General features: G+C 38.4%; 1 protein-coding gene across 1 annotated transcript; it reads left to right on the top strand.

The window, feature by feature from the left end:
- The first annotated feature begins 15,901 nt into the window (after positions 1 to 15,901).
- LOC113258084 (ovostatin homolog 2-like) lies at positions 15,902 to 63,756 on the top strand. Its single transcript, XM_057303334.1, has 35 exons — positions 15,902 to 15,966; positions 16,285 to 16,468; positions 16,971 to 17,127; positions 18,424 to 18,476; positions 18,917 to 18,937; positions 20,905 to 21,073; positions 21,553 to 21,637; positions 25,050 to 25,167; positions 28,648 to 28,759; positions 30,116 to 30,225; positions 30,565 to 30,723; positions 31,802 to 32,029; positions 32,815 to 32,869; positions 33,300 to 33,445; positions 33,831 to 33,980; positions 41,448 to 41,618; positions 42,426 to 42,573; positions 45,317 to 45,422; positions 45,844 to 46,072; positions 46,435 to 46,564; positions 48,862 to 48,980; positions 49,903 to 49,954; positions 50,713 to 50,796; positions 51,622 to 51,798; positions 52,557 to 52,638; positions 53,680 to 53,836; positions 56,027 to 56,101; positions 57,167 to 57,332; positions 58,348 to 58,559; positions 59,469 to 59,678; positions 60,152 to 60,276; positions 61,317 to 61,407; positions 61,775 to 61,843; positions 62,857 to 62,959; positions 63,684 to 63,756. Exons 1-35 carry the CDS (start codon positions 15,902 to 15,904, stop codon positions 63,734 to 63,736), a joined length of 4,371 nt encoding a protein of 1,456 aa, XP_057159317.1. The 3' UTR covers positions 63,737 to 63,756.
- The last annotated feature ends 8,333 nt before the right edge of the window (positions 63,757 to 72,089 follow it).

Below are 72,089 nucleotides of genomic sequence, written 5' to 3'. Positions count from 1 at the left end.
AGTATAAGCAGGAGCATTATGTTTTTTATTTTTAGGGAATCTCATTAACAGCAAAAGCACTGCTTAAATGTCAGATGACATGAGGTGCCGATTCGCCAGTTTGAGCAGTAGCCCAGATAAATCGGGAGAATGTATCGATGGTGACATGAAAGATGATTTTCCAAAGGGGGAGAGATAATGGGTAACATCAACCTGCCAGATTTCGTTGGTTTGTAAACCATGGGGGTTAACCCCAGTTGTTTGAGATTGTGTATTTAATGTGGCACAGGTCGGAGAGGATCGTGTAATAGTTTTAGCTTGTTCCCATGTTAAGTGGAAAGCTATGTCGTAATCCTCGACTATTAACTTGTGAGCCAGTGTATGGAAGTGAGAGGAAGCATCCTGAAATGCTGGGTATCAAAGAGCGTCAGCAGTGGCATTTCCTTTGCAGAGTGGGCCTGGAAGATTAGTATGACTGTAAGAGTAATATACAATGGCGCACACGGTTGCTGCAACTGTTGAAAAAAAGGTCATAAGCTGGGTATCCGCTGCTGAAATGGAGACTGTCTTGATGTGACTACTGACGTAGACTGTGTAGAAAGAGTCAGAAAGCAGGTTAAATGAATCAGACGTCCTGAAGAGTAATAACAGCCATTAATTCAGATTTCTGAGCAGGTAAGTGAGGGGTCTCAATTATTTTGGTTTGCGGCCCATAGTAACATGCTTTTCCTCTCGCGGATCCGTCTGTAAATAAAGTTAAAGCATTAAGCAAAGGTGAAGAGGCTATGACTTTGGGTAATATAAAGGGAGTTCATTTTAGAAAATAACAGAGGAATGGAGGGATATTGGGAGGGAAAATCCCCCCCAAATTGGCTAAGAGCAATCTGCCAAAGAAATTATTTTGTAGGGCAGTCTTGATCTGTGCCTTAGAAGGAAGAACGATTGAAGGATCCAAGCCAATTGTTTATAGCATTTTCTTCCCATCTGCAAGAAAGGTCTGATATGATCCAAGTGAACAGTGTTTTTGTGGTGTGGTTTGGTTAAAAGGCTTCATGTTGTATTAGAAGGCTGATAAGTGCAATGAGGTATATGAAAAACAAGTCATGTTAAAGGCATATTTTGAGTTTGCATTTTGTGAATTTGTTCCTCTACAAACAGCTCAATTCTGAAATGGTTGCCTCATTTAGGGTTCGGGGGGCTGTTTAAATCAGGATCACCTTAAAGATTTTGTAGCGCATAGGTAGGAAGGCCTATTTTGGGTCTAATCCAGTTTTGTCTAATAATTTTTGCATATCACTTAAGGTTTTAATGGCATCCTGTCGGATCTGCACCTTTTGAGCACGTATTGTGATACGATCCATTAGGTAACCTAGGTGAGAATAAGGGGTTGAGGTTTGGATTTTCTCAGAAGCAATGACAAGTTTATGAAGATCAAATTGCTGCTTGAGACCTAAAAACGACAGCTGATTCTTCAGACTTTGCTGCACATAAAATGTCATCCATGTAATGAATTAAGCAAGCTTGTGGATACTGGACTCTAAATGCTTCGAGAATTCGGGCCACATAACCCTGACATATGGTAGCACTATTTAGCATCCCTTGTGGAAGCACTTTCCATTGAATCCGCCTGCAGGGTTTTGTACAAATTTCAACACTAGGGATAGTGAAAGCGAAGCGGGGACAACGCTGTTGTGTGAATAGAACTGTATAGAGAGTCTTGTAAATCAATAACGGGCCAGTTAAAGGGCACCATACTGGGAGAAGGGAGTCCTGGTTGGAGTGGTCCCATAGGCTGATTGCTACATTGACCGCCTTAAGTCTGTAGGCAGACGCCATTTTCCATACTTCTTTTTGATCACGAAAACTGGCGAATTCCAAGGACTAAAGAATTCCTCTATGTCCTTTCTGAAGCTGCTCTTGAACTTAACCTTGTAAAGCCTGTAGCTTTTGTTTAATGGCCACTGCTCGATCCAAATGGGGTGCTCATCCTTCCACGTCAGCGGGATTGGTTCTGGAGGACCCGTTGGAGGTCAAGCAGTGGCCCCTATGAAAAAGGCGAATTGGTATCCACTTTCTTTCTAGGGGTAAGTATCATAAATGCCTCCCACTGTTGGGAGTACATCTCTGCCCCATAGATTGAGAGGAAAGTCTACTATATAAGGTTGAATATATCCCTTTTGCCCCTCGGGTCCCTCACAAGGAAGGATATGAAGACTCTGGTTTACACTGTCGGCTTGTCCTAAACTTGAGAGTTATCACTGGGGGGCCCGAGGGCCATTTTTTCAGGCCAATTACCAGTTCCAATAATAGATATATCTGTGCGAACATCAGTCTGTATTTTTTAGCCGTTTGGTTTTACTTTAAGAATTTTTTCAGTCAGATACACCCCTGATCGACCAGTACTCCCGAAACCTGCGTCACCACACGTTTGATTTTTAAATTTTCCCTTAATGTACAGCAACAGCAGCACCTGTGCCATGCAGTTTCCTTTTAAGAATTTATATGGGCTATTTGAAAACAAAGACTTTCTCTGGTATAATCTGAATGACTCCTGTAAGAAGCAGGACACCTTCTTTAGTTAAACTAGATTGCCCCAAAATTAGTCCTGTATCATTCGGTAAGGGGCAAAAAAAACAAGCCTGTGGGAACCTTTTGGGGAGTTTGATTTGGTAATAGTTAAGTTTTCTCTGCACGGAAGATCGAGTCCAGCGCTCCCCAGTGTGGCATGTAATAAACCTAAAATTGTCCAAGACTGAAGTTGGGGTGTGCCCCCGCTGGGTTCAGAGCTGAAGGCTTGCCCTGCGAACCGTTTCCCTGCAGGACAGTACCATCTTTATGAACTTTAGAGTGGCATTGATTAGCCCAATGACTCCCCTTTTTACATCGGGGACAAAGACTGGGAGATTTATTTCGATTGTTTTTTCCCATCGTATTTTTATTCTTAAGACGGCATTGGGCACAAGTATGCCCATTTTTTCCACAACTGAAGCATTGTCCCTTGAAAGTATTTGTTGTTAAGGCTGCCATGGTCTGAGCTAGCAAGTCAGCTTTGTAGGTCTCGGTGCCTACGCCTTGGCACAACTTGATATGATCAGTGAGAGTGCCTTTTCCTTTAAAAGGAGCTATTACACTTTTACAATCTGAGTTTGCATTTTCATAGGCCAGTAATTGTAATACTATGTCCGCAACTTCTGTATTATTAATCGGTTTCTTAATAGCTTCCTGTAACCGCGCTACGAACTCGGTAAAAGGCTCCTTAGCTCCTTGAATAATCTTTTGAAAAGAGGCATTAGCTGTGGATTTAGACTCAGTTTTTTCCCAAGCACGTAAGCAACATCTGCGAAGCTATTCTATGGCCTGATCATTCATCTGCATTTGTTCCTGTACTTGACTCCAGGGTCCTACCCTCATCAGTTGTTCTAGAGAGATAGGGACATTAGCAGCTCGATCATGAGTCGCAGTGGTCTCCGCACGATCTTGCCACCACGTGCGGAACTGTAAGAACTCCCCGGGAGGAAAGGACAGTTTTTGCTAACAAAGTCCAGTCTGTAGGAATTAATCGGTTACCTTCCGCAGTGAACTGAACAATGCCCTGGATAAAGGGAGCATACATACCCTAATTTTGGACTGCCTGTTTTAACTCTTTGAGCACTCTAAAGGGAAAGGGTTCGTGCTTGGCTCATATACTCCTTCTGGGTGGTTAGGATCTACCCCGGGAGCCAAACGTTCCCTTCTAGCTACAGGGAAAAGGAATCGTAGAGCATCTAAAATCTCGTTCTTTAGCTGGAAGTAGGCCTTTTTGGACCGCTGAAAGCAAGGATTGAGACTGTCCTTTACATGGCGGAGCCGTTGCCTGCTTCTGCGAAAGAGAAATACTGTTTCTCTTTGTAAGCGAGGGTGGCGGTGGAAAACCGTCCATTTCTACGGGGGGAGGAGGAGGAGGGGAACAGGTTCTACTTTTCCTCCTTCTGGGACAGCGTGTTCAGGTCCTGTTGGGGACTTACCTTTAGCACTAGGACTCTCAAGTTCAGTATCACTTTCCGAGTCACTTTCTGAGTCTGGAGTCCAAAGTGGTTCCAGAATAGAACGAATCAGGGACCAGGTAGGCCAAACAGTAATGGGAATAGACTTTCCTCGAGCATGTTGTTGTTTAAGTTCATGTCCTACTTTTCCCCATGTTTGCAGGTCTAGGGTCCCTAGCGTGGGAAACCATGAGCAATAGTCTTCAATGGCTTTTAGTAATTCAGAAAGTCTGCCCTCACTAACCTTAACTCCTCCCGCTCTCAGGACTTGCTGCAAAAAAACGTGCACAAGAATGATAATGATCCGGGCTCTCAGAATTACCCTGAGGAAGTATCCGCGACTCACCAGCAGGAAATGTCCAAGACCTTGCTTCTCTGTCAGGGACCCTTCTCCATTGTAGTTTCAGGTCCCTGTCCAGGCGCACTTGCCGCGAAGGAGCGGCGATTCAAAGACTAAGGCACAAACAACCTAGCTGTGAAAGAAAGGAGGAAACAGAAAACAACCGCAAGCAACACACTCCTCCTGAGGGGCTACAGCCTCGCATATTTATTGGCGATAAACAATCAAAGCCAATCAAGGGTAATTAAAGGGAGTCTTAAAGCCTATAGTACATCAAGGTTGAGCAAACTAAAGCAAAGCATATTCTTATCTATGTGCGCAGGGACCCTGCGGGTTATGAACAATCAGGTATCTGGGTGGGCAGCGTTCTGCCCTGAGCTCGTTTAGGCATCCCTAGCTGCTCAAACTCTGACGTCTGTCCCAAATCCCATGGGCTCGGCTCCTAAACATGTTTTTCTACTATATCCTTAGCATAAGCTCTCAGCCGGGGGCCACTGCAGGCAGAGAGAGAGGGAGAAGCCTGCTCCCGGCAGAGCAGGGAGAGCCCGATGTGGACTCAATCCCAGGACCCTGGGATCATGACCTGAGCCGAAGGCAGTTGCTTAACCAATTGAGCCACCCAGGTGCCCGGTAGCACTGTGTCTAAGAGCAAAAGATTAGAATTAATCTAAGAGTCCACATAATTATATCTCTGCTCTTGCAAAAGTCAGTGATGGTGCACTCCATATAATGATACGGCAAGATTTCTAAAACAGATTAGTAAGTGAAAAAAGGAAGAAGCAAAACAATGCATATGACATGCAAACATTATTGGTAGACAGTTCTCCACAGGTCTCTACGCACATTTTGGGAATAGAGACACTAATGATTTTTTTCTTCCAGACTATCTTTTCAAGGATATATACAGTGAACAGCCTTGGATAATATAGACCATGTCTCCTTCCAAAGCAGAAGGCAGATTCATTTGCTGTCCAATAAAATAAAAGTAATGTCTCTTTTATTTTTAAAATAACTGATTTCTAGTATTTCTAGTATTTCTAGATAACTGATCTTCTAGCAGAGGTCAGGTAGGTCTGTTTGTAGCCTACTGTCAAGGTTTCTTAAGGTTGGGCTGCTGAGCTGTGACTCACACCCACCTCTTATGCAGCATCTCTTGGGGTCATCATGTCGTCACGCCAGTGGAACTGGGAGGGACCATGGAAACCAAAGTGAACATGTGATTGATACTGCTTACCATGAATAATAAGGTTGCTTTGTTTCTGCTCCAGGATTCTAGTGTCTTCTGCTAGCATTCATGAAATAGATGGCTAACTTGTCAGCTTGAAAATAAGATAAATTCTCAGAGGCTTCACAGGTTTTTGACACTTTGGGAAGATGAAAATGGGATACTGACAGAAACATGCCCTTCTAGAAGAGAAAGGACAAGAGTTCTGTGGGTCAAGCTAGGGAATATGTGGAAACTTCATAGGATCCGCTGGTGAATGCTCTCACTCAAGTTAGTAGGTGAGTAGAGAGAAGCAAGGGTGCTCCACTGTCCTACCGTTAATGAATGCTTAAAGGCTGAGTGGTTAAGAGGTAGAATTGAAACAAGTTGCCGGAATGGTACCTTAATTGCTTACTCTCCTATAGGCAGGAGAAGGAAGGGATGTGTATTAGCCAGAGTTCTCCAAAGAAAGAGAAACAATAGTATACATAATGATGACAGATGATTGACAGATAGAGGATAGATAGATAAGCAGATAAAGTAGAGATTTATTATGGGAATTGATTCATTTGATTATGGAGGCTAAGATATGCCACAATATGTTGTCCCCAACTGAAGGACCAGGAAAGCCAGGGGTATAATTCACTCTGAGTCCAAAAGCCTAAGAACCCAGAGCTCTGATGTCTGAGGACAGAATAGGGAGGCTTCCACTCAAGAAGAGAGGGAATTTGCCCTTAATCTGCCTTTTTGTTCTGTTCTGGCCTTCAATGGATTGGATGATGCCTGTCCACACTGGTCAAGGCAGATCTTCTTTACTCGGTCTACTGATTCAAATGCTAATTGCTTCCAAACACACTCCCACAGACACACCCAGAAATAATGTTCACTGTCCATCCCTTAGTTCAGTCAAGTTGACACATAAAATTAACTATCAAGGATGTTATTATGAACATAAGGCCTCGAGTCCTGTGACCCCAGCCGAGATCCAATGTGGGTATAGCTGCTAAATCAAAGAGTCCTTAATGGTGTCAGCAATAAATATGTCTTGTTTTGATGGGTAGACGTTCGCTACCACTTCATTTGTTTGAGCCGTGAGCATTCCCCATCCTCACAGAACTGAGTGAATATGCCTTCCTTTACTGATACAGAGTTTATTTCCTTCCACGCTCCCTGACCCCCCCCCCATCCTGTTTACCCGAACCTCAGCTGCTCTAAGGGGAAAGGGGACTGGAGGTGGTGCAGAGGTCTCTCTGACCCTAAGGAAGACCAAAGACCATACGCGAGACCATATGCGCCTGAGTATGCTGGGGAATTCTGGAGAGGGGAAGGACTCAAACTTTTTTGACTGCACACCTGAAACCAGGCAGATCTCCATCATTATCCTTCCTAATCCTGTGGCAGGGTGGGGACATCCAAATTCAACTGATAAGGTTCAAGCCTAGGGGATTCAAACTCAGGTGTGCTTCAGCCATGTGATCGTCTTGTTGAATTGACCGGGTCTTAGATTGTAAGAATAATGATCACTTGGTTGAGTACACTGCTTGCTGAGCTCCCCTGGAGTGGTCCATGGGGGCCACAGTAGAGCACATAATAGGTCCCTGTAAATTTTATTTTTAAAATGCCCTTATTTCTCTTGTACCTGACATTTTTGAACAAAAGATCAGGGTGCAAGTCAGGGATGACTGAAAAAAAAGATATGAAATTGTAGCTACTGAAATGGGACACACTGACTTTTTGGAGGTGGAACAGAGGATCAATTCTAACACCAGGGAGGGAATATCTTAGACCCCAGGGGGCATGGAGAAAGGAGGAATATTAGTGATCTTTGTCTTTCAAAAACCACACCTAGGTGCTTCCTCATGAAGGAACAGGCCCTGGGTGCAGTTCTCTCAAACTGTTCCAAGTGTCCTAATTTTATATCAGTGTCAGGTCTACTATTCTCCACAAACCATCCTAACCATGTTTTGATTGTCCTTCCTCTTAACTTTCCAGGAAGTCTATCTTTCTGATAGAGAGAGGGATGGCTTCAGCTCCTGCATCTCCCAAGCAAAACTCCTGCAATGCCTCCAGTGTATTCCCCATGCCTGTTCATTATCTCTTACTGGGCTCCATATATGCCACCCAGCTGTTGGCTTGGACAAAGGGAAAGTTGGACTGACTTCCCTCATGCAGCCCCTCAAAAAAGAAAGACTAGCCTCAATTATTAGAACTCACTGAGACTCTTAAGGTGTATCAGCCAGCTGGGAGGCTATGTCAGTCTATGCCTTAAGACTGATGACTGATAGAAGTCCCACTTGGGATCTCCAACAACTGTAAATAATATTTTGTTCTTAGGCGCACCATTGGAATTATATGTTTCATGTGGAAATCAGGCATTAATTTGCCTTACTCCCCAATACACAGTGACTACCTTATGGGTAGTTAGGAAATTGAAATGTATTGGGCTCTAAGGCAAAAGCTGCTATTTCCAGTTTAGTTAGAATTAGCCCAGATATTTTCTTCCCAGATGTTGTAAGAATATTCCTGTTTCGATGAGGTGGTCGTTTAATTTCCTCTATAGAAGAGGTATTTTGGATTTCATAGAACAACAAAAGAATGTAAAATAAAAATGAGGAAATTGACAAAGGTGGCTGATTTTTTTTTTATTTTGCTGTATAAGGAATTAAAAATTAAAAAGTACAATCATTGGGGCACCTGGGTGGCTAAGTCGGTTAAGCATCTGACTCTTGGTTTTGGCTCAAGTCATGATCTCAGGATGAAGGAATAGAGCACCATGTCAGGCTCCACACTCAGTGGGGAGTCTGCTTGACATTGTCTCTCTCCCTCTCCCTCTGTCCCATCCTCCCCACCTCTCTCTCTCTCAAATAAATAAATAAATAAAATCTTTAAAAGAAAAAGTACAACCATTTATTACTCTATAAAAGAAAGGACATTTGATACCAAACATGTAGGAAGAATATAACTTCAGAATAAAGAACTTAATATGCTGTCAGGCTTCCTTACCTCCCCAAGGATTAATGCAAACTTTGTCCCCAACATCAGTATCACATTCTCAAATATTCTTGCATTATGAATTGACAGTCATCGCCTTGATGGTTCTCAACAGGGGAAAATTTTGCCCCCGGGGGACATTTGGCAATGTCTGGAGACATTTTTGGTGGTCACAACATACTAGCATCTAGTGAATAGAGATCAGGGATTCTGCTGAACTGAACATCTTACAATGCACAGTCCCGACAACAAAGAACTATCCAGCCCAAAATGTCAGTGGTGTCAAGACTGGGAAACCCTGCTCTAGGAGCTCCAAAGAGTAAAGAAATTCGTGTCCTGATAAAAATGACAGCTCACTCAGCACTGCAGGGCAACACTTTTTAGAAAGGAACATCAGTGTCTTCTTTCCTTGGATTTTATGACTTCTGTTAGGGACTTTGACCTCTATCTGATGCCACGTGGGTCAAGAGTTAGTTATCATTTAATCAGTGCGCTTCTCATTACCCTCTTTCTCCCAGGCTACATTTTCTGGAGAAAGTGTACATGAAAGTATCTGGCAGAGCGTCTGGTATGTAATAAAGACTCAATGAATGCTGCTTTCCTTGTTTTTTTTTCTGTCTTTTCTCTAAACCTTTTTTCCACGTGTAAATCCATGACTGAACTTAATAACATATATGGAACAGCTCACCAAGATTCCCTCACAAAGGAAAAATGATCATCTTACATGCTGGAAAGATGACTGGCGGATTAATAGATGTAAGAGACCGAGTTTATCTGAAATGCTCTCAGAATTTTAATTAGCAAATCTGAATGGCCAGTCTTAGAACTTCCTTGAACCCAGTTTCCAATAAAACAACTGTTCCTGTCATTCCCACATGTAAAACACTTTAATGGATTACAGTTGCCATTTGAACAAAATAAAAACAAAATGGCCTCCTGATTTGGCGTCTCAGTTTTCTGGCTGCCTCATTTCTCACTACATCCTCCTCTCGCTTTCTGTATCCCAGCTACTCTGGCCACTCCGAATCCTTGTACTTGACAGACTTTCCCTTACTTTTAAGCTGCAGCACACTTTTTCCTTCATTTGAGACCTACTACTTACCCCAACAACAGGCATATTTTTCCATTACAAACATAATACCTGTCTTTTACCTACAGCATCATACTTTTAAGGAGGTAGCCTTCCCTGCTGCTCTGGCCACCTCTCTTACTTGCTCGGTGAGCACCTTGCAGGGCTCCTATCAAGGCACTTATCATACTGTATTATAACTGCTTTTTAAAATGTCTCTCCCAGGGGTGCCTGGGTGGCTCAGTCAGTTAAGCATCTGCCTTCTGCCCGGGTCATGATCTCAGGGTCCTGGGATTGAGCCCCGTGACTGGATCCCCACTCAGTGGGGAGTCTGCTACTCCCTCTCCCTCTGCCCCTCCCCCCTTGAGTACGCTCTCTCAAATAAATAAATAAGATCTTTAAAAAATAAATAGAGTGAAATGTCTCCCCTGACATTCAGTTGTAAAGACTTTTAGAGTGGAAGTCACCTATGTCTTGCTAATTTCTGAATTCCCAATACATTTTTCCCTTGAAAAATGCAGATAATAGATATCCAGTAATTATTTGTTAAATAAATGACAAATTCTTTTAAAACAAATTAATCCACTTTTTATATCTTTACCTAGTTAATTAGTTGGAGGGCTTTTCAAGCAATGCTTAGTTGATAGGCATTGACAGCACTCCAAAGACAAGAGGAAACTGACAAATTCCCATGTGCTACATAGGAGTAGCAATTTGGCGATCGTGCCGGGAGGTATCCCTGAAAGATCATGATCAACTCTGAATGGATTCATTGTAGAATGGCATTTGAGCCAAATTACTGAAGTATGTCTTGTCTTGTCCCATGAGTGTCAGAGTAAAAATTCAGCTTACTATGCTTGATATTTACCAGCAGGGACACAAAGTCAGAGCTAGAAAGAAATTTGGACTGACCTAAGGCAAAATAGACTGTGAGGAAATATGTCTGAAATTATAACACAGGCCATACTAACACAGATTAGTGTTGTATCATCATTAAATGTATCATCCCTGTATCACTGTGATATCAGAAAGTAGTAGAAAGACTGATGCATAAGATTATATGAAATCATGTGGCAAGAGTCATATATGAACATATTCCTTTAAATCTCACCATGAGCTAGGTGTCCAGACCAGAAGGATTACTCAAGGTAGTTTGATTGCCCAGATAGTCACAATCAAGTAGGTCAGTTCCACTCAGCTAAGGTTATTTCACTTTATGATACTATCTCTTCATTTAGGAAGCGAAGGAAAACAGACACAAGCAAATAAGGACACAATGTCCCAGTGCCTGCCTTGTTCTTCAAAAAAAAATGTTATCTTAACTGGTTTTATCAATCTAGTTGATGATAGAAGGAGAAAGAATACCACCAATTCAGAGGAATTCAGAAACCTGGGTTAGATCATTTTTATCCCCTTTTATTCCGGGGAAGAAAGAGAAAAATCATACTTTCTCTCTCATGCCTAACATCAAGCTTCCAAATTCAAAAACTGTTTTGGCCCTAGAGTTTCATACCCTAACCTCTTCCAAGTTCCATTTATTGGAGGTACCATCCAGCCTACTAAATTAAAGTATAACAGCAGTTCTGGGTACGGAGTACATTTAATTGAGGCTTCTGATTTTTAGATAATAATAAAATTAAAAACCTGAAGATTCTTAAGTGACACCTCTTTGGTGGGATCCTCATTGATCCTGCTTTCCTCTAGGCAGAAAACTTCCTAAAATCCATGTTTCTTTTACATTTGCATGGTCTGGAGTGGATCTTGCACTTCTCTTACCAATTATATCACCATATTCTTGAAGAAAATAAACCATGTATTATTGCTTTTTATGTTTCTACCCAAGCACAGATCTATTATTGATATGTGGTCATTTCAAATATATTATGAATATTTTGTGAAACAGTGACTAAATCTCTGTGAATAGACAAGGTTACCTGGAGTCTAAATGTTTTGCTAAGGTCACGTTTCTACAAGGGCGATCACAGAAATTTCCAGGTGGATGGTGGTTCCAGCGATGACCATGAATTAACTATGAATACTACATTATATTATCATTCTTACACATTCTCCCTCCATCTCATCCACCCCCCACCTCAGCCTTTTTCTCTAGCGAAGAAAAGGGTTGTAGAACTGAAGGTGTCTCAACCACCCTATGGGCGGTAAGCATGTGGTAAAGACTCCATTTGACATTTGTTCATTGATTTGTCTGTTGGGGTGGAAGGATGTTATTTAGGATTGGTAGTGGATGCTTAGGCAAATGGAAGGATAAAACTGCCCTAAATGATCTTGGATAATCTTATCTTTGTCCCTGTTGAATTTTGTTTGCAGAGTTGAAAAATACGGCTTTGTAAACCTAGTCACATTATAAGTATTCATGTGGCCATTCATCATCCAACTGTTTTTCCACATCACTTTTATTTTAATCACTCATCCACAGGTGGGTATTGTGTGATTAGAAATTTCTTGGCAACCTTAACAACCAATCAGTGATGCAGAAGATAAACATCTGAGAACAAGAAGGGCGATTTCACTTGTAAAGCAGGTTGTTTTAGGAGGAAAAGGTGATTTCCTTTTCAATGGATTGCAACATCGGGAACTGAATAGTTTTATTTTAAAACATAATTAACTTCCTATATAGTACTGCTCTTGAGAAATACTCTCATTTGTAGTGTTAACTTAAACATTTCATAAAGGTGAGATAGAAGTTCAAGATTTTCTCAGGAAACCTGAAATATATTTTAAATTTCTGACACTTAAAATGGAGTATTATTAATTATGTAGCTAAGAAAATCGAGAAAATGTTTTCTTGTTGTTTAAAGAATCTATAAAACACAAAATGTCAAAACATTTTAAAGCATTGCCTCAGATTCACCTCAATGGTGTTAGGGAAATAAACCAGTTTTCCCCCATGCCTGATAAATATCACCCAGCTGAAGTAGGAGAGAAGCTAATCTTCACCAGGCTTTCTGGTACCATCGGCTACCTTCTTTTCCTTTGCTAATGATTTTCCTCTATAATTTTAGCAATCCATGGTATTAAACATCATATATATGATGTAATGATTTCCAAATCTATGTTCACATCTCCAACTTTTTTCAGAGCACCAGATTTATTATTTAAACTGTCTACTGGGTACCCCATCTTTGTTGCACTGTAGTCCCCTCATATGTAATATATACCAAACTTAAATCATCACTTCATCTATATATTCATTTTGTCTTTCCTATCTTGTCTAATTGCAATGGCATTCAACTGGAGTGTAAAAAATGTTTCTTGAGGAGACACTGCCATTGTTCAGTCCCTTACCTTTGTAACTGAGAATGGTTTTTGAGCAGACTCATGTATGGCTCTCTTGCCACTATTTTACTCCTTTCTGTTTTCCATGGAGTACAGAGTCATTATATCTGTTACCCTTCAAGATAACATTCAGTCTCCTTAGCACAAGAAAAAGACTTTTCACAAGCCAATCCAACCTTTTTCAATCTCCTTATTGAATGTCATTCCATACCACATGGTTTTCTCCACCAGTACTGAAACCGTTATTTTTAAAATATACGTAACATTTAATTATAGTTTTATAATTTTCTTCAAAAAGCTGTTATTTCAGAAACAACAAATGTTGGTGAAGTTGTGAAGAAAAAGGAACTCTCACGCACTGTTGGTGGGAGTGCAAGCTGGAGCAGCCACTGTGGAAAATAGTATGGAGGCTCCTCAAAAAATTTAAAATACAATTACCATATGATCCAGTAATTCCACTACTGGGTATTTACCCAAAGAAAACAAAAAGCTAACTTGAAAAGATATATGTACCCCTACAATTTTTGCAGCATTATTTATAATAGCCAAGATATGGAGGCAGCCCATGCCCAACCATAGATGATGGATACAGAAGCTGTGGTATTCATATATACAATGGACTATTACTCAGCCATAATGGATAATGAAATCTTGCCATTGGCTACAACATGAATGGATCTAGAGGGTATAATGCCGAGTGAAATAAGTCAGAGAAAGATAAATATCATATGATCTCACACATATGTGGAATTTAAGAAATAAAACAAATGAACAAAGAAAAAAAAGACAAGCAAAAAAACCAGAATCTTAAATATAGAGAACAAACTGGTGCTTGCCAGAGAGGAGGTGGGTGAGGGGATAGGTGAAGAATTAAGAGTACACTTATGATGAGTACTGAGTAATGGATAGAATTGTTGAATCATTATATTATACACCTGAAACTAATAGTAATTATACTTGAATCCTTTCTTCCTTTCCTTTCTTTCTTCCTTCTCTTCTCCTATCCTCTCTTCCTTCATTCACTTCTCTACTAGAAGGTAAACTGCTTTAGAGAATTGAGTCTTACCCATCTTTTGATCTCTAGAACCCAGCACTATTGCCAATACATCACAAGTACGCAATAGGTAAGGTTGGAATCATATCTGAAGTCTCTGGGACAAGAGCCCATTAACCTGAAGACCACGTTAATCAGATAAAATTATATTTGGGGAAAGAGATATCATAAAAACATGCTAGTCCCAAAGATGAATTAAGATGATGGGGTAAAACATACATTTTCATTAGCAGTGAATTGCCTTGATTAAAGATAAGATAAACAGAGTTATTTAATCAGCATAAAAGTTTTATATTTGGAAAAATGCAAATATTTTAGAGAAGTTTCAATCCTTTGGATTTATCAGCCTTGGGAATAAAGAATTAGTTGCTTTGATCTACAAGCAATCTGCCTTACGGAGCTGTTTGCCTTGAATACTGGTGAGTGAAAGCTGGTGAGCTTCGGTTGTTCGGGAAGCTAGTGTAATTCAATTTATCTTATGAGTCTGGGGAGTGGAGTGGAGAGAGTGTTCTAATAATAAGCCTGAGCGGCTATCAGAGTTTAGGGTGTTGGTCAAAAACAGAGATGAACCGTTTGAGTATTGTTTTTCCCTTTGTATTTGCCTTTGCCCTGTTGCCTGCCCGCCTATTTCTTTTAGAAATAAAGACTAAAACCAGTTCTCTCTTCATGACACAATGTAACATTCTTCAAACCAGATGTTCTAACTCCATCAATACTTGAAATAGAAAATATGTTTAAAAAGAAAGAAAGAGGGGCGCCTGGGTGGCACAGCGGTTAAACGTCTGCCTTCAGCTCAGGGCGTGATCCCGGCGATCTGGGATCAAGCCCCACATCAGGCTTTTCCGCTATGAGCCTGCTTCTTCCTCTCCCACTCCCCCTGCTTGTGTTCCCTCTCTCGCTGGCTGTCTCTATCTCTGTCGAATAAATAAATAAAATCTAAAAGAAAGAAAGAAAGAAAGAAAGAAAGAAAGAAAGAAAGAAAGAAAGAAAGAAAGAAAGAAAGAAAGAAAAGAAGTGGGAAAATTCACACACTAGAGACAGTCAAGAGGTGGTCAGTTACATTGGTATGGCTCAGTTTCCTTTTAGAAACATTTTGCAGTCAAAATTATGATAGAGTCTTTTTTTTTTTTTTTGCCAAGAAGTGATGCATAGGTGTGTACACAGTCACACATAAATTTATTACCTTTTCTTTAATTTTTTAATTATAGTTGGTGTAGAAAATGATACTGAATATTGTAAAGAAAATCTTACTAAGAAAATCGTAGTAAATGTTGACCACATATCAACATTTTCAATGTTGTATTCTGTATTAGGAATTTATGAAAGAATAACAACAGTTCCAATTATCTGTAAAATGAGCCTTTATTAAGATATCTATTTGCATCTGTGTTTTGACAACATCAGATATACTACTTTTCTCAGCAGCCTGAAAATTTTACCTTTTGGCAATTGGGATGATAACAGCTCTTGGGAGAGGTATTTTTCTTCCGAGTGCAAATTCCTAGCTATTAATGCTTTTGATACTGCGGTCAGCCCTGGGAGGGAAATGCTAAATTAAACTAATGGACTTCCACGTGTCACACAACTGCTTTCTTTGTTTTCTCTTTTTTCCTGTCCGACCTGTGTTGCTGATTCCAAAAACAGCAGCATCCAGTGAACTTGAGAAGGAAGTTGTATACAAAATGACAAGCACCCCACCCCCGCACCCCACCCCACCGAGTAATGGGAGAGGCCATCTAAATGTGATTGGTGGGTCCCCTGTGACTTGTTCCAAAAAGTAGCTGATCCTTCATTGTGGGTGACTATAAAAGAAAAGAGATAGAGAGGCAGAGTAGAAGGAAGAAAAGCAAGTGGATAGTTGGGGCAGCTAACATCTACTAAGAAAGAGAGAGAGAGAGATTGAATATTTACCTTCAAGTCTTTATTGTTTAGACACCAGGGTAAAATGGTGCCTGTCATTTTTCTGAGCACCTTTTTGCTTCATTTTGCTGTTTCTGTGACCTCAGAACCGTAAGGAAATGTTATACCCTCTATTCTTTCTATAGTACTAGCAAAGTGACCTTATTAAATGTGTTCTGTGTTAAAATTTGATTGCAATTCACCATTTTAACTTCTGAGACTGAGTGCTGGTTTGCCTTATAAATTTTAAACAAGTGTAAGAAGGGAACTGTCATCTTTTTCTTAAGATAACTCTCTCCGCATACTCAAGTTTATTGTAATATAATGAAAAATGTTTCAGGACTATTTCAATAAGCTAAAATTGTTTCTTATGCATGTTCTGCGTTTCTGCTACACTTGTTTCAAGTGCTGATCCCTTTCTTTGCATAGACGGTATATCCTTTGGGTCTCCTCTGTGATGCAGACTCGTTCTGCCGAAAAGGCTTGTCTCCACCTTTCAAACCTTAATGAATCTGTATCCCTGAGCGTCGTCTTAGAACATGATGGATACAATACCACTATTTTTGACCAATCTGTGGAAGAGGGTAACTTCTATGCTTGTGCAGATTTCCAGGTAAGGCACTGGATTTGCCCTTTCAGAACTTCTGTTGGGGTGATGAAATTATTATAAAAATCATTTTAGGAGAAATAACAAATCTTGATTTGGGATGAATTGTGGAAGCGAGGGAGTAGAACTAGAGAATTCCTGAGAGTAACCCGTGCCACAAAACTTGTGAAATATTGCCATTTTTCTTTCACAGGGAGTGATAATAAAATACAATCACTTCTTTTTAGATAGAACCATTTAACAATATGAGGAAAGAGAATCCAGGTAAAGAGAAGCAAGAGTGGGACTCAGGGCAATGAAAAAAGAAAATGGAAGGCTAGCAGACGTAAAAATAAGTTTATTAGAAACATGCTAAATAAAGAAATTGTAAAAAATGGTCTCCATGTCTCCCATTAAGAAATAATGTGCTCTGTGGAGACTCTCAGCTTGAGAAACCAAATTAAGACATTGTTTACCAGCTTACCATCTAAAAATTGTTTTCTCATTCTCTTCTCTTTCACGTAAACAGGTTTCTCAGAAGTCCTCTGAGCAGTTGGCTTTTGTGACATTGTTGGCTAAGGGAGAGACGCTTAGAATCTTCGAGAGGAGATCTGTAGCACTCACTTCAGAGGAGACGGTAACCTTTATGCAGACGGATAAACCCATCTACAAACCTGGAGAGAATGGTAAGTCAATGTTCATGTTTCCTCTGTATCGCTGGCCTCAGGAACACATTCTTCAAATTTAGAGCAATCCAAACACGTGAATGTCAGTCTTAAGTTTAAAATGTTACGGGATCGTGGATTTCTAGAATGTCTACTGGTTGTCTAGATCAGTTATGAAACAGTGCCCTCCAACTCCATTAATTGAATGCTTTGCTTCTTAAACTCGTGCATGCCACGTTCACTCTTTAAAAATCCTAGTGACAGCCTTCCATAATACAATGACAACGAGCATGGGACGTGTAGTAAAATTATTTGGTTTCAGTTGTTGCTCCCTAATTTACCATTGGGCAAGCTAATTAAACCTCTGTTTAGACTCAGTTTCCTCTATAGAATAGAGATACTAAGAAGATCTAACTTACTGAAATACTGTGAGAATAAAAAAGATAGTCAATGTAAAATAGTACCTAGCACCCAGTAAAGACTCAGCAAATGACATTATTATTACTATTCATACCAGTAGAAATAATCACAAATCTGATAACCTAAGCAGAGTCCTTCTAATTTTCTTTATTATTACATTAGGTAAAAGGTAGCAGAAAGAACACCGAACTAGGATTCTGAAGGATGTGGTCTTTGTTTTGGCTCTGTGGATAAATTATTGGGTTTTGCCACGTAAACTCAGCTCTTTGAGATCTTCAGTTTTCCATATGTAAAATTAGGGGGTTGGGTGACAGCATCTATGTATTTTCTTCTACTATTATATATTTGCATGATTTAGTTAAAAGACATAAAAGAATTGAAACAGAATTCATATAGTGAGATGCTTTGCTGCATTATATCCTCTTGCCTTGTTAAGATGCTATGATGACAGCTATGCATACAAAGGTAGTTAAAATGGTCTTTTTGGAATTAATTTAATGTTTGCTAACATTAATATGTTTTTCCAGGAAAATTATAGGAGGAGTGTAACTCCTACTATAGATATTTCACATTTGTCTTTCTATGATTAATTCTGGCACCAATTTGTAAGGTATCCCTGTGGGCCTTTAGGGTAGAAGTTTCTGGTGGCAGCAGCAGCTAGTGTCAGGTTTGGTAGTGACAGAGCAATCGGCAACAGAGGAATTACAAATGTGTAATAAGAGATCTTTCCAAATAGAACCCAAATTTCAAAGGGTCAAGTGAGGACTAGGGGAGAAGGGAGTGTAGCATTCTGGAATAGCATGACAATTAATTTCTATATCTATTTACAAGCAGTCATACGCGGGAGAGAAATAACAACAACAAACAATATTGTCCCCTCTTCCTCTCTTCTTTTAGTTCAAATTCGCATTGTGACACTGGATACCAAGTTCAGACCTGTTGAGGATTTGGTGAGTTCAATAATTTCTAATGATACAACGAAATTGCAGCAAACGAAACAAATCCATTGCTGTATAAAGTGTCATCAGGAAGCTTTCTGTAAGTACAGAAATCAGTTCTGACATGGAATATTCCACAGGTATAGTTTCAATGCTGACCCCTGAATTTAAACCTTCCCTTTATAGTGAGTTAATTTGTACTTTTTTAGGTCTTCCCATCCTATAAGGGAAAAAAAATGGGTTTCATGGAACCTGCTTTCCACTTCCCTGACGAGGTTCAGGATTCCCTCACATTTGGGATTTTCCTGGCATGCTTAGCTATAGAAACTTTGTCTTCTGGGAAAGTTAAGATTGTTTCAACACTAAGTCAGATAATCTCAATAATGCAATATCTGGCAAAAAAAAAAAAAAGCACTATTACAATATTAACTTGCATTTTTTTTTCTTTTCAGTATCCATTGATCACCCTTCAGGTAAGTGAACCGTTTTATTACAATTTCTCAAGACTATTTTCTGAAAGCACTCATTTTTAAAATATTCAGATAAATAATGATGTGTCTAGTTCTCATTACATGTAGTTAGAAATTAAGATAACTGAAATAAGGGGAAGAAAAACTTTTATCTACATACACAGTGTAAGGCCTCAGAGGAAGGCTGCCACGTTTAGTGTAGGTCCTGTGTGGCAAGTGCCGTAATGAGTTTTCATGGAAAATAGAAGATTGGCCTCCTTGTAAGGGAGGTTTATATTTAAAATTGCTTAGTTTTGGCTATTCGCCTTTCTCAATCTTAATTTGACCACATCTTGTTTTAAGGAAATAGAAAACATAAACACCTAAAGATTTGAAACTAATTAGGTGATATTGTTACAAAATGGATGCTTTGCTTTCAAATCTCTATTGCAGTGTAGTGTGATTTCAAACTCATTTCAAATCTTATGTCTGTCAGTAAATCATTTGTATCAATCGACTCCAACGTATGCATTTTAATTTCTACATGCAGTATGTAACATTATTATTAACTCAGTCTAAATGCTAATACACTGAGATCATCATCAATGAACGCGTATGTAAATACCTACTTCAAATAGGCTTCTTTAGGATTTGAATTTTTTTGACTTTGTTAAATGGGTGGCAAATAGTTCATCCTTCTAGTAAGATAAATATCAAGTTGGCCATTTTCACGTTTCCTGCGTCATTAGTAATCCGTAAATAGTAGTATCTTCACATCCTAATTCAGCTAGTGTCGCGTTCCATTGAAAGCAACAGAAAGCTTAACTAACATTGGCTTCAATGGGTAAAAGGTTGATGTTTTCACAAACCTCTACATCTAAGTGTAGGAGCTTCGGGATGGGGACGGTAACAGCATAATATTACCAAGGATCCAGGCTTCTTCTACTTAACCTCCCTGCCATCCCCTGTCCATTGTTTTATTCTCCGTGCCAGCTGCATCTGATTCTTTTAGAATTCATTTCCCAGTGACTTCTACTTATATTCAGTTGGCCAACACGTGGTCATATGGTCAATCTTTATTGAAAGGAAGCCTGGAAAATTGACTTAGTTGTCTAGACTTTATCATAGAGGAAAGGAAAAAAATTAAAATTAAGTGGGTAGTAAATAATATTTTTGTTTCTTTGTAGAAATCTTTTTTTTTTAAAGATTTTATTTATTTATTCGACAGAGATAGAGACAGCCAGCGAGAGAGGGAACGCAAACAGGGGGAGTGGGAGAGGAAGAAGCAGGCTCACAGCGGAGGAGCCCAATGTGGGGCTTGATCCCAGAACGCCGGGATCACGCCCTGAGCCGAAGGCAGACGCTTAACCGCTGTGCCACCCAGGCGCCCCTGTAGAAATCTTTTTATCAGGAGTTCTTTAATCACAACTGGGTAGTATCAATAAACTTATGGAACCAGGCTCACATAAGCTGCAATATGCTAAAAGCAAATAAAGGAGAAAGGGTGGCATTATCAATCCATTCTTACTGTAGAACTTCCATTGAACAGCTCTTGCATGCAGTGTGAAAATTCATGACCAAATAAACACCAGTGACAATCCGTATAGGTATCTGTTAGGATAAATACCTCCTTATACATCTGTTGATGTGGGTCCACTCTAATTTGGAAGGCACTACTCTGGAGCAGGCACAATGAGTTTTACATTTTTTAACTATGCAGCTCTGGTTCAGAAAGACAAAAATTCAAAGCATTCATTACAGGTTATCGTTCTTATCTTTTGGGGGCTTACCAGAAATATACTATATTAATTGAATATTGACATTAATTGAATTTGAATACCTGAGTAAGTTATGTTGTTTTTACAGTTTGAGATATCAGTTCAATAAAATGGTAATTTTCTTTCCTTACCATAACTACAGAAAATACCCCAAAAAGAAGGCAAGACTAATACTCTTTATGACCTCTGATTTTATTTCTTCTTTATTTCTAGGATCCTCAAAATAATAGAATTTTTCAATGGCAAAATGTGACCTCTTTTCAAAATATTACCCAACTCTCATTCCGACTGATTTCAGAACCCATGTTTGGAGATTACTCTATTTTTGTGAGAAGAAAATCAGGAAAGACGTTGACACACCAATTTACTGTTGATAGATACGGTAACCAACTACTACTTATGGTTGTCCCGTGTGAATGTAGAGCTCAAAGGACTCAACAAAACAATTTTTATGTTAGATTTAGGCAAAAGTCGATGAGGCTTAATTTAGTTTTCTGCCATTTTCCTTTCTTGGGGTTTTCTGCTTTATCATCTCACTCCTTGTCCCATAGCCTGATTCTAACCTCTGACTCTTCTACCTAGGAAATAGCTCATACCTAGGAAATAGCTCATCTTCTAGAATCCAGACGATCTTCTACATGATGTAGAAGATTATAATAAATGAAATGTGAAGTTCTGAGAGTAGGAAAGAGAAAGGAAAGACACTGTCACTTACACAGAATTTGGGGCAATTGAAACGTGGTCTATAGAGATGCATACATAGCCCAATGTTGTGCACAGAGGCTTCCTTAGTTCCGTGATTGCAATAAGTTTTTCTCCCAGTGATTGTAGGGACTGATGTCTGTTTCTTTGTATTTCCAGTGTTGCCCAAGTTTGAAGTTAAGGTCAGTGCACCACAAACAGTAACTATTTCAGATGATGAATTCCAAGTGAATGTATGTGCTAAGTAAGTATTCAGGAGATTTGACTCCACAGGTCAATACAAAGCTCAGAAAGAATGAGAAATAAAATTAACCATGTAGCTTCAATTACTTATAAGCTTACGTAAGATGATTAGAGAAGTAATGAATTCTCATTGTAAAATATTTGGAAAAGATAAAGAAAAATATAAGAAATCGCATATAATTAATTCTACCAATTGCCACTTACGTTGTGATTTATTTTCTTTTAATCTTTTGTGACTATTTTGCACAACTGCAATCATACTTTTCTACCCACCGTAATTAAGAAAACATGTCTTCATATTCAGCCACTCTTTCATGAATTCCAATTTCTTGCTGCATAAACATACCTCTATATGGCCATACCAGGTTAACTTTTCTTTTATTATATAACATATAAACTATTTGAGTTTGTTTTCCTAGTAAAAAGTACTATTGTAGTATATGTCTTTGTGTATAAGTGGTGTATAAGTAGCTTCTGAATTAAAAATTATTTACTTAAGAAAGATGTCCGGTATTGGAATTATCAAGACAAAAGTATAATGTTCTTTCAGGTTTTGATTGCCATATTACTCACTAAATACGTTGTGTCAGCACACAGTTCCAAAACCTGATATAGAAGTACCTGCCTCATGGAATCATCACCATCCCTGGTGTTTTCATTTAAATGAAAAGAGAAAAGAAAGAAAAGAAACTCTTGAAAATGTCATAGTGGGAAAAGAGATATTTTATCAATTTAATTAGGATTAATTTGAATGCTCTCAATGTGAAAAAAGAATCCTATATGATTTGAGAGATTTTCATTTTCTTTTTGAGAAATTATTTCTAATGTCTTTCATATTTTTAAAAGTGTGGTGCCTTTTTTCAAATTTCTAATAATAATTAATATAGTTAATATTTACTGAATGCCAATTACTGTGCTGGGCATTGCATTCATTACATTCTTACCACAGTGCTATGAAACAAGAGCTGTTATCATCTCTATTTTAGAAAGAAAGATAACAAGATACAGAGAATTGAAATAATTTATCAATATTAATGGAGCTTTTGGATGGCAAACCTAGCATTGGATGTAGACCAATGCTATTTGGCTTCAAAGTTACTCTCCTAACCAAGACCTCTGTTATAATTTATAAACAATGAAAAATTTAGTATTTGACATAATTGTTTAAACTGTTTATTTAATTGATGACATGGAAATTACTTGCTTTTGAACATTTTCGAAGTATTTTTAAATTTTCTTTAGTATTTTCAAAATATCTTTGAGAATATTCAAAGTATTTTAAAGACATATTGGATAAAAGGCTGACACTTTTTACAATGTCCTTTGGACTCTAGGAAAAACATAATATTTTTCTGTTTCAGGGAAGAGTAGCTGACATGTGCCAGAATTTCATAAATGTAATATATGAGAGAGGGAGATTATATGTGTTAAAAATAAGGGGAAAATCAATATAAGTTTCAAAAAATCCAGGATCCTAAATTAGTTTCACTAGTAAAACCCTACCCAGAGCCTGAATTGTCAATGGGATTAATACTTATAATTCATCTGCCCAGTGTTATGCTAAAATAGTACAACACACTTATCAGGAGAGCCAAAATATCTTCATAGGAGACAAAATATCTTCATAAGAGACACGCTAAGCTAAATGTTGATACGGAATTGGAACTTCTGGACACTTCTTTAACATTACATTCCACCTAGATTTGACATTAAATAGTATGCCACTATCAGCAATAATGATAGCCTGCAACAGGACCAGGCCTTGGAGACAGAAGCTGGGGGCTACAAGGTTATTTCTGGGCAGGCTGCAGGAACAGGAGGAAAGAAATGAGTATGTCCAGGAGTGAACAGGAGTGAATGAGTTGCCTACTTCAGGTTTTAGGTGCTGTATCTGTGCACTGTTTCTTTAGTGTTCCCTGGGACTTAACTTGGAACAGCTAGAGAAAACAACAGCAAATCAGATTACTTTAGCCAACAACCTCAGAGATGAATTAAGCTTTTAGAAGGGAAGAAAACTTGCCTACAGGCAAAGGCATTTTAATAAACTGCATTAATATCCACCAAAAGCTTTTCAAATCACAAAGAGAATGTTTATTCTTTCCAATCTGTATGAAAATTTGAGCTATGTATTTCATGGGCATGTGTGAACCCACAGATAATACTACAGTAAGAGTTTCATTTTGTAAGCGACAGACAGAAGACCTAGTAAGATATGTGCAGGAATAACATTTGTGGCCCGGTCTTAGTCTTGCCTCTATTTTGCATGTAATTGATATTTAGAGTTCACTGCTGATTTTAGGGATTTGGGTTGAGTCTCAGAAGCATTTAGAATTTTTAAATAGAGAAAAACCAATTAGTGGAATGGGAAGAGCATGGACTGTGGGAAGTGAGGAAGATCTGAGTTTGAATTTTAATCCTATACAACGTGGAGAAGTGAATTGCTTGATCTCAATTCACTAATCTGTACAATGAGATAATACACCTACATCTTAGGATCACTTAAAAAAATAAATGAGATAATCTATGTAAACATCGGGTATATACTACTGTCCAGCGATCAGGAAAAAAATATTAGAATTGATAAATGTAATTATATTCAGTTTTACTATTTCCTAATTGCACATTCGTCAACTTTTTCTCAATGTTAGTGGAAACAATCCTCCAGTAACAAAAAAACTCAAATCAACTGTATTTCCCTTTGACTGAAACTTTAAAAGAAACTTGTTTTGTACTTTTTTGTGTGTTTTAGGAGAAAATGAGATATTTATTTAACCCCACCCCTAAGACATTATACCTTTCATCAGAGTTTATCTAGTTTATGCCAGTCTCCCTTCTCTATTTATTGAATGCACAAGAATTGTTGCTTAAAGTATTGATCTAGACGTATTCTAAGATCCTGAATAATCCACATATTAACTTATATGCATATATATTTTATGCAAAAGAAAAAAGGTGCTGCAATTTTTATAATTTTTCTATCAGAATAAAATATAATTTTAAAAACTCAATTTAATCATTAAATCCTATTCACTGAGATTTTAGATTCTACATTACCTTGAATTTGATCTTTTCTCATTCCTTCTTTCTCTTTTTTAAAGTAAACTCTACTACGCCCAACATGGGTTTTGAATTTAGGATGCTGAGGTCAGGAGCCACATGTTCTCCCAACAGAGCAAGCCAGGAGCCCCCTGAGTTGGATTTTTTAAAAAGCAGCTGAATCCTAGTAACAGATCCCATGCCTAATTTAACCCAAATTCTTTGGGGAAGGTAGCACCAATAGGTGAGGATTCCCAGTTGAATTTGTTCACTGGGGTAGCCGTAGATTACAGATTTCATATACAATTTCTGAAGAAGCCCATAAAATATTCCCGTGGTATTGTTCATCTATAAGTATGTACACTTTCTCCTACCAGGTACACCTATGGCCAGCCTGTGCAAGGGAAAGCCCAAATCCGGGTGTGCAGAAAATTTTTTTCCTCTGGGAATTGTGAGCACAACAACAATGAAATATGTGAACAATTCATGGCACAGGTACGGATCATCATCTTTACTCAAAAAAAAAAAAAAGTTCTTGTTCATTTCATTCTGTAGAGAAGGAAAAATTTCCCTCTACCTTTGATGGTCTTCCCCGGGACTAAGAATTAAATTTACATAAATTTACATGAAGCAGGTTAACAGGAGAAAAAAAAAAGGAGTTTTATTAGGTGCACATGGAGGCCCCCTAATGAAACTGAGATCTAACAAAATGACCAAGGCAGGTAGTTTTTATACTTGTTAAACAAAGAGACAATAAATTTGTGAGGAATTGACAGGATAAAGAAATGTTTGGGCGCTTTAATTAGTAGGGAATTCTTTTTTTTTTTTTTTTTTTAAGATTTTATTTATTTATTTAACAGAGATAGCCAGCAAGAGAGGGAACACAGACAGGGGTAGTGGGAGAGGAAGAAGCAGGCTCATAGTGGAGGAGCCTGATGTGGGGCTCGATCCCAGAACGCTGGGATCACACCCTGAGCCGAAGGCAGGCGCTTAACCGCTGTGCCACCCAGGCGCCCCATTTAGTAGGGAATTCTAATTGAAATTTGGGCTGAGGTAGTAGATTAGAAAAAAGTAACAAGGTTTATTTCCACAGCTTTCTCTGCTCTCAGGTTCCTCTCTCTAGTGGTAAGGATGTCTTCTTACTTTTTAGTTCAGCGAGGGTGCTTTTCATGTGGGAGATTTGTTTCCTGCTTTCACAGGGATGGAGGAGGGTCTGAGTGTCCTGGCACTGGCTGTTTCTTAAGTAACTTTTATTTAAAATAATCAATATGCCAAAGTGGCATGTTTGGGGAGGCCTGCCCCCAGCCTCTATAATTCCGTTTATAAAAGGGACTTAACAACACTGTTTTCATTTTGTGGATAATGGAGGTTTCCGCTAGATAAGGTGAAGAATGAAGAGCAAATACAACATCTACCAAGAGCCTCTTATTCTCTAGGTCATGTAAATTGTTACCCACATATGGATTCATCGATTTGTTAACTTTGAAAAATCTTATTGGCTTTCTTGTTTTATATACTGTCTACTGACCTCTCTGATCTTTCTGTGTGGAATCAGTAGTCCTCTATCAGATAAATGAACCCCTGATTGTACGCACTATGCAACCTAGAATTGTCCTTTTGAAAAACGCTCATTTGCAAACACCTGCAATGTCGATCTGAGGTTCATTTTTGAAGGCCCCATTTGCTTTCCCCATCTGCAGCATCTCCACCTAAGTAAACAATTCTGCCCATTTCTTTGAGGAATAACTTTGGACTTTGAACATGAAATTTGTACACTGAACTTCAGTTTATAATTGAAGTTTGATTGTCCTGAAGTTACTCACCAAATTGATGGACATCCTTTAGGTAAATATAAATATTTGGCCAAGACAAGCAGAAATCTTTTAGATAGGAATGCAGGCGAAGAAAGGCTGGGTGGAATTCTTCCACATCTGCACATTAGCTGTGCATTTTTCCATGGTGTGACTATAACGTACGTTAGTTAACTGTTTTACCAAGCGATAGATGTTCTCTCAGCTAATGCCTTTTACCCCCATGGTGAAAATTGAGCAATAAATAATCTGCTACAACTACCTTTATATATGAGTGGGTTTACTTATTTGATATAGATTCCTTGGAGTGGGTTCCATGAGTCAAAGTAGATAGATCAATGACAGATAGATACAATTATATATACATACAACTCTAATTTTTAAAAATATTAAGATATTATTGTCCAAAAAGTTTTTAAGCATTCAAATTCCTGTCAGCAACATGTGAGTACACTGTATTTCCCAAATTACTGTCAGCAATATACATATAGTTTTTTTAAAGTTGCCATTTTGATAGAAATTCATTTTGTTTTAATTTGCATTACTCATGAGTTTGAGCATATTTTCATATTTTTGTTATCAGTTTGAATTTGTTCTTTTAAGAACTCTTCATTATCCATTTTTCCCGTTCACTTTCTTTTCTTATAAATATTACCCTCCATCCTCTATGCATATTTTTTCAAGTCTGCTATTTAAGTACTGACTTCGTGTTATTTTTGAAATATCAAAGCTCCTAATGTTTACTAAGTTCTCAGCCTTAGAAAAAGTCTCACCTACCACCGTGTTGTACATACAGCTATTTCAGCATTTTAAGATTTTAAACATTTCTCAAATCAACATAAAATAGTTGTTGATTATATTCTAAAATACGACATTTTGTTTTCTTCCAAATGGACATTCAGTTGTGTGAGGACCTAATTTTGTACAACTTTGCTCTCCCTCTTTATTCTAAATCATGCTCATAAAAGTTTCATCTATTTTATTGGCCTTTCTCTGACTTTTGTTTTATTATTTCCTTTCTGATATTATTTTTGTGTTCCTAAACCATTTATTTTTGTTTTCAACATATTCATTCTTTTCCCTAAAATTTTATTTTGTGGATTTTAAAAAAACATTAGTTGTTTCTTTTTGTTAAAAACACATTGCATGGGGCTCCTGGGGGGTTCAGTCGGTTAAGCCTCAGACTCTTGATTTCAGCTTAGGGTCACGATCCCAGCATTGTGGGATCGAGCCCCATGTGGCTCCCTCCTCAGCGGAGAGTCTGCTTCTCCCTCTCCCTCTTCCCCTCCCCTCTGCTCATGTTCTCTCTCTCATTCTCATGCTCTCTCTCTCAAAAAAAAAAAAAAAAAAAACCCTTTGGGAAAAACACACACACACTGTGTTTTACTTTTTCCTTTAACCATAGCTTAATACCATAGATTTTCAAGCAAAGCTCTTTTTTCCTTGGTATTAACATTAAGATTCTTATCTCTCTGACTCAGGGATTACTGAAAAATGTTTTTCCTTTAGTTTCAAGGCACTTAAGATTCTTCTGATTACATTTTATATTTCTTTTTAATTTGTATTATAAATAGATGAAGTAAAACTATCTGTTTTTGTTGTTGTTAATGTTATAGTGGATAATTCAGAGAAACACATATTCTGGGATCCGAATGCCTAGCTACCACTTTCTATTTGTGTGACCTTGGGCAGATCATATAACCGACCTGTATTTCAGTTTATTCATCCATACCATGGAGGTGATAATAGGTCTAGCTCATATGGTAGTTTTGAGAATCAAATGAATCGATATGTCCCTTTAACATTTTAAATTTAGGATTAATAGACACTGTTTATTTTAAAATAGAATTAAATCTATATTTCTCATCACTAATGGAAGATTATCTATAGATTTTTCCTTATTTTAAATCAACAGTTTACCTTAAACAGTGTTTTGGTGTTACACACTTAAGACTCAAGATGGTTTTCTGTAACTCCTTAACTTGCTTTAATTGCTGATGAACGCCCACCCCTTCTTTTGTAATCCTTGGTCGTTTCACCATGTTTGTGGGATGAAGCCATGGGGTGGGGGTGGGGGCGGATAGAAATCTGTGCTAAAACTCTATATCCTTTTAAGACTTTTGAATCCCTAATCTTTTCATTATACCTTCTCTTCATTTTTCAGTTGAGAAATGGTTGTATCACTCAAATTGTAAATACAAAGGTCTTCCAACTCTACCGTTCAGAATTTTTCATGTCATTTCACACCACTGTAACAGTTACGGAATTTGGGACAGGTAATGATCGCATTTTATGGGCAACCTGGGGATATACACAGCTTGCTGGGAAGAAGTTTATCGAGTTAGCAATACTCACCAAATAGAGATCATTCATTGTTCAACATAGTCAAGTGGAGTGTATTTGTCAAGAGGTCAACTTGAAGGTTGCTTTTGAAAAAGATTTTCCTCATAGTATGTAAAATAAACTTATTATGTAAATGCAACATGTTTATATCTGCATCTGTGCCTGCCATCAGTCAGACCGAGGAGCTTTCTTCTGAAATAGTAGAGCTAAGCTAATAAATCACGGATCTCTCTTTAACTTTGTGTAAATCAGTTGATAACCAGTTGCCAGGGTCTAATCTTTGATTTAATACAGGAGATCACAATTTATATCTAGAATGTCACATCCAGCTCCCTGCTTACTGATGTGAAGTTTATTGGAACAGGACCACATTTGTTTACCTTGTTTAAGAGCTACAATTACAAGGCAGAATAGCTGTGGACCTTGTGGTGCAAAGCTTAGAATAACAACTATGAGATCCTCTTCACAGAGGAAGTTTGTCAACCTCTAATTTGATACAAATGGAGACATTTGCAAGTGTAAAATATTAATGAGACATTTACAAGATTACACATAGTAAGTGCTCAATAAATAAAAGAATGGAAAAGAAAAAGTGGAAAGTGAAATTTAATTTGGGGTGGAGAAAACCAGATTCAGTACTAATGATTTCTTGTTACTTAAAAATGGTTGGGCTGATATTATTTATAAAGTGCTCTGTATAAGCGTACTTGATCAATAGTGTCGTGGCATTCATTATGGGTGTTTGTCCCATTCATATTGTAACTCAGCTAGACGTGTTTGTCCCATTCATACTGTAACTCAGCGAGACGTGTCTACCTCTGGTTATCACATGCGTTGCTGACACCATAGCACATTTCTATTTACTTTGCTTTCAGAGATTTTTCTTATCTGGCAAAAGTCTAAAAGCATAGTTATCTGGTAGGCTAAGGAAAGGTTTAAAGGAATTGAAAGCCTTATTCTTGAGATGTCTCTGAAATTCTGTGTTATAAAAGGAGTTACAAGCTAGAACGGAATAGAATGGTCAGAGGAAGGAAATTAAAAGCATTTTCTCCTGCTTCTGATTCAAATACTTTCATATGAATAACATTTTTCAGTTGGATGTATACTATAACCACATAGATATGGAGTATTCTGGAACATGCTCCAAAGCACCCACACCCCCCCTTTCAATGTAAAACAAGAATGTAATTCTGTGTACAGAAGTTTGTGCATGTCCTTGAAGCTGTTTTTCTTTTGAGAGTCTTGATCAAGCAGTGCATTCTCCTCACACTGTTTTTCATTTCTTACAGGTGTGCAGATCAGTGAAAGAGCTTCTACTTTTATCACTCAATTGCTTGGGAGTGTGAGCTTTGAGAACATGGATCCTTTCTATAGAAGAGGAATTTCTTATTTTGGAACTGTAGGTCTGACTTAAAAATACATGTTTTCGTTTCATTTTCTGGGATCATGGATCGCCCTCTGAAAATTTCTGGACACGTTTTTCCTGCTTTCATAACACATTTGTGGCCTTACTACATCTGATAGACGAGAAAAATCCCAGGGGGAAAGAAAGCGATAGATAAAATTATAGCTGTTTCCATTTTATGTATCTATTTAATAGAACATCTTTTTGTCTATAGGAATTTCATAATATTACAAATAAATAATGACATTTAGGAATAGAAAAATTCCTTCTCTGTAGAAATGTGACGTTTTGAGTTTTAAAAATTAATGCTTTTTTTTTTTTTTTTTTGCACAGCTTAAATTTTCTGGTCCTGATAATGTACCGATGGTGAACAAGTTATTGCAATTGGAGCTCAATAACAGAATTATAGGAAACTACACCACAGATGAGAATGGGGAAGCTGTGTTCTCTATTGACACTTCAGATATATTCGATCAAGAGTTCAACCTGAAAGTAAGACATCAAAGAGTAGATGAGATCCCACAAAGTATTTGAGTGTTAGGGATTTTGAACATTAGGAATCTCTTAAAAGACCATTTGTATTAAGAATATATTTTAGGGGTGCCTGGGTGGCCCAGTCAGTTAAGCCTCAGACTCTTGGTTTCAGCTGAGGTCATGATCTCAAGGCTGTGAGATAGACGCCCTTAGGGCTCGGCACTCAGTGCGGGGTCTGCTAAAGACTCTCTCTCCCTCTGCCCCTCCCCACTCTCTAAAAATAAATAAATCAATCTAAAAAAAAAAGAATATATATTAACAAAGTTTTAATATTTAGAGTATTTTATAGGTTTGTTTGTTCATTAAATAATACCTGAGAATATTTACTCAAGAGGATGAGATAATAGCCGGGTACAATTGTTAAAATGTCTCTACCAACCAGTATTTTCCTCTGAGAAACGACAAATAGTTCATGAAGATGATTTGGCCATTTTTCCCCTTTGATCATCTGATGCACCGGTAAGGGAGATACTATGATGTCTACTTTTCTGCTTCTTTTTTTTTTTTTTTTAAAGATTTTATTTATTTATTCGACAGAGATAGAGACAGCCAGCGAGAGAGGGAACACAAGCAGGGGGAGTGGGAGAGGAAGAAGCAGGCTCATAGCGGAGGAGCCTGATGTGGGGCTCGATTCCAAAACGCCGGGATCACGCCCTGAGCCGAAGGCAGACGCTCAACCGCTGTGCCACCCAGGCGCCCCTACTTTTCTGCTTCTTAAACAGAATTTTGGAGTTAAACAATTGTCCGTGTACAAATATAGCTGAAAGACACAGGGTATAAGGCGATTCTCTGACTTCAAGTACAAAGTAAAAATAAATTAGCAAAGGCCTAATAAAACATACACACAATTACGGTCATGTTTTGTATACAAAAAAGAAGGAAGTGTTATTATTATTTTACTTCCAAAAACTGGGTATTTGAAACGTCAGCCACAAGCTAAAATTCCTCCCTATTTTGAAGAGATAAGAAGCCTTCCATTCTGGAATAATTCCTGTCTTTACAGCTCTAAGGTCCTTCGCTTTCCTTTTCTTATCAGGCCACATATATTCGACCTATGAGCTGCTATCCTTCCAGCTGGCTAGCGCCTGAGTATGTGGACGCTCATTTCTCAGTTTCACGCTTTTACTCCCGAACCAATAGCTTCCTGAAGATTGCTCCTGAGCCAAAGCAGCTTAGATGCAATCAACAGAAAACTGTCACCGTGCATTACTCCCTAAACGGGGAAGCATATGGGGATGATTCAAATATCAACTTCTTTTATTTGGTGAGTCTCAGTTGATGGATCCTTGGGTCTTGTCTAATTGTCTGCTTAGCACAGTGCAGCTTGGAGCGGGTATGTCAGTCATGCCATGGTGTGTGAGTGAGCCGACCTTCTCCCTTTGCTGAGAATACTATGGGATCTATTAAGAACAAACAGAAACAAATAAGCGAACACATCAACAAACACATAAAAAGATCCAAGGCAATTTCAATTTCCCTAAGGAGGAAAAACTTACTATTCCGAGTCTATTATTTTAAGTATTCGATTATAACTCATATCAAGGATTTGTGACCCTTCATGAGAGTACAACATTAGGCAGATACCAGAGAGTAAGGTGCAAGCTCATTCTGATAAGCAGTAAAAGGAATGCGCTCTTTTGGTTCTGTCCCCATATTTATCCGTTCTGTCCTGATAAGCATATTGAAAGGCGAAAAGCTAGAATTTTCTGCCCTATGGATGTCTCTGTCTTACAAATAAGGGGACAGTGGTGAAGAAGTCAGATGACTTGGCTCACTCAAAGCCAGACAGTCTAAATAATTCAGAGCTTCGTATACCCCCTTGCACAGTACACAGTGTATTATTCACCAAGTTTCTAGCGCATAATAGGCTTTCAATTAATCATGAGTTTCTGTGTTGTTTTCCAAGTTGTGCAGAGTCTACTTTTTGTACTTGCACTTAGACGCTACCTTCTCTCTGGAATAGAATTCTCATTAGACCAGTCATTATCCATTTTTAATATCTGTGAAATGGTATGATGTTCCACATTGTGTTTTCTTTGTTCTGCACAGGTGATGGTGAAAGGAGCGATCTTCCTCAGCGGACAGAAGGAAATCAGAAACAAAGGCATATGTAATGCATTCATTTTTTACTATGTACCCTGCCTTCATTTTTCTTCCTTTTAAGGAAATGTTACAGGGATAGAGTCAAGAGGTTAGAAAGAGCACTTAGTGTTAACGATCAGTGGCTGGAAAGCAGTCATATGGCCCAGGGTATCCTTCCAACTATTTCAGAGAAAGATTTCTACTTGTTTATATTATTGCCAGGTTATCAAGCGCATTATAGAAAAGTGATGTTCAAAACCCAAATATTGTCAGCGCCTCAATTATGCAGTCTTTTTTGTGTACATCGTTCCCGTTACTTAATTGATTTGCCTTTAAAATAAAGCCCAACTTGCTCTTCCTTTCCATAAGCCATTCTCTTTTAGCTAAGTGTCATCGGTGAGCCAGGAAACTTTGGGAACTGCATCGGTTAATTACATCTCCTATTTACACAGCCTGGAATGGCAACTTCTCATTCCCCATCAACGTCGATGCTGATCTGGCTCCCGTGGCTGTCATGCTTGTCTACACCCTTCACCCCAGTGGGGAAATTGTGGCCGACAGTGCCAGATTCCAGGTTGACAAGTGCTTTAAAAACAAGGTGATGTTTCTTCTATTTTTTGCCTGTCTTTCGAGAGAGCAGTGAGCAGTTTTCTCCCTGTCGTCTTCTTCTTACGTGATTACTATCACCTTTTACATGGTGATCTCAGAGTCAGTGTTGGTATGATTAAATTATTAGAATTGCCAAGCAGAATGAGTAACTTTTGGTAGCAATGCCAATCCTGAGACGATAGAAGGATGGTGAAGATGTCCTCATAGGGAGAGTTAAGGGTGAGAATGGGCGGGAGAAACATAGGTACAGAAATCTATAAACATTTTTTATTGGAAAAGATTGTGTTTATTTAAATTATTTTGAATGTATTCAAATGTACTTATTCAACTTATTTTTAAAATTATCTTACTCCCCTTTTCTTCCTCCACTTTAGGTTAGCATAAAGTTCTCTAAGGAGCAGGGGCTACCGGGCTCCAACGCCAGTCTCTATCTGCAAGCAGCCCCTGACTCGTTTTGTGCACTCCGGGCTGTGGATAAAAGTGTTCTTCTGCTGAAAGCGGAACAACAGCTGTCAGCTGAAAGTGTAAGCTCTCGAATTTCCTCATTTTCATCCAGATTCCTCCCCTTCAGCTTATGTTTTGTTTGTTTGTTTTATTTTTTAAGATTTTATTTATTTGTTTGAGAGAGAGAGAGCACGAGCAGTGGGAGAGGCAGGCAGAGGGAGAAGCAGACTTCCCGCTGAGCAGGGAGTCCCATGCGGGACTTGATCCCAGAACCCCGGGATCGTGACCTGAGCCGAAGGCAGATGCTTAACCAACTGAGCCACCTGGGAACCCTCAATGTTTTTATTTGAGATGAAACATGTTGAGAATATCAAATATTTTCTTCCTTTGTTCTTTCATGGGTTACACACTTCATTTTTCTTGAAACCTACAGTTAAATCTCCGTGTTGAAGGATATGTTTGGATACAGCATCTAAAGTTGTTACCTATTAACAGATCTTATATTGTCATAAGCATTTGCAGACCAGCAATTCTCGACGTTGACATCAAAATTGTTTCCATTAATAACTGTTAGATATTTTCCCTTTATTTTTTATCTCAAGAACATATAAATATTGAGGGGCGCCTGGGTGGCAAAGCGGTTAAGCGTCTGCCTTCGGCTCAGGGCGTGATCCTGGCGTTGTGGGATCGAGCCCCACATCAGGCTCCTCCACTATGAGCCTGCTTCTTCCTCTCCTACTCCCCCTGCTTGTGTTCCCTCTCTCGCTGGCTGTCTCTATCTCTGTCAAATAAATAAATAAAATCTTTAAAAAAAAAAAAAAAGAACATATAAATATTGAGATGTATGATCCTATTCACAACTAATTTAATAACTTAAAATTTTTCTTATTATTAAAATTATTCCTATTGCTTTAATATATTTGAGCTACTACAACAAAACACCCCAAATTAGGTAGCTTATAAACAACAAAGTATTTCTCGCAGTTCTGGAGGCTGAAATTCTGAAATCAGGAAGCCAGCATGGTCGGGTGAGGTCTCCCTTCTGGTTTGCAGACTCCTTGTATCTTCACATGGTGGAAGGGACAAGAGACATCTCTCAAGCATATTCTATAAGGGCATGAATCTCATTCTCTACTGGCTCCACTCTCATGACCCAATCACCTCCCAAAGGCTCCACTTCGTAATTCCATCACATTGGGGGTTAGGATTTCAACACATGTATTTTGGGAGGACACCTTCAAACCACAGCACCTGTGTAGTGTAGAAAATGTGCAAAATACACAAAGGCCTAAAGAAGGAAATCTTTAAAATCGTTCATAATCTTAACACTTAGACATATTTTTTTACTTCACAAAATGGACTTCTATTGTACTGAAATGAACATTTGTGATGGGATTTTTTAAATCTCTTCTCTGAAGGCCTATGTAGTTTACAAATGAGATCTCCCTGAAAAATGCAATTTTGTTTTGTACTTTTAACATTCTATAGTACGTCTAGTTTTAAGTATAAACTATAAAAATTAATTAATAACAATATACTAATCACGATTAACCATGACATAAACTGTATATTTTTTCCCAATGTAAAAGTTAAATACATTTAAATTTCTTCTTGGTGCTACGCTTCTAACTGATTTCAGAGTCAGTTAGAAAAGAATCAACAAATAAAGGATAAGCTTATCTATACATGTGGAAAATGTATATACACTTTTTTTCTAAGAGTTTCATGGTGCAGGGTAAATAGTTTCTGCTCATTTGGTCCTCATGTTTCTTTAGTGTCATTTAACCTAGAACACAATCTTTCTTTGCCCCTTTTGAAACGGATATTTTTGGAGAACACAAGCCATGTGTTTTTGTTTGTTTGTTTGGGTTTTGTTGTTGTTATTTCTGTCGTTGTTGTTGTTTGGGGTTCTTTTGTTTGTGTTTTTTTTAGAGAGAGAGTACAAGCAGGGGTGCAGGGCAGAAGGAGAGAGCGAATCTTAAGCAGGCTCAATCTCATGACCCTGAGATCATGATCTGAGCTGAAATCAAGAGTTGGACTTTTAACAGACTAAGCCACCCAGGAACCCCCCCCCCCAAGTAGTTTTTTGATAAAATGTTCCTCATTTTAAGTTTGTCTGGTATTTCTCATAATTGGGGCAAGATTATGCATCTCTGGCCAGAATACCACATACACGGTATTGTGAATTTCTCCAGGTACACGACCTCCATGTGCCTACCATCGGTGATGGTAATTTTGGTCATCTGATAAATGTGTGCCCATCTATCTCCATGGCCTATTTTCTTCCTTAAACTAATAAGCAATTTGTGCTTATTTTTTTTTTAAGATTTTATTTATTTATTTGACAGCGAGAGGGGGAAGACAAGCAGGGGGAGCGGGAGAGGAAGAAGCAGGCTCTCAGCTGAGGAGCCTGATGCGGGGCTCGAACCCAGAACACTGGGATCATGCCCTGAGCCAAAGGCAGACGCTTAACGCCTGTGCCACCTGGGCGCCCCAGCAATTTGTGCTTATTAAGACTATTTGTCCACCCTGCTCCTCATCAAAATTTCCTCAGAGTTAACATCCATTGATACTTTTTACCTAAACCAATATTGGTAGGATAGTTGAAACATGATTTGCTAATTTTCCCTCTTCCTCTTTACTTATGGTTGCAGGAATTTTTATGTCTCAAAGATTTAGAATTTAGATTTCATAATTCATCACTATCCTTAAATATTTTTATGTTAAAATTATCTTCAATTTTCCAGTGGGAGCATCTTCAAGTTCTTGTGATATGCCCAGATCCTGTTCTTAGCACTCACCAATTTTCTGGCACAAGATGTTCTGGGCCCATCTTCTACTTTCTTTGCACTAGCCTTAAAAATAACTATGTTTCCAGGGAAACTTAATCCCTTAGACTATGGAATAGCATTTTCTTAATTTCTCTCTTTTTAAAATTTAATGTCTATTCAGCTGATGCAACATTATCTTTGCTGATTTGTGATACCGCCTTTTTCATATAGTGTATTTCTATTGGTGATTATGTTTATTTCTGGAATTTGTATTCTGTTCCATTGGTCTGTCTATTGATGTGTCAGCACCACACTGTTTTAAGTATGGAAGCTTTGTAATGTGTATGAATTATGGGTAGGAATCAATTCCTCATCCTCATCCCCCAGCTCTTCTGTTTTAGGGTTTACTTAGCTATTTTTCCATGTTTGATTTTTCCATAACAACTTTATTTTGGGGGTATTCTTTTTTTTTTTTTTAAGATTTTATTTATTTATTTGACAGAGATAGAGACAGCCAGCGAGAGAGGGAACACAAGCAGGGGGAGTGGGAGAGGAAGAAGCAGGCTCACAGCGGAGGAGCCCGATGCGGGGCTCAATCCCACAACGCCGGGATCACGCCCTGAGCCGAAGGCAGACGCTTAACCGCTGTGCCACCCAGGCGCCCCTATTTTGGGGGTATTCTATTACATTAATTTTTGCTTTTATCCTTATTCTTTACCATTACTCTTCTCGTTGATGCTATTTTTAGCTTTTTTATTTAGAAGTTTGCATAATTTCCATTTATTTATTTTTACTGGTTTAAGGGTTAAGACCTATGAATTTTTCTCTGATCCCTGCTTTTAAAGTATACCTTAGATTCTGATCTATTGTACCATCATTTTTTTGACAACTGTACCATCATTTTTCAGAAACTGTAATATTTGCACGTAGCCTTTCACTGAAAACTTAGTGGAACATTCTATAATGTATATGTAGACAGGCCTCCTTATTTGGGGATTTTCTCTTTAATTCCAAGTTATATTGCCTCATGATCAGTAATCTTTCTATTTTATGGAGACTACTGATATTTTTTTGTGCACCCAAGTATATCAACAGATTTTGAGAATGCTTCACTTGAGTTCAGAAGATGTAGTCTCTTTTATTAGTTTGTTTTCTATCCATAAGATCCAATTTTTTCTAAGTTTTTAGTTAAATTCCAGCTGGTTAACATACACAGCAATATTAGTTTCAAGTGTACGAATAGTGATTCAACACTTTCCTACAACACCAGTGCTCATCACAAGTGCGCCCCTTAATCCCTATCACTTATTGAAACCATCCTCCAACCACCTCCCCCTGGTAACCATCAGTTTGTTCTTTATAGTTAAGAGTTTGTTTCTTGGTTTGGCTCTCACTCTCTCTTTTTCCCTTCTTTTTTTTTTTTTTTTAAAGATTTTATTTATTTATTTGACAGAGATAGCCAGCGAGAGAGGGAACACAAGCAGGGGGAGTGGGAGAGGAAGAAGCAGGCTCACAGCGGAGGAGCCTGATGTGGGGCTCGATCCCATAACGCCGGGATCACGCCCTGAGCCGAAGGCAGACGCTTAACCGCTGTGCCACCCAGGCGCCCCTAGCCAGTCATTTTTAAGTAGTATCCCTTGACTCCCTATTACCTACACCACAGTCCATAATTTTATTGTATTTTTCTCTTTTCTCTCATTTTAAAGTCGGATCCTTACTTCTTTGTCCAAACATACTCATTTACATTCTCCTTTTCTCTTCATATCCACAAAGTTCTGCCCACTTCCTCAGTCACCTTTTGGTTGTGTAAAGCTTTTTTATACTAGACTCTTCAGAAGGTCACATGGGTATAGAATTCCCTGAATTTCTCATATTCACAATTGTTTCACTAAAGCTTTCCTGTGGGAAGGACAAGTTATCTGTATCTTAAATCCTTGTTTCCCCTTTCTTTGAGTTTCTTGAAAATGTTATTCCACGATTGCCTTACTTTGAATATTGCTTTCAAGAATTCTGACATGTCTGGGGCACCTGGGTGGCACAGCGGTTAAGCGTCTGCCTTTGGCTCGGGGCATGATCCCGGCGTTATGGGATCGAGCCCCACGTCAGGCTCCTCCGCTATGAGCCTGCTTCTTCCTCTCCCACTCCCCCTGCTTGTGTTCCATCTCTCGCTGGCTGTCTCTCTCTCTCTGTCAAATAAATAAAATCTTAAAAAAAAAAAAAAAAAAAGGAATTCTGACATGTCTAATTCATTTGCCCTTAAAAAGTATTTGAATTTTTTTTTTTCCTGAAGGTCTTGAGGGCTTTTTTTCCTTTATATTTAAAGTCTAATAGTTTTAGTAAAACATCTCTCAGAATCTATTGTTTGGGAGAAGTGTTACCAGGTATTCAGTAGACCCATTCATTGTGTAAATTCATCTTTTATTTCCAAAATTTGTCTTGGATTATAATTTTAAATATTAGTTTTTCCATTTTCCTCCTTCTAGAAAAACTCTATAAATATATTGGATCTTCTTTGCCGGCTTTTCAATTCAACTACTCTGCCTATGACTCATTTTAATTTATTCTTCTCTCATTTTTGTTCTTTTTTTCTTTACTTTTATGCTGCTTTTTAAAGTTTTCTTTCGATCTGCTTTTTCTTGAGCTCCTTATAGAGTTTATATCTGATATTATTTTAACTCTTTCTGATTTTAATAAATTATCATTTTATTTCTTCCTAGGTTTTGTTCATTTCCATTCTTCCATTCTTTCTTTATTGAATTTCTAATTCGTGGTGCTTTTTAATACCCCAAATGAGTGTTTAAAATTATTTGATTTATATGAAGTGCTTTGGGATGGCTTTTCTGTTTATTTATTTATACAGTCAGTTAGTTAGTCACTTTAGCAGGTAAGTTGCATTAGCTAAAGTGTCCTAATTTGCATTTTCCATTTTATCTTATCCTGATTTTGTATGGAATTAATTTTCTCTAGTTCTTAATATTTTTGTGGACAGTGTTCATGGGTAATGAATGCCTTTTCCTGTTATCTTAATGAAATACAATTTCTTTTAAAAGAGGTGTTGTTAATGATGGAAATAGGAGTGGAAATTGGCATATTTTTATTTCCCTTTCCAAGGGGCATCACACCTGCTCTAATAATCTAATTCCCAACAGCCATGCTTTTGGGAGCTGCCACTTCCAAGCCCATTCATTTCAATCCCCTTCCTTGTCTCATATATTGAATCTAAGAACTATGACCCATATTTTGACACTGAATGTAGTACTTTCTTTATCCGGAGTTGACTTGGTGTGTATGTCCTCTCATTTCTCCATCCAATCTCTTCTTTGTCTTACTCTCTTAAGCCTTCCCTCTCCAACTTTCCATACCCTCAGATTTCCAGCAGTAGTACGGAGCTCTGTTGGAATTTGGTGTTTATTTCTTTACTAACAAGCAATTTGAAGGTCATGGTATTATTTATATACTAGTAATGTTAAAGACAGTCATGCATGTTATTATATTTCTTTGATTTTGTATTTGTTTTGGAAGGATATGTAAGAAGATTTAGAATCAGACAGCTACCAGACAGTTGGGGATTCTAGCATTATAATTGCAATGGATCATCTGTCAATTAGGCCTTGGAATAATCTGTAGATCTTCAGGCATCTCTTGCTTACATACTATCCTAAGTCCTGAACCAAAACTGAAAAGTTTTATGAACATGACATTGACCACCTCAAACAAAATTGAAGTTTCCCTCTTCTGAAAGGATGAGTTGACTCAAAAGTGTTAGATTAAATATCACAGCAATGCTCTGTTTTTTCTTCAAATTTTTATTTAAATTCTAGTTAGTTAACATAGAGTGCAATATTTGTTTCAGGAGTAGAATTCAATGATTCATCATTTACGTACAACACCCAGTGCTCAACACGACAAGTGCCCTCCTTACTACCTATCACTCATCTAGCCTATCCCCACCCACACCCCTCCATCAACACTCGGTTTGTTCTCTATCTTGGAGTCTCTTATGATTTGCTTCCCTTTCTCTCTTCCCCCCCATATGTTCATCTGTTTTGTTTCTTAAATTCCACGTATGAGTGAAATCATATGGTATTTGTCTTTCTTTGACTTATTTCGCTTAGCATAATACCCTCTAGTCCATCCACGCCTTTTTGAATGGCAAGATCTCATTCTTTTTGATGGCCGAGTAATATTCCATTGTGTAGATATACCACATCTTCTTTATACATTCTTCAGTCACTGGGCATCTGGGCTCTTTCCATAGTTTGGCTATTGTTGATGATGCTCCTATAAACATTGGGGAGCATGTACCCCTTTGAATCTGTATTTTTGTATCCTTTGGGTAAATACCTATGTAGTGCAATTGCTAGATCTTAGGGTAGTTCTCTTTTCAACTTTTTGAGGAAACTCCATACTGTTTTCCAGAGTGGCTACACTGTTTTGCATTCCCCCCAACAGTGCAAGAGAGTTCCTCTTTCTCCACATCCTCACCAACATCTATTGTTTCCTGTGTTGTTAATTTTAGCCATTCTGACAGGTGTAAGGTGGTATCTCATCATGGTTTGATTAGTATTTTCCTGATTATGAGTACTGTTGAGCATCTTTTCATGTGTCTGTTAGCCATCTGGATGTCTTCTTTGGAAAAAATGGCTATTCATGTCTTCTATGTGATGCCTGTGCCCTTAAAGAAAAGAACAAATTATAATGGCAAAAAACTTGCCAATTTTGTAAAAATAAAACAAATGCTTAAAATCATTGGGAACCATGTGATTTTTCTCATAGGTGTACAGCTTGCTTCCAAATATAGAACTATATGGTTATTTCTATCATGGGCTCAACCTTGATGATGGCAAGCTTGACTCTTGCATTCCTCAAAAAGATATGTTTTACAATGGTTTGTATTACGTACCTGTAAGCAACTATGGGGATGGAGACATCTATAATATTCTCAGGGTAAGATCATTTAAGATTTTAAAAATTATGCCATCTCAATTGTAATTTTAGTATTCATAATGCATATCTATGTTTTATTAATTATGTACCTTTCTTCCTATTCTTGGAGATTGGTGTCCATAATTTGTTTAAAGATCACTCAGAAATTATCTTATAAAAAGGAGATATTAATTTTTGTTAATTTTTCTCTTTTTTAAAAAATAAATAAGTGGCAGTGAAGTTATAAAAACCTCATGTTTGAAGTAATGAGACAGTTTTCAATTTATTGCAATAAATATTATGCAGAAATCGTCAAATCAAGAGGTTAAAATATAGTCCAGGCACCTTCTGTACCTAGGCTATCAATTATGTATGCTGAGGCCTCGACAAAAGGATCTTTATAATTGAGGTCAGAGGAAAAGGGGCATATAATTAGACAGACTTTAGCTTAAGTCCCAACTCTCCAAAAGACTGACTGCATTGTGTGTGGGGGTGTGTGTGGGGGGGTGTATTTGATATTAATTAGGGTGATGATAGTGCTTATCTCATAAGTATTTTTCCCTTTGAATTAAATGGGGAATGATTTAAAATAGCCAAATCCTAGCATATAAATGCTAGCTAAATCACAGTGCTTATCATTTTTTGTTCCAAATTCAAGACTTTCCATACATTAAATTGAGGTGACTTGACTCCTAAAATCCCAGATCCTTGTTAGCAGAGGAGACCTGTATTTATCATCTACTTATGATTATAATATAGTTGATAGGCCTTTTTAGGTCTTGCATGAAAGAAATGCACAACTTTCTTTTGCTGTTTGTTTCTTTGAAGGCTATGGGTCTGAAAGTCTTTACCAATCTTCATTACCGGAAACCGGAAGTATGCTCAATGGAGGGAAGGCTGCCATTCCCTAGGCCATTGTATCTAGCCTCAGAAGAATTTGCACCGTTGTACAGTTACGCCCCATCTAGAATTGCATGTGGGTAATCTGGAATTTTATGTCTGGGAGATGGCTAGAAGAACTAATGGAATTGGGTGTCTTTGGGATAAAACTATAAAAATTGGGATTTAGGTGTGAATTATGCCATGTTTTTGGCTACCACTAGACATCCTGCAAGTGAATAAAGCAGGATAAGGCAGACCAGAAATGGTTTTTGTTTGTTTTGGTTTTTGTTAAAAGGAAGAATTAGCTTCAGCTATGAAAGGAAGTTTATTTTTTTGGTAGAACACAATATCGGAAGAGCATAGGAAGCAGGCAATGTGTAGGGATGTGGAGGACGTCATTTTAAGTGAGTGTGACACAGGAGAATGTGGTGTCCTGATGAGGCCCTTATACCTTTATTATGTATAAACCAAAATACACAGAGCTCAAGGCAAAGGGTATTTTAACTCCCAGGTAGCCAAAAAGCTGGCATCAGAGAACTGTGTTCAAATATTAGTCCATTCTCTATTGGAAAGGCTGTAAACACAAAAATCAGCCAGAGTCTTAGATGAATAAGGTCACTAGGCAGATTTTCAAAACAGAAATTTAGTCAGAGAAGAAAAATGAAACAAGATCAGCAAAACAGAACTAAAATCAAAGCTGAATTCCAGGTCTGAAAATACTTGAATAACGCTCTTAAATCCTTCTGTGTAACATTGAATTAGTCCATTAATTCAAGTGTGTCTGTCTGATCCTGAAGATGAGTATCAGAAACCACTAGAGAAAAATCAAAGGCCTGACAACGTTATACAAGGGTGGACTCAGTGAGTAGTCAAGAGACCCTACAAAATCGAGTTTGAACTCACTTTGGAGTCCTAGTCAACAGGTTGAAGCTCCCCACGTTTCTGCTACTTGATGACACCATAAGCCTTATCGGAAACATTTCAACTTTTTAGTATCTTTTGATAAAATATACCAGTCATTCATTTTAATTTCTTCTTTCTTCAGTTATGCATTTGTTAATTCAGTCAACAAACATTTATTGAGGCCAGGCACTGAGTCACACAGTGTAAAGGCAGTGGCTTAATCTCTACCGTCCCGGAACTTTTAGACTAACAGGGAAGTGTTACAGTGAAAACAGGTGAATTCCAAAGGCTTTGGGAGAGTGCATTCCATGGAAAGAACAGGAATAGAGGACATACATTTCTCCAGGGCCTCTTATATCCCCCTGAAGGAAAGAGCATTTACTCCAAGACCTGAAAGAGAATGATAAGGCACCACAAAAAGAGACAGAAGAGCATTCCAAGATGAGAGGGAAGTATTCTGAAAGACTAGCGAAGAAACTAGAAGCACTTCAGAATGTCAGAAGGGTGGCTCCAGGGCCAGAGTAAAGGCAGCCGAAGCAAGAGGGATGGACAGCTCATGAAGACCTTGGAGGGCACTTAAAGAGTTTGGAACTCATTTTCATGAATAATGCACTATTGACAAGTTCTCAGCCAACAATCTAATATGCGTTTTTAAAAGATATCTCTGGCTGCTCTGTGGAAAAGGGGGTTGGGATTTGGGCTGTTTGTATGAAACGTTCTAAATTCTAGTAATTAAGTCGAGAGGGGTGTGCTTGGACTACTATAAAAAGACAGTGGCAATAGAGAATCATGGATAGATTTGAGAGCTGTTTTCAAGCAGTTTTCATCAGATTGGTTAGGATAGGAAATGCAGGATGGGGGTGCGGGATCAAGGACAACTCTTAAGTTTCTGATTTGGATGAGTGGATTTTGGTACCTTTCATGGAGACAGGAAATACTGGAGAGAAGCAGGGGGAAGATATAATGCGTTTACTTTTGGGACAGTTTCATCTGAAATGCCTAAAAAGCATCTGAAAAGAAATGTGTGCATAAGGGTGTGACATACATAAGTCTGGAGCTCAGAAGAGAGTTCCAGGCAGGAGACACAGAGGTGGGGGGAGGGGGGATGGACATCCACTCAAGTCCTGTAACAGCACCACGTGTGAAGCTATCAATGGGGAGACAGTGAATACAGAAAAGGGGACCTAAAGCAGAGCTCTTAGGAACAAGTCAAAGAGGGAGAAATAACCTCAAATGAGAATGGCAAAACAGAAGAGAACTAGAATGATACTGACAACAGTGACCGTTTGAAAAGAACACCGTGATTAAGAATGCCAAATACAGGGGCGCCTGGGTGGCACAGTGGTTGAGCGTCTGCCTTCGGCTCAGGGCGTGATCCCGGCGTTGTGGGATCGAGCCCCGCATCAGGCTCCTCCGCTATGAGCCTGCTTCTTCCTCTCCCACTCCCCCTGCTTGTGCTCCCTCTCTCGCTGGCTGTCTCTATCTCTATCGAATAAATAAATAAAATCTTAAAAAAAAAAAAAAAGAATGCCAAATACAGCCTAGAGGCCAAGCAAGTGAAAGAAAGTGTTTTTTAGAATTAGTAACATTAATGACACTAGAAACTTTAAGGAAGGTAATGTTAGCATAGTGGAACTGGCAGACACCAGAATGTCAAATGAAAAACTCCATCCAGTGAATAAACATCACTTTCTCTAAATTTGGTTGTGGAGGAACAATGTAGTCTGGTTGTTGTTTTTGTCTGTTTGTTGTTGTTTTTAGAAATGGCAGAGATTTGAACAGCAAAATGCTGATGCCTTGGTTGAGATCTACAGTTATTGGCAATGAGCCCCGGGAGCAAAGCACGTGTGGTTAAAGACATGGCTAATTAAGTGTGTGTCACTGAAGCCCATACCTTTACTCCCTCCAAAGAAAGCATTTCTCTTTTCTTTTAGCTTCTGGAGGCATGAAGGAGAATTTTGACTTTGTGGAACAGGCTGTAAGAGAAACAGTAAGAACAAACTTTCCAGAGACATGGATATGGGACCTCATCAGTGTCGAGTGAGTTTTTTAGTCTTCTTTCCTACATATCTTTATTTCTATTTTATTTTTGTTGTGATCTCTGAAACTTTACTCCTGGGTGTAGAAAGCGGTACCGTATCTGTAAAATATACCATACATTTGTATGTACTGACCATGTATCTTATTTTATTTTTTCTATAGCGTTCTCATTTATTAATCTCATGCAGATAGATGTAAGCTGCCTTAATTTAAAAAAAATAATAATGCAGTGTTTAAAGAAATGGGACATTTTTAAGGACAAATTTCATACACATCCGGCTCTCAAGATTGTTATCTAATGCCCCGTCTAAAAGTTTTCATTTACTTTTAACCTTCAGTTAATGCCTTTTTGCTTGCTCTGGACTAAATTTAGTTTCCTCGTTTAGACAAAGAATGTATTTCATCAATGATCTCTCCTCAGTTCCTCAGGCTCAGCAAATCTGTCCTTCCGCATCCCTGATACTATCACCCAGTGGCAGGCAGATGGCTTCTGTGTGAATGGGGATGCTGGATTTGGCATTTCGTCAACAGCTACTCTGGAAATCTCCCAACCTTTCTTTGTTGAAACGACCTTGCCCTTTTCAGTTGTTCGAAATGAACGATCTGATCTGATTGTCAATGTCTTCAGCTACCTGACCACATGTGTAGAGGTAAGCTGTTCCCTTTGACCTGGAGACAAGATCTAACAAGGCCAAAAGATGCCTCAGTATTTTCCTTGAATATTGCCGTCTTTTATTCTCAAGGGCAAAATGGTACTATAAAGTGATAAGACGTGTTTCTGTATTCCTTAGACAAAGACAGTTGCTTTAATTCACAGCAAAGATTTAAAGACTGCTTTGACAATGTCATTTCATTACGATGTGTGTTCTGCCCTATTTTTCTACTTGTGGGAAGTCATCTGGTATCTTTAATTTTTGCTAACTTAAAATAGTTAATATTCTCAAGATGGGAAGAGGATTAGTAACAGTAAAGTATTTGGAGAGCCAGTCTCATTGCATGACTGTTTTTTTAGATTTCTGTTCAGCTGGAAGCATCTCAGGATTTTGAGGCAAATATCAGCACCCCTAAAAACAATGTCAGTGAGGTTATCCAAGCTGGAGAGAAGAAAACATATGTCTGGACTCTATTACCTAAGACATTGGGTAAGCGGCTATGTGTACGCCAATCTCTCATGGAAAGCCAGCCTTTTTTTTTTTTTTCAGACCTTTTTTTTTCACTTTTAATTCCAGTAAAGTTAACATATAGTGTTATATTAGTTTCAGGTGCACGATGTAGTGATTCAACAGTTCTATACATTATTCAGGGCTCATCATAATAAGCACACTCTTAATCCTTGGGATGGGTGAAATAGGTAAAGGGGAAAAGCAGCCTACTTTTATTGCCTTCATTAATTTTCCTTACATCCTCTATACAAGCATAATTTTCTCCCTCTCCTTTTTTAAAATTCTCAGTTAAAAATCCTGTTTTTATAATCTTTTTTTTTTTAAGATTTTATTTATTTATTCGACAGAGACAGAGACAGCCAGCGAGAGAGGGAACACAAGCAGGGGGAGTGGGAGAGAAAGAAGCAGGCTCCCAGCGGAGGAGCCCGATGTGGGGCTCGATCCCAGAACACTGAGATCACGCCCTGAGCCGAAGGCAGACGCTTAACCGCTGTGCCACCCAGGCGCCCCTGTTTTTATAATCTAATGTCCGGTAGCTCATGCTTCTATAGAGCAAAACCACCATTCACTTGTATAAAAGTGTAATGTGATTGAAATATGATATAAATGCCAATTTTCATGATCTATCAAATCCATGTATCATATCCTAAAAGAAGGTTATATATTCATTAATGTTTCCCAATTCCTTCACTTTCAACTACCATCAGGAACTGGTGTCACCTATCCCAAAATTACTCCTCAATCCCAATGATTGCCAGGATTCACGAATTTACTAACTATATCATGAGACACCAAAAATACTGAACACTAGGATGGAGGTCAAACACTGAGAAGAGTATTGTCTTCATGCACATGTTACCTGCAATATAGAAAAATTAATTTGAAACTATCCTATCTTTTAAAAAGAGTCTAGTACACAGGAAAAGCTAGATGTGGTAGATGATGATACTCATTATCATTTACATAGAAAGTTGACATTAAAATTTCCTTTATTTCATGTTTCCTATTCATTGTATTATTATTTGGGGCAGCAAAGAGTTTATTTATGCGATCATGTTTGTTCACCTGTGAGGTTGGTCTGACTAAAACTAGATTTCTGATAGATTTTGTTTCTCAATTGTTCTGACTACCCTCAGTCTTCAGAAATCTTACCCTGGCAATTAAGATAGAACGCCACATGGCATTTTTTATGGCAAGTGTTATGGCCTTAAGTGGGGGACACAGTTCTAAGAATGGAGAATGAAAGGCTTTCTTAAAAAGAAACACATGAGACAAAACACAGCAACAAGCAAAAACAAGAATAATAAATTGGTTATATATATATTGGTGTATAGGCATACAGAAACAGTAAACCAAAAGAAATCTCCTTTTCAATCTTCTAATATTTACAAGTAAGGAAACTGAGGATCGGTTTTAATTGCATGACCTATGATTCACAAGAAGTTAAAAAAAAATGGATTCCTTGCTAGCACTAATTTAAATCCAATGCCCTTTCCACTATGTCATATTTTACATTTTTGTTTGTTCAAATTTGGGAGAATTTAAGAGTCCTGATTATTTGATGTTGTGTCCCCATATTGGCATATGTAACCTTTATAAACAATTAATTATCAAAGAATTGGCTCTGTTGGCTTTGCAAATTATTATTTTTCCTTAAAATTTCTTACTTTTTAATTAAGTAAATGAGTCACTTATTTTTGTTTGGTTGGTTTTTAAAAACTTTTTATTTGAGTATAGTTGGCCCACAATGTTAATCAGTTTCAGATGTATAGCTTAGTGATTCAACATCTCTGTAGGTTACGCTGTGCTCACCACAAGTATAATTACCATCTGTCACCATACAAGGCTATTACAGTATCATTGACTATATTCCCCATGCTGTGCCTTTTATTCCCATGACATTCATTCCGTAACTAGAAGTCTGTACCTCCCACTCCCCTTCATCCATTTTGCTCATCCCCCCCACCCCCTTCCCTCTGGCAACCATCTTTTTGTTCTCTGTATTTATAGGTCTGATTCTGCTTTTTGCTTATTTGTTTGTTTTATTTTTTAAGTAACTAATCATTTATTTAATATAAGGAATCATGAAACAGGTAAAACAGAACATACCAAATTATCTTCAGGCAAGAGAAAGAGCAAGTTATTTTGGTCTAAGCACAAAAATGATGATAATATTCAGTTCATCCCATTCAAGATGTGGTTCATTCGATTCTAATAATTTCCCATTACAGAAGGGGCCAATTATCATTTAACTTATATTCGGGAATGTTTTCCAGGTAAAGTGAATATCACTATAGTTGCTGAGTCCAGACCAAGTACTGCCTGCCCAAAAGAAGGAGCTGAGCAGCGGAATCTAAACTGGAAAGATACTGTGGTCAAAAGTCTGTTGGTAGAGGTACGTATATGCGAAACTATCAAGCTCTTCCAGATAAGAAATAAGTTAAATAGGAAAAGACTTTCTTCTTGAACAGGCTTAATTAATTGACTGTGGTTACTTTTGACACAAGACATACCATTTTATATGAATTAAACAGCAATAAAATTCATCCTTTCTTTCATTAATACCTGACCTCAGGGTAGTAAAACTTAACACTTGAAACAGGCTTGATAATATTCTGCTTGCTTCTTTTCTTTTTTTTTTAAATGGAATTTTTTTTTTGAAGATTTTATTTATTTGACAGAGAGAGACAGCCAGTGAGAGAGGGAACACAAACTGGGGGAGTGGGAGAGGAAGAAGCAGGCTCCCAGCAGAGCAGGGGGCTCGATCCCGGGTCTCTGGGATCACACCCGGCGCCCAAGGCAGATGCTTAACTACTGAGCCACCCAGACGCCCCTATTTTGCTTGCTACTGACTCACATTTCCTGTAGACCTGTTGCTCTTCCCTTCCTTTTTTTTAACTGACTCTCAAAGCTGAGACAAGTCTGCTTGTCCTACACTCCCATGCTGTTCCCATCATCCTCAAAAAGAATTAACACTCGTCAGTGCGTATTTCTCATGTTGCCTCTTGGCCTGTCCCTACTCTGCAAAACACTTTAGTTTATCTATTGGAGATGCTAGACAGGAACAGAGGAGGTGAGAGTGTCCCACAATGACATCAGTTATCTCTGTCCGAAATACAGGAACACAGGGTCTAAAGTGGATCTTGGCAATGTACAGTGACTCAAATTTAAACAGATGGGGGAGGCTGAATGGATCATCTCCCAGAGACAAACCTGCACCAGCCAGGCCTCCATGAGCTGACGTTTGATTATGTTCCCTACGGGGAAGGTGACCGGGCTTCATTATTTTGTGCTTGTTTTTGTTTACTCTTTGACAGCCTGAAGGTATTGAAAAAGAAATGACTCAAAGTTTCCTTATCTGTACAAAAGGTAAGAGGATCTTTTAGGTGGTCAAATTAGTCCCAAAGAAAAATTATCAACAGGGTCAGTTTATTTCCTCTCCTTCCACATGGGTTCCTTTGCCATACTGAGTCATTTCAGTGATTTGCTTTTAAGTACCCAGTGGAGGGTTACTTCATTTCATGCCCTATCTTCACTATATAATTTTGGCTAACAAAAAAGTATATTTATTTATGAGATTTTTTTTTTCGTTCACCTATGACATTGGTCTGCCTCAACCCGTTTTTCCCATCTCATGTATTTTTGGCTCCTCTCGTCATGATCACGGTACAGTATTGGACAGAGGAAGATCAGGATTATGTCCATTGTACTGTCGGGATAAAGCAACTGAGAGCTGCATCACCGCCCCTCAATCGCCTCCTTGGTGGCCATCTTGCTGATGATGACCTGATTTTAGTGGGAGTCTCCAAGCTTTCCCTTTTGTGGGTGCTGTTTTATATGTCATAGTCAGTTGTTTTTTGCCTTTTTTTACATACATACATAGTTGAGGCACTAAACTAGTGGTAAATAAGGGCCATTATCCAATACACACATTTATATACCATTTTCTGAATGTCCTGTTATTCTAAACTAGATCAGAGATGTCAGTTTCATCTTTTCTAACAAGCACCTTGCAAGATAAAAGTAAATACTGGAATCTATTTCCTAATATGTTTGTCCCACGCATCTGCTATTGTTTATAAAAGAAAGTTATCACATTATCTTTTTTATCAATATTTTCTTTCTAGGCACCAAAGCCTCCACGCAGGTAGTTTTGGACTTGCCAGACAGGGTGGTGGAAGGATCCGCCAGGGCCTTTTTCACGGTTGTGGGTAAGTCGGTTAAATCTTGTCTTTCACGATGATTTGAAAACTTTGATTGAGGTAATCTTACAAAATAATAATCCTTACAATAACAGGATGGAGAGGTTTTTCTAAAGTATTAGTTGGAGGGAAGTACTGCTGAATGTCATCCCCTATGCCTGTTTCCATGTGGGATCCGAAGGGATTACAGTACCGTTTTCAAATCTTTGTCCCTAGGAAACGCTTGTTTTGCTGGATGATAGCTGGCATTTAGAAAACAAAGGCTTCTATTATATAGCTCATTCATCTGAAATATTAAATTCCCTTTTCTTTTAAAGACTGTATTTATTCATTTGACAGAGAGAGAGAGTGCAAGCAGGGGGAGAGGGAGAAGCCGGTTCCCCACTGGGGAGCCTGACTTGGGGCTGGATACCATCATGACTTGAGCCAAAGGCAGATGCTTAACTGACTGAGCCACCCAGGCACCCCTTAAATTCCCTTTTGAAGAATCAGAATAAACTCTGCTTGTTAAAAGATAGTGGGAATTTCCTCAGTAACAGGAAAACTCTTGCATAATAATAATGACAAACAAGCAAACGAACACACACTTTTCTAATCTCCCCCTCTCTCTGATAATGAGATTGTCAGAAATATTTTTCATAACGGAAACTCCTTTAATTTCACCTTCATGCCTATCTCCTCTTTAGAATTGTCTCATGAAAACTTTCCTTGTCTCCACCTTTTAAATGCAATTTTAAATATTTCCTTCTTCCACTATGCCTCTTTTATCCACAGTTATTAATGCTGAGATGCCAACTAGAAGCAGTAGTAACCTTCTGCTTTTCTTATTTTTAGGGGATATTTTAGGACTTGCGATGCAAAATCTGGAGAATCTTCTCCAAATGCCCTCCGGATGTGGAGAGCAGAATGTTGCCCTACTAGCATCGGACACCTATGTCCTTGACTATCTGAAATCTACTAAACAGTTGACAGAGGAAGTTAAATCTAAGGCTTTCTTTTTCTTGTCTAACGGTGAGACCACTTAAGTAATTTCTGCCCATAAAAAATAAAACCAATTGTTACTAATACTAAGATGTCATATAGTTGTTATTATAAGGTATTCTCGTGGGGAGAAAGTGGATCTGTACTCTGGACTGGGGTGCTCTGAGTCCTCACTATTCTTTCTTTTTCTTTTTCTTTTTTTTTTTTTTTTGCTTCAATATCAGTGTGGTCATTTGGCTTCATTATTCAGAACAATAACATTTCAAATTATGAGCCCAGTTTTTTTAATCTGAATATTTTGCCCAGCTACCTTGTTTGTTGCTACTGTAGCTATAAATTGTTCATCTATCAATTTCTTTATTTGTTTGCTCAGCGGTGTTCCATTGCAATGAAGTGATTGGATTTGCATGTAGAAAAAGGGTATATAAATCTTGTAAAATATGATATCAAGGAAAGGCCCAAGGGTATAATTTCTTCAGGTTTTCTTTTCAGAAAGTTAACACAGAAGTCAATTAACTTTAAGGAAAAGGTATTAAATGATTAGTTAAGTGCCAGTTACTGAGCTGGGCATAGTCACATGTAATATCTTGTCAGTAAAACCCTCTAAAGTTGGAGTTAGTTTTTCCCACTATGAATAGAGACCCTGAGTTTCAGAAATTAAAATTGAAATGGTCAAGCTAGTGATTTATGTCTGTCTAAAACCCAAACACAAGGCTTGCTCTATGCCATTCTTTTTCTTCTAGTTTTCTTAGATTAAAAAGATAATTTCCTACGATTTTTTACTTTAGGTTATCAAAAGCAGTTGTCTTTCAAAAACTATGATGGTTCATATAGTGTGTTTCGGCAGAGGAATCAGAAAGGAAGCATATGGTAAGAGATGAAATTTTATTTTAAGCAATATAGGAGTGATCTGAGGAGGGCTTGGGATGGTCTAAGGGGGTTGAGTGTGGTGGGATCTGGAAGCAAAGTGGGTTTCTTTTTTTCTTTTTTTTTTTTTTTAAAGATTTTATTTATTTATTTGACAGAGATAGAGACAGCCAGTGAGAGAGGGAACACAAGCAGGGGGAGTGGGAGAGGAAGAAGCAGGCTCATAGCGGAGGAGCCTGATGTGGGGCTTGATCCCACAATGCCGGGATCATGCCCTGAGTCGAAGGCAGACGCTTAACCGCTGTGCCACCCAGGTGCCCCCCAAAGTGGGTTTCAAAGTGAATTTACAGAGGTGAATCAGAGAAGCTAAAGTGTTTGATTATTCTATTTCTAATGCACCCATATACCTGGACTGCCGTGGCAATATGCCTAGAAGTCTCATCATTTACTGACAAACCCTTGTACTTCCACAGCCTAACTTTGTGGAAAATGGCACAGGCTAGTCTACACTGCTCAGAGACCCATGTAGAGTCAGGGGAGAGGAAAGTAAAACCAGAGAGGAAAGTAAAACCAGCGGCACATGGGTGGCTCAGTCAGTTAAGCATCTAACTCTAGATTTCGGCTCAGGTCATGAGTTCAGGGTCTTGCGATCAAGCCCCTCATCAGGCTCTCCCTCTCCCCCTGCCCCTCCCCACCCTTCTTTCTCTCTCTCCCTCTGTCTCTAAAAAACAAACAAATAAAAACCAAAAAACCTAGAAGGCCCCAGGGCAATCCATCTCCATGTGTAGATAATCCAATGAGCCATAAAGCAAGAACCTTATTTGTAAACATGCTGAAAATAACGTGTTTTTTTTTTTACTATTTGATATTCATAACATTTTATTGACCCAAAGAGAAAACTCACTATCAATAAAGATTCTTTACAGTCAACATTAGCCAAATTAGATGCATCCATTATCCAAAGGGAATAATGGTGATGAACCCGTGCAGTAGAGAACATTTCTTTCTTATCTAACTTTGTCTAACTAGTGATTTGCATTGCAGGCTCAGTGCTCTTACTTTTAAGACATTAGAGAGAATGAAGGAATATGTTTACGTTGATGAACAAGTTCAGAAAGAGACCTTAATCTGGCTTTCAAGCAAACAGAACAAAAATGGCTGCTTTAAAAGTGATGGCAAGCTTTTCAACAATGCCTGGGAGGTGAGAGACGATCAGAACAAGGCTTTCCTTGCCCCTTTGCATGGCCTACCTTTCCTATCTCTGATCTAACTAACTTGGAACAGGGATATTTTTCCTGTGACTGTTACCCTTTCTGAGTCTGCGGAGTCATAGGCCCATGGTGTACTGGTCGACAGCATCATTCCACGGCATGCATGCTAACCCTAGCTGGACTCAACTCCTCCTGAATCTGTGGTTTGCTTCGCTGTCTTTAGTTCTTCCATGCAACTAGTCTCCTTCAGTGGATACACTGAAAACAGGAGAGAAGGAAGAGGAAAGAAACCTTGGAAGGAAACATTCATAAATTTGGAACCAGACAATATGTCAGGGGCGGGCACTCTGATTAGGGAATTCTTTCTATTTATGGATGGCAAGAAATTTCAGGAAGACTAGTAATTTACAGCATTTCAGTGAAACACTCTTCCAATACCTTCTCAAGTCAAATCATAAAGGCCTTGCTTTCTGTAGGTCAAAATTCAACTGAAATGAACTGAACAGTACTCAGGCCTTCCCTTCTCCTGTCCATATTTAGGTAAATCACTAGACATTTTCCCTTCTGATTTCCTGGATTTGCAGAAAGCTGTCCACCTCCATTCCATCCTCTGTGCCCTTTATTCTCCTAACTTTGTATTTCCCTCTGAAAACAGTCCCTCTGGTCATGATATTTTAGCATGCCCTAATATCACCTGAAATATTCTGGGCTTTCCCTCTGTATCCTTCCTAATCACCGCTCCTATTCTTGGATTTTGGAACGTAAAGCTAATCCATTCAAAATATGGACAAATGGCCATTCTGTGTGGTATTTAATTTAATGCAGATTGTTTTCAAATTGTTATACTGTTTGTGATATAGAAAAATGTCTTTAAATTATTCCAAATCTATTCTTCACTACAGGAGCTCCCTGGTAGAGAAGAGCTCTTGTTCCCATGTAGAACATGAGAGTTTTTCATGTTCTCTTCTAAAACATCTCCATAACTTTCTTCCTACTGGATTCATCACTGATCACTGCTTCAGTTTGTCTATTCTTACCCAATCCCTTCTCCATAATTGTGTGTGTGTGTGTGTGTGTGTGTGTGTGTGTGTTGTGTTGGGAAGGCGTAAGAACCAAGGGAAAAATAAAAACCTACTCTGCAGAGGAATGGCAATAGAACTTACCATTTAAATGGATCCCCACAGCTTAGTTTATTGTTTCCTTCTATAATTATTTGCACCTTGAAAACCGAGCTCCTCAGAAATTCATTTTCTGAAGAAAGAGGTCACCTTTTGCTTAAATAGAGAAAATGAGAGGTTTATACCAGATCAGTGGATCTCCGATGCCATCTGAATGATGTTCGCATTAGTATCATTAAAGCATCCATTCATGTCCCTGTGTCTTATTCTTGACTTTCTGAATCAGAATCTCTTGTGTGGATGCTGGTTTATTTGAGGCTTAAATTCCCCACCGCATTTTTGTGCACTGTCAGCTTACAAATTGCGTAACTTAAAAATGTTTTTCTGATTTTACACTTTAAGAATCTACGAGACCTGGGGCGCCTGGGTGGCACAGCGGTTAAGCGTCTGCCTTTGGCTCAGGGCGTGATCCCGGTGTTCTGGGATCGAGCCCCACATCGGGCTCCTTTGCTGTGAGCCTGCTTCTTCCTCTCCCACCCCCCCTGCTTGTGTTCCCTCTCTCGCTGGCTGTCTCTATCTCTGTCAAATAAATAAATTTAAAAAAAAATCTTAAAAAAAAAAAAAGAATCTACGAGACCTGACTATTGCTACTTCTTAGGATACTTTTCCAGGGAGGTTCAGGCAGCTTCACAGAAACTTTCTGCTCCGCCGCGAACTTCCTTGTTTGCTTTTCCAAATTAACAACAAGTAGAGTAAAATAGAGCCACGCGTATTCCTTGGAATTCATGCCCAAAACTAGGTCACATCAATAGATGATATATGGCATTAGTATACTTGAGATTAATGGTATTTTTTATTTCATTACTATAATGAATCTTGATGGATTCTTAGACAGCATAGTTATTAACCATTTAATTTTAAAATTACATTTAAGGTGTTTTTCTTTAATAAGGGTATTTGTTCCAGTGTTTCTTTCATACTTTGTTTCACTTCAGAAGAATAGCTCTTTTTTTGTGTGTGTGGTCTACTGTCCTGTCTGATTAATTGTGCCTTTGTGTTTAGGGTGGAGATGAAGAGGACATTTTATTCACTGCATATGTTGTTGGAGCCTTCCTTGAAGCTGGACTCAATTTCACTGTATGGCTTCCCAACATCCTTGAGTTCTAGTCACTTAAATGCACATTAAATCAATTATGGATTCAGAATGATCTGAAATTGTCAGACCGAATGAAACATCAAGAGAGCGTTTAATTCATTACCACCCCTTAAGTGACTGCTGCTCAAAGTTTTTTTGATTTGTAGGAACCGGTGATGAGCACTGTTGAGTTTTTCTCTAGGGAGAATACACAACTGCACACATGCACAAGCTTCTTTTTTTTTTTTTAAAGATTTTATTCATTTATTCGACAGAGATAGACAGCCAGCGACAGAGGGAACACAAGCAGGGGGAGTGGGAGAGGAAGAAGCAGGCTCATAGCGGAGAAGCCTGATGTGAGGCTCGATCCCATAACGCCGGGATCACGCCCTGAGCCGAAGGCAGAGGCTTAACCGCTGTGCCACCCAGGCGCCCCCATGCACAAGCTTCTTATACCATTTCGGGTATTGAGATATCTCCTGAAGTTCATCCGTGAATTTCAGGTTAAGAATCCCTAGTCTATGTACAGACATAACCCAATATTCTGTTTGTGTAATCAATTCACTGTGTAAACATTTTCAACTTAAGCATGATTCATATTGGCCACCCCCAATCCAAAATTCAGATTATCTGACTAAAAAATCTATTCCTGAACTAAGATAGCAGGAATTTTCATGGTCCTTCGTATATCTCGAAAATCATCTTTAGGAATATAAGCCTCTATTTTAGGCATTAGAGTAAAATATCTTGGTCTAAAAATAAATTCATTCTTATGCTTTGCCACATAGAAGAAATACATATTATTAATTAAAATATAACTGATGAGATATAAAACTGCTATTTTCATATTACTTACATTTTATTTCCCAAATACTAATATTGCCATTAAAAATGAAATTCAACAATATTTATAAAGTATAATACATGTGTGTATATGAATAAGCTTGTATGTAAAATATACAAGGATATATAATAGACATTTTAAAGAACGATTAGTTTAAATATTCAGCAAGCTTATAAAGTATTCAGATATTATTTTAAAATATATCATCCTTCTCCTTGATTAGTTTCCTGCTGTACGAAATGGGCTCTTTTGCCTGGAGGAGGCACTGGAAAGTGGCATCACTAATGGCTACATCCATGCAATTCTTGCTTATGCTTTCGCATTAGCTGAAAGAGAGAAGCAAGTGGAATCCTTACTCCAGGTCCTGGATAAATCTGCTACCAAAACAAGTAAGTAGTATTCTTCATTTTTACTAATGGGGTTGACCTTGAGAAGAAAGCAATGAAACTTACTCAGCAATCCTATAGGAACCCTGTCTTCACCGCTATGCTTCTATTTCTCTTACGGAATTTCTCAGTGGTCCCTTCATCTTTAAAGAACGTTATACATTTTCTACTTCCCTCTTTCTCCTTTCTGCTAGTTTCTCTTCAAATGAGTGAAGTAAAGGATATCAAGCATGATGACCACACCATAGACCAAAAGTACTGTTTGTGCAACTTAATCACACACCACTTTTAACCTAAGGAAGTTGCTACTGGAGGCTGTATGAGTGTGCTAGTAGGGCCACCATAACAAGACACCCCGACTAGGTGGCTTCAACAACAGAAATGTATTATCTCATGGTTCTGGAGGCTAGAAGTCCAAGACTGAGGTGTCAACGGGTGTGGTTTCTTCTAAATTCTCTCTCCTTGGCTTATAGTTGGCTGTCTTCTCCCTCTGTCTTCACAAGGGCTTTTCTCTCTGTGCCTGCCTATCCAGTGTCCCCTCTGTATATCCCGATTTCCTCTTCTTATTGGAACTCCAGTCATACAGGATTAGGGCCCACCCTAACAGCTTCATTTTAATGGAATCACCCCTTTAAAAAAAGCCCTATCTCCAAATATAGTCACATTCTGAGGCACTGTAGATTAGGACCTGAATATGTGAATTTTAAGAGGACACATCTCGGGGCGCCTGGTTGGCTCAGTCTTTAAGCATCTGCCTTCGGCTCAGGTCATGATCCCAGCGTTCAGGGATCGAAGCCCCACCTCGAGCTCCCTGCTCGGTGGGAAGCCTGCTTCTCCCTCTCCCTCTGCCCCTGCTTATGTGCTCTCTCTCTGTCAAATACATAAATAAAATCTTAAAAAAAAAAAAAAGAGGACACATCTCAGCCCACGGCAGGGGCCAGGAATGGAATTTGCACTGTTCTTATGTGTAATTAGTGGTATTTATAGGGACTCTGTGAAAATTCTTCCTTTTCCTCAGATAATGTGATATATTGGGAAAGAGCAAAGAAACCCAAGACGGAAGCATCCCCATCCTTTATTCCTCACGCACCTTCAGCTGAGACCGAGAAGACTTGTTACGTGCTGTTGGCTGTTCTTTCTAAGAAAACTCCCGACCTTACCTATGCAAGTAAGATCGTGCAGTGGCTTGCCCAACAGATGAATTCCCACGGGGGCTTCTCTTCCACTCAGGTGATTGATGTGCTCCCGATCTTAATGACAATAGGTGCAATGCAAAAGATGCTACTTTTCATTCATCTAGATAGCAAAGGTAATCATAGAAAATGCCTCCTGAGATGAAGAATATCTGATATCATGTATCCTGTTATTTAGTCAACAACTATTTATTGGGCCATCCTTGTGTAACAGACACTAGTAAAAATTCGCTATGTACAAATGAACAAACTAAGGCCTCTTTTCAAGGAATTTATGACTCATTTATACCTCCACTTACACAGTAAAAGTAGAATATAGGTTTAGAAGAGATGGTTGTCATAGAGTCTTGATGATAAGTTGGCTATCCAATGACATATGATACTACATATCAACCAACCAAGTAGAAAGATTCTATTTCTGTGGTTTATACATTGGTAAATACAAATGAAAGGAATGCGTAACAGAAGAAAGGGATATAAAAAGAAGAGTGGTTTATGTCTTAACAGGAAAAAAATTAAAATTCAAAGAAATGCAGTTTCTTTCCCACAAAGGAAATCCTGACTTCCCTCCTTACTTTCTTTGCCGTAGTCTTAGTTTCTGAATAGAACCATGTGTTAGTGAATCTGCCGACGTCCTTTTCTGATTTTGATTCCTTTCCTCGAAGATCGATGGGCGTAAGCATTCTCCAAGGCAGCCAAAATACTTAGCAAATGGACATAAGGGAAAATCTTATAGATTTAGACTACTGAAATCTAAGATTTGTTGAGGGAGACTAAATGACAACAATTGCATAAGCAAATGTATTTTCCTGTTGTTTAGGATTTTTTTCTTGGTGTTCTGTTGACTTTGGAATGTTTTTATGGATTGACTTAAAGTTCATGGTCAAATGATGACTAATATTGCATTGTATCAAGCTTAGATCTTTGCTTCTACTGTTCTTTGCAGGATACTGCCGTCTGTCTTCTTGCCATAACCCACTACATGAAGTTCACCTTCTCTGATGATCAAAACACTGTCACCTTTAGCAGTGAAGAATCCAGTAAGATTTTCCAGGTTAACAATGACAATCGCTTACTGGTCCAGCGGTCCGAACTAACAAAAGCACATGGACAATACACAGTAGATGTGGAAGGACAAGGTTGTGCATTTATCCAGGTAATAGAAATCTACCTGAGATAGAGATAAATGTTTGCCAGTTAAAGAGCTAGACTATCCTTTCAGTTATTATTTAAATTATATAAATAATATAAATAACACAGACTGTTATTTTACCATAGTGTATTTCCATTATTATCTGTTCTTTCTGTCACTGATATTTTCTAATAAATAGCTGAAAATGCAAATTATTTTACGAAGAGATACTTTTAAGCATAGCTGGATAACTGAGGAGTTTCTTGAAGAGTGTCACTGTTAGAAGCATTCTGATATTTCCATTATGTCAAGGTTACTTGCTTATGTAAAGATTCTTGCATCTTCTGAAAACTGAACAATTACATTTTGCCTTATTCCTTGATGGTAAATAAGTAAAATAATGTGCAATAATAATGAAAGTAGAGAAAAAATAAGTCCTTCGGTTCTTACTACAGGATAAAGGAATGGATTGTCTTCTGATTTGCTATTCTTTCTAGGGTACTCTAAGGTATAATGTACTACTGCCTAAAAAAGCATCTGGATTTTCCCTTTCCTTGGAAATGATCAAGAAAAACTCTTCAGATACATTCCAGAGTAATTTTGACCTGACAGTAACCCTCAAGTAAGTGTCCCATTTTGACATCAACTCCTGGGTTAGAAAGATGGTAATAGATGAAAAAAATAATTGTTTTAAACAGTAGCAAAATCAATATTAATGATGGTAACCAGATGAGTTCATCTGGTTGGTGGTGATAGTTCTGTAGCATAGTCTCTTTCTAGCTCTCTGTGTGCCCGCCACAGTCTAGTACTTATGCAAGCAAGATGTATACTGTAGGCAAGTATAAACTTCAAAGTTTCTGCCTCACGGATATGCCAGCAATGCCTCCATTGTTTTGTGTGTATGGAAGTACTGTCAGATTTGGACAATGGAGTTGATATTTTTCTCCTAAAGACAAGCACAGGTGGGCCGACATCAGAAAACTTACGATGCTTATTCCAAAACTGCATAGAGCAAAATTTTAGACTTTTATTTTTTGGAGTTGACAAAATAATTCTCTTGAATTAAAATATGATTTACAGCTGCCAGAGAGTTTTAGCCCTCATTAATATGTGGGGAAACACTGAGTAAAATTCATCTGGGGGATTTTTCTTAGGATTTCCAAATGAAAATCTCTTAAACATCCGAGCTAAGATAAGAACTACATACACCACAAAACTCTCAACTTCGTGTGCCAACAATGCTGCCCAGCGTTAGGGACATAACCTACATGGGTTGGGGGCATGCTTACTCTAAGATTATGCCAAAATCTTGCCTTCTAAACAAAGATATCCTTTAGGTATTGTGCAAATCTAAGGCTAAGTATATGTGATATAAATTTATCAGCTTTGCTTATAAGCTAGGACTTTGAGGCCTCTAAGAGATTGGGGAGATTCCAGGTCCAGATAATTCACTCTTTATTTCAACTTACGTGTCCACTGTCACTCTAGTTGTGCCTATTCTCAGATGTTTGAGAGTGACTTTCTTCAGATGTTCCCTCTTCAGCTCTTTGCCTTTGCTCCAGACATATGGCCAGTTGGTATCTATGAATCCACCATCCTTGCCGTAAGATAGGTCACCTTTCTAGACTGTTGTCTACACTTGTGTTTGTTTTTAAATTTCAGGTATACTGGAATTCGCAATAACTCTAATATGGTCCTTGTTGATGTAAAAATGCTGTCAGGGTTTACTCCAGTCATGGCATCCATTGAGGAGGTAAATAATAGAAGCCTACACTTTCAGCACGGAAAAAGCAATAGTGTGTAGATAAAATAATTCGTTAGCTAAACAAAGTCATGCACTTCTTCCTTTAAACAAATGTATTCAGAGTTCATGTTTATTTTTGCTGTAATGCTAGAGAGACAGTGTTTTTAATTTGTAGCTCTTGGCAGTCATTCTTCCCATAGTTCATAATTGAGTTCTTTATTTAGTCCTTACTTGTTGTTTATAAAATATCATGGCACAGGGAACATCCATAATACAGATTCCTGACAATCGGTGAAGTAAAAAGCATGAAACATTCAATACTGGAAGGTATTCTTTAATATTTATTCTCCATGCCTCCCTGCCAATTTCTATAAAGCTTGAAAACAATGGCCGAGTGATGAAGACTGAAGTCAAGAATGACCATGTTCTTTTCTACTTGGAAACTGTAAGTTGAGCAATAACTGTTTATTTCTTCTATGGCTTTCTCTTCTTTTCTGAAGATAATAGGATGCTTGTATTTTATTCACATGTAGATGAATATATCCAGTTGACACTTGAACGACACAGGTTTGAACTGCATGGGTCCATTCACACAGGATTTTTTTTTTTAATAAATGCAGTACAATACTGTAAATATATTCTTTCTTCTTTATGATTTTCTTGATAACATTTTCTTTAGCTTGCTTTACTGTAAGAAAGCAGTATATAATACATATAATCTACAGAATAGATGTTGTTTATATTATCAGTAAGGCTTCTGGTCATCAGTAAGCTGTTAGTAGTTAAGTTTTGGGGAAGTCAAAATTTATATGCAGATTTTCAACTACACAGGGGGGTTGGTGCCCCAAACCCCTGCATTGTTTGAGGATCAGCTGTATATATGAAAAGGTTTTTCAGAAAATATGGGATATTAAAGATGATCAGTGTTCTTCAGTCCCGCTGATAATCTATCTTCTCCCTGTTGACTCTAACATTATTTCATATGTGTTTTAGCTACTTTACTAGGCAACTCTCAAGTCAGAAATATCGCATCCCTGTTTTTCATTCCTTGCAATACCTAACATAGTATGACCACAGAGCAGATGTGTAATTCTTTTATAGTTTGACCTGAACTCCAACAAAGGCTGGAAGGAGTTTGAGTCATCCCTTCTATGTGTACATCATTACCATTCACATAAATGCCTACATTACCCTCGTGCTTTCAACTAGATTTCTTGCACCTCACTTTAAGCAAAGGAACTTAAAATGTCATATAATTTAATGTCGCCAAACTCATTATTTTGTCATTACATAAGATCCTGATACCCTAGATCTATTAAATTGGGTAAATCATGAACTTCTGGAGATAATTTGCTCTGATTTTCTTTTTGCAGACCTGCTGATTTATACCTAATGTATTTATGATTTGTGTCTTTGTGGGGTGCAGTCCTGATGTATTTGTACTTTGTATCTTTACAGGTTTTTGGTACAGCAAATCATTTTACTTTCTCTGTTGAGCAAACCAACCTTGTGTCCAACATTCAGCCAGCCCCCGTTATGGTCTATGATTATTATGAAAAAGGTAGGCAAGCAACGCCATGCCCTAAAGCTACTGAACATTATATCTATATCTAAGACTCCCTGAGCCACTAAGTTTTCCAAAATCATCCTCCATCATCAAAGACTAAATGACGACTGGTTTTACTTTATATAAATTGATATTTTTTTTCTCTTTGATTTATCTTCTGACTGGGTCATTTTCCAGTTACCAGAGTTTTTCAACTCCTAGAATCTTTTTGATATAGTGTGAGAGGGCTCCCCTTTAACTTAAAATACAAACCATGCTGAGCCTCAGGTTCCCTTTGTTGTTATTTTTATTGTTGTTAATGCCAAGACTTACCATTTCATGCTACTTTTATGGACTTGGATTTGACAAGGGGAGCGGGCAATATTCTGAAATGTTATAGGAAAGTCTTGATAGATTAGGTTCCAAAACAATGACTAAGATGTTGTAAAGACCATAAAAATTTTCCCTGGAAGGTCAGTGCTGTTAGTTTCTCATTGAATGTCATATAAAGTCTGTCAAGAAGTATTTGAATTCCTGCTCTGTCATTTACCAATTGAGTGTACTTCATGAAATGCCTTAAACTTTAATAGGATGTTTTTGGATTTAGAAAATGAAGAAGAGATCAACTGTCTTATGAAATTATTGGAAAGATTAGACCTGATGTATCTATGCTGTCTGACATAATCTGATTATAGAAGGTTGGAAATATAAGAACGGTGAACTTTCCTTTATTTTCCAGATGAATATGCCCTTGTTTCTTACAACATCAACAGTGTGTCAGTTTCCCAGTGAGACGAATAAAGCCCAGGAAAAGGTAAGGAAATTACAAATAGAAAACACATCTGGTGCTAAAGTGAAACCTTAAAAAGATACAATGGATGAAGCAAAGAGAAGTCTGTGATAAGTCACAGGGTTGAATAGCTATGTGCGCCAGAGGAGTATTCTGATAGCCATTAAGATTTTATTTATTTCTTCAAAATAGCTTTAAAGAATTTACAACTATATATGTGGCTGTTATCCATGTCTTATTTTTAAAAATCACTCACCTGTGTTTTATAAGTTAATAGGTCATCAAATACATACCTACCTATATGTATACATATCCACGTACGTAATCATATATGTATGTGTGTGTGTATGTTTGTATATATGTATGTTTGCTTAGCTATATCTATATATTTATTTATATACACACACACACAGAGTTATTTATTGTTTAAACTATGTTTTTAAATCCCAGGTGGAAAGCTATTTACTTCAAACAAACTCATTCTTCTGTATCAAACCTGGAAGAAAACCGTGAACCGTCTCCTGTACTGAATATACTGCAATCTTCCATGACTTCTTTCTTATTAGATTTTATTTCTTTATTATCCCATAAAATGCTCTCACTTCTCATCTGAGTCTGTGATTTTCTTTTCTTTCAGTATATTACACATAATTTTCATCCAAGAAAACTCAGGGCTTTCTTTGATGGCAACTCTCATAATTTGTTTTATTGTGGTCAATTCTGAATTGAGACATTATGGTGTACATAATATAGAACCCTCCAGTATCCAGAGGAAGAGAGAGAACATGAGGGTCAGTGGACACGAGGGAAAGAGATTAAGTTGGAGAGGACTTCGTATGAGCTCAAGGAAATAAAAGAAACACACACAATAGAAAACACATAGACTCTTCTCTGTGAAATATCATCAAAGAATGGGGGAGAAGAACCTAGAAAGTCGTAAATTAATTGATGGATTTATTGAATTCCCATACTTGATTGAGAGGGTAATCCAAGGGTATTTTATCTTTTTAAAAAGTATTTTATTGTATTGATCTTGTCACTTATTCCTGAAAAGCAATATTCAATGTCTATCCTTTGCTCCACTTAACACTACTGATAAAACAATAAATTAATATTGAGAAAACCAAGGCAGGAGGAAACTGGAGAAAATAAGGATATGAAAACAATTTCTCTACTGACTTTCATACAGTCTTCTAACCCTGCTGGGATAGTGGTAGAGGCAAAAAATGGATACAGATAAATTCTCCAGTTGTGGGGTCAAAAATAAATTGGAAACAGAGTATACTAGGATCTATCATCAGGACCCAACAAATTAAAAATAGAGTGTTTTAATAGACGATGGTTAGACTTACTTATTTTTGTAATCTCCCTGCCCAGTGTATACTGCTAATAGTTCTTAAATTACAACTGGGCTGTTAATAAATGTTTATGAATTGATTCATCATAGATAAACTGCTGGTGTCAGTCCACATCTGACGCTACAAAAGTTTATTTCAATTTGTTAAGAATTTCTTTATACTGGGGTGCCTGGGTGGCTCAGTCGTTAAGCAGCTGCCTTTGGCTCAGGGCATGATCCCAGGATCCTGGGATCGAGCCCCGCATCAGGCTCCTCCTCTGTGAGCCTGTTTCTTCCTCTCCCACTCCCCCTGCTTGTGTTCCCTCTCTCTCTGGCTGTCTCTCTCTCTGTCAAATAAATAAATAAAATCTTAAAAAAAAAAATAATTTCTTTATACCTTCTCAGTTCTTATTTTACCAAAACATGGCACATCAGAGGTGTAGTTATGACATCAGTACTCAGAGTTTTTAAAAATACCCTAGGCTCTATACATACTTGGGGATTTCACTGAAGGAAAAATAGGACTCTTCTAGTACATTTTGTGCTAAAGATTCAAGTAAAATAAAGGGAATTTACTTTGTGGTGAATAATGTCTTTTTGCGGGAAACTTCTTTTTTCCTAAATAAATAATTCTCAATCCTCATTTTACTTGGCATGTATCCAAAAGTCCACTGACGTCATAAAATTGTTCCTCAAATTCTAAGCAGGCAAGGAGGGCACGGGGAGGTCTGCCACTGGCTATGGTTTAAGGCATAGAGAAAGTCTGAATTTGATGTTTATATTTGCAAAATTTCTTTGTCAGTATGGGAGGTGACAGGGAACTGAGATCTAAATATCTTCTAAAGGATAAAAGACTATTGGGGCGCCTGGGTGGCTCAGTCATTGGGCGTCTGCCTTCCACTCAGGGCGTGATCCCGGAGTCCTGGGATTGAGCCCCACATCAGGCTCCTCCACTGGGAGCCTGCTTCTTCCTCTTCCACTCCCCCTGCCTGTGTTCCCTCTCTCGCTGGCTCTCTCCCTCTGTGTCAAATCAATAAAATAAAATCTTTAAAAAAATAAATAAATGAAATAAAATAATTATTTAAAAAAAAAGAATAAAAGGCTATTGATGAACAATATAGTTCTGTTACTTGCCCTTTACACTGAAACCTCTTTCCAGCTTATGTTGGACAAGAAACCAAAATCATTTCCCTGGTCCACAGTTTAATATAAAATGGAGCATATCGGACGTTCCAGTTTAGGAATGTTGAATGGGAAATGCCAAGTGTTGATGTGATTGTGTGTGTTGACGTGTATGCCTGGGTATTGAAGAAGGGATCTTCGTACTCTAGACCACCACGGACTATTTCATGGAGGATGTATAGCTCTGACCTAGATGAGGTCGATGAGGCTCTTTGATCTCATGTTATCAAAGCATCGCAGGACACGTGCCCCTCTTGCCCCTTTACACAGAAGTACTTTGACAACGGGAAGAATGCATTCCCTCTATCATGTTTTTTAGGTAGTAATCACACTGTTTTTGCATTTTGAAATAAGTTATGGATACATTTAACAAGTACATGAAATACTTAACCCTAACATCCCCTTTACTGTCTTCTAGAAATCTCTCTTTGGCGTCTTCTTCATTCTATCAATTTTTTTTCTCTTTTCTTAGATCTCAGCCTCTTTCCTTCTATTGTTTTATTTTTCTTCCATCATCACTTAAAGGTTTGAGTCCTCTCTCCCCATAATGTACACTTCCCTTCTCACTATCTAGATACTTATTGATCTTTTCTTGGCTCCAATTTCTTTTCCCAAACATTAAATCATGTTTTTCATCATGATTCTAGCAAGTCCTTTTCTCTTCTCACTATATACACTAAAAATCCTGCAAAATTAAAATTCACATCTGATTCCCAAATATATGCCTCTCCATTTACCTTTCAGCCCCATGAATCCCACTGTCTACCATACCTTAGCTAAATGTCCCACAGGCACCTCAGTACTATCCATCATTTACCCCCAAACCAGGTTCTTTTACTGAGATCCCTATCTCAGTGTGTGACAATATCACCACTAAACAATTACCTACTATCAATCTTAACTCCTTCCCTGTCTCATCTCTCACATTCTACTCCTTGCTGTTGATAATGGACCAGTGTTGACCTACCACATGAATGACTCATTGATCCACTTGCTTTTATCCACACCTCCCGGTTGCCTTAGTTCAGACCACCAGTCTTGAGTGCATATATGCGCCCAAAACCTCTTCAGATGGTCAGGCTATATCAGTGAATGAAAATAGTAAGAAATGGTTACTCTTGTGGAGCTTATATTTTAATGGGAGGGAGAGACATGTAATATAATCAAACAATATACGCAGGCATAAAATCAGAACACAGATAAGCAAAATACAAGAAATTGGAAGGTGATAGTGTTATGGAAAATCAAAACCGTAGAGATGGGTGGGAGGACCCAGAATGTCCAGGGAGATGGGAAGAGAAGGACTGAAATACTAGGTAGATTCGGGTTCAACCTCATTGAGGCAGTGACATTTGAGCAAAGGTTTGAAGGAGGTGAGGGAGTAAGCTACATAGATGTCTGAGGGAAGAATACTCCAGACCACGAGAGCAACTGGAAAAACAGGAACTTGTGTTTTGCTCTGGCCTCAGGGGGCTTTTGAATGAATCATAATTGTTAAGCCAATCTCATTATCTCAGTTCCCTCTGGCAGGGAGTGGTGTCCCTGGGTGTCCCTGGGGTCAGGTTCCCTAGAATACAGACTCTGAGATGGAGATCTGTGTGTAGGGGGTTTGACTCAGGAGGGCTTTAAAGAATAACACCAGTGCAGGATAAAAGAATCTGGATTATACAGGGAGAGGAGTTGAGCTGCGAAGGACTCCAGTAAAAATTTCAGCCCATAGAGAGCTTTGGTGCCAGGATGGGCTTTTAGAATTCTTCCTTTTTTTTTTTTTTTTTTAGATTTTATTTATTTATTTGAGAAAGAGCGAGAAAGCACAAGCAGGAAGAATGGCAGGCAGAGGGAGAGGGAGAAGTAGGCTCCCCACTGATCAGGGAGCCTGATGCAGGGCTTGATCCTAGGACCCTGGGGTCATGACCTGAGCCAAAGGCAGATACTTAACGAACTGAGACACCCAGGTGCCCTAGAATGTTCCCCATCTTAAGGCAAGGGAGGCAGGTCTTTATGCCGCCACAGCACCCATTATGGGAAACGAAGCTGCTATTAAGAAGAAGGGGGAACTTGGGTAAAAAGTCTCTCTGATACTGCGGGAAATTTTCAGAGCTGAACTCATCTAAGAGCCAACAGCCATCAACATCTCTAGAAGCTGGTGTTGCAGGATTGCAGGGTTTTGTCTCAGAGTCGATGAATGAATCTCAGGGTCATAAAAGGGTGAAGTGAAGTAAAAGTTCCTTAAGTGGAGGTGAGAGCAGAAAGGAAAGATAAAGCTCTCTAGAGTGAAAGGGGTCCCGAATGGGTTGCCAGTGAGGGATTTTAGTAGCAATCTTTTATTGAGAACTCGACCAGGAAGCTTGTGGCCTTGAGATTCTTAGCTGCCTTGGTTTGAGCAAGGACTATTGATACCATCCTTAATGACTTACTTCTTTGAGGTCTGACAGCCGCCAAAGAAAAATACTCCCTAACATCCACAGCCAGGTGGTCTGGTCTATTCCTTATCTCTTGTTCACCCTGTCTTAGGCTTCTGCTGGCCAGGAATAGATTCAGAGCCCAGCCAGGGGTCCCCTATCTCTCCCTGCCTATATCTTAAGCCTTTCCTTACTCACTGGGATTATGAGTATTGCTGCCATAGAGGAGAATATCTAAAGAGCACACCACAGTTCACTACTTTGGTCCAGCAATAGGATACAAGAACCAAATCTGATTAAGGACCTATACAGAGATGGCTTTTGGGACAGCATCTGGAATGATTTTGCTCCTTGGTAGAAAAGAAGGGGGGGGGTGGAAAGAGAGAGAGAGAGGAAGATATTCAGGAGATTCAGGAGGAGAAAAGTCTTTTTCTGCTGACTCCTTTGTTTAAGATTGAGATATTGTTGGGAATAAATAACCTTTGGTACTGCAGGAGGCAAGCTGCCACTAAAAAAGGCAAACAATACTGATCCACCAAGTGTGGAGTAGAAAGAGCGAGAGAAACCCGTTGGTGGCACTGGGTAAGCTGCTGAACCAGCGCCAATACCACCTTCCTCAGAATTTGTGCCAGAAAAGAGAAATGTTTGATTTTTTAAGTCTCTATTAGTTAAGCATTCTGTTACTTGCAGCTGATAAGGATGCTCTCATTATTTTTCCGCAATTCTTCGCCTTTTTTCCCCCTATCCTATCTTTATATAGAATTTGTGATATCTCCTTTTTTAAGTTCTTTCTAGATTACTGATCCCAGGGAAATCATTTTGGAGATGGCCCAGTACAGATGCTAACTGACTGACACGAATCACCCGTTGTTCACAGTAACGTTCTTCACAACTAGAACTTGGGGGTGGGGGGGCTGCGCGCGCACATGTGTGTATGTGTGTGTGATACTAGGTCTCGACAGGGATTTATCCAAGGTTTCCTATGTGTCAGGAACTGTACTCATTTTTTCTTTTAAAGTGATAGAAGCTTATTAAGTGAAGATACAGAAAAAGCTCTCAAGAGTGAGAGGGGTCCCGACAGGGTTGCCAACGAGGGCCTTTAGGGCTGGTCTTTTATGGGGGGGGGGGATGGGCTAGCCCAGCGATGGGTAGTAAGGAGGGCACATATTGCATGGAGCACTGGGTGTTATAGGCAAACAATGAATCATGGAGCGCTAAGTCAAAAACTAATGAAGTATTGTAGCAGTTCAATGAAGTCTGAAAGGATTAAAAAAAAGAAAAGAAGAAAGAAAGAAAGAAAGAAAGAAAGAAAGAAAGAAAGAAAGAAAGAAAGAAAGAAAGAAAGAAAAGAAAGAAAAAAAGAAAGCAAGCTAACCAGGGAACTTAAATCCTTTCAACATCTCTACTGATAACACCTCAATGGCTTACTTCCTTTCTAGGGGCCGGTTACTCTTTGTTGGTCACAGGTGATTATCATAAAGACACACACCCCACACAACCCACCCCACACGCCTTATCTCTGGTTTCCCCACACCTCCACATTTTTGGGATTTCTGTGCACCAATCACTTTAAATATATTAATTTATTTAATCCCCACAACAAGCTTATAATGGATTGTTATTATCATTGTCATTTAGGGACAAAGAAAGAGAAACACAGGGAATTTCAGTAACTTAGTCAAGGTCATTCCTCTGGTAAGAACTAGGATCCAAACACTGGCTTCGAAGCTTTAGGACCTTTGCACTATAACTGCTTTGCAAAGAAAGGTAGGAAAATTCTACACACCAATCACAACCTTAACATACCACTATTGAAAAGATGAGGTGAGTAAATGTGGTTTCCTTTGGGCTACAACAAAAGTAGGACTTTATTTATGCAAAGGGGTTGCATTTACCGCAAACCTTTCCCAGCATCGTGCGTTCATTCCCAGTCACGCTCCGCCTGAAAGACTAAGTCTGCCTCTGCTGGCAAAAAGATCTGGAAATTTTTATAACTTGCTAGAAAAACTTTGATGCCAAAATCAAAACAAGTTTACAGACACCTTATTATTTTCAGTAACAGTAACTCAGAAGAGAACACTGTGAGCTTGCTACCCTTGACAGAGCCCCACCACAGTACGGACTCTGTGGGTCTTCACACAAAGAGAGGTCTGAAGGGAGAACACAGATGAGCATTGCTTACCATCTATTGCATGAAATATCTGCCTGTTGAGGTTATGGGTAGACTTCTAGTTAAGAACAGGTTCCACAGAAGGAAGGACAAGTTCTCATTTGTAACGTGACTCCTCGTACTAAGTTCCTGGCAGATTTCTCTAAGCCCTTAAGCCTCTACCCTAGCACTGAATGTTATGCAAAGTACTGAGAGTCAAAGTTTGCAAAATGGTTAGGGTTCTTCCCAGAAGTTTCATGTTTTAATATTAAAAATTATAAATACCACCTGTACTTTAAAGAAAATGAAGCAAGAAAGGTGGAAGGACAAAACAGAAGTTACACTTCAAAATTAACTTTGAAACCGACAATATGTTTTCACTAAGATGGGAAACATAATCTCATCTTTTTCTTTCTTATTTTGACTTTTCATGAGTATTTATTACCTACGTATTTTTTAATAGTATATAATGCCTCTATACTTCTCAATCATTTTTCAATGTAGATAAGAGTAACCGGATATAAAATGTCTTTGTGTATTAAATACATGAATATATTGAAATAAAAGCACACAGTATCCATTAATAACATCAATATATTCACAAATACACAGACTTGGACTCATGTTTTCTTTATATTTCATTTTGACAATTACTGGACTCATTCTCTTGATTTCATAGAGGAAGTCGCGGCTCTTTTGAAAATATTTACCATAAAGGGATCCCCAAGATGCATTTTAGATTAGAGCAATGATCTTGAAATTAAGAATGCTAGTTTAGATTTTGCTTGGACCTCTTATTAGTAACTATGAGGAGGCCTTATCCCAATATTATACTTTCATTTTTTTTTAAAGATTTTATTTATTTATTCGACAGAGATAGAGACAGCCAGCGAGAGAGGGAACACAAGCAGGGGGAGTGGGAGAGGAAGAAGCAGGCTCACAGCAGAAGAGCCTGATGTGGGGCTCCATCCCATAACGCCGGGATCACGCCCTGAGCTGAAGGCAGATGCTTAACCGCTGTGCCACCCAGGCGCCCCCCAATGTTATACTTTTATACTTCATGATCAAATATATCTCTGCCTTACAGGATGAAAAAAACATACAATGGAGGGGCACCTGGGTGGCTCAGTCAATTTAAGCGTCTGCCTTCAGCTCAGGTTATGATTCCAGGGCCGTAGGATTGAGCCCCACTTCTGGCTCTCTGCTCAGCGGGGAGTCTGCTTCTCCCTCTACTCCTTCCTTGACTCTTGCTTGCGTGTGCGTGCACACTTGCTCTCTCTGAAATA

The sequence above is a fragment of the Ursus arctos genome, unplaced genomic scaffold, assembly GCF_023065955.2.
Source record: "Ursus arctos isolate Adak ecotype North America unplaced genomic scaffold, UrsArc2.0 scaffold_26, whole genome shotgun sequence".
Taxonomy (NCBI): domain Eukaryota; kingdom Metazoa; phylum Chordata; class Mammalia; order Carnivora; family Ursidae; genus Ursus; species Ursus arctos.
Note: the sequence above shows the minus strand (reverse complement) of the source record. Positions and strands in the feature narration are given on the sequence as shown.

Bases quoted from the DNA above. Each gene is read 5' to 3' on its own strand.
- LOC113258084 (XM_057303334.1), top strand. From the start codon at position 15,902: ATGGTGCCTGTCATTTTTCTGAGCACCTTTTTGCTTCATTTTGCTGTT. The intron at 46,073-46,434 runs GTAAGCTGTTCC...CTGTTTTTTTAG, and splicing joins ACCTGACCACATGTGTAGAG to ATTTCTGTTCAGCTGGAAGC. The intron at 60,277-61,316 runs GTAAGTGTCCCA...TTTAAATTTCAG, and splicing joins GACCTGACAGTAACCCTCAA to GTATACTGGAATTCGCAATA.